The 70,607-nt window shown below is 48.9% G+C and overlaps 1 protein-coding gene across 8 annotated transcripts; it reads left to right on the top strand.

Moving 5' to 3' along the window:
- The first annotated feature begins 10,548 nt into the window (after positions 1-10,548).
- Positions 10,549-59,920, top strand: TLE3 (TLE family member 3, transcriptional corepressor). 8 transcript variants are annotated; one of them, XM_083712016.1, is made up of 20 exons: positions 10,549-11,324; positions 11,898-11,998; positions 13,283-13,346; positions 15,809-15,853; positions 30,385-30,447; positions 32,245-32,319; positions 41,170-41,371; positions 42,504-42,520; positions 44,894-45,013; positions 45,335-45,385; positions 45,898-46,050; positions 47,464-47,596; positions 48,959-49,143; positions 49,920-49,996; positions 51,589-51,838; positions 52,613-52,860; positions 54,210-54,357; positions 56,130-56,280; positions 57,559-57,635; positions 58,338-59,920. In XM_083712016.1, the coding sequence occupies exons 1-20, from the start codon at positions 11,301-11,303 to the stop codon at positions 58,443-58,445; spliced, it is 2,292 nt and encodes a 763-aa protein (XP_083568142.1). In that variant the 5' UTR covers positions 10,549-11,300; the 3' UTR covers positions 58,446-59,920. The 8 variants fall into 8 exon arrangements, with proteins under 8 accessions (XP_083568142.1, XP_083568139.1, XP_083568141.1 ...); XM_083712013.1 differs by having other exon boundaries at positions 48,959-49,158; XM_083712015.1 differs by having other exon boundaries at positions 41,167-41,371.
- Positions 59,921-70,607: the final 10,687 nt, after the last annotated feature.

The following is a 70,607-nucleotide window of genomic DNA, read 5'->3' as shown; positions in this document are numbered from 1 at the left end:
CCTCAAAATATCTCAGTGTCATTAGCTGGATGCGAAATAAGAGCCTACACAATTTGCGCCTTACCAAGTCAAATCCTATGCACCCAGGGATTCATAAACTTCCTGGTTCTGCTGCCCACCTGGGACTGCAGAGTCCCCCAGGGGTTGTTGAACACCTGTCAGGTCACAAGGCATTGGTTTCTGGTGTTTGGCTTGGCCGGTCAAGAGTTGTACGTGCCTGTTTGGAAGAGAAAGGAACCTCCCCAGCTGCTGAGCCAAACAGAAAATGACAGGCCGACACATGAATGGCAAAGTAGGATAAACGACTGGTGGGATGATGAATGTTTCTATTTCTTGGTTTAAGAGAGAATAATGCTGCCTGTGTTTCAGGATTATGTGTCTTAAAAATTGCCATTGCTGCTCTCAAAATAAGCAAGGATATTACACCCTGGGGGAGATGATTGCACAATCTGCAGGGGCTGTTGGCATTATCTGGAAAACAGAAGGCGAGAGAATGAGCCCCAGAAGGTAAGAGTTGCAGCTGGTACAGTCCTGCAACCCCCTTCTTTATGTTTTACTCGCCAGCAAAGTTTCCGGCACCTGCAAGATTCCACAGTAGACGTCACCTGAAAGCAACATCTGAATGGCCACATTGGGTGACACATGACCCTGGGTCCTTTCTGGCCTTACCTGGAGATGCCACTGGGGATCGGACCTGGGATCTGCTATGTGCAACATAGGTGCTCTACTACTGAGTAACTATTGACCCTTCCCCCAATCGGATGTTTGGCTCTTTTGACCTAAGGGGCTCATCTCACTCCCCGTTCCCTTCTGTAGACTTCCTACTCTTAAACATCCCTTGGTATAATGTTTAGCCCTCCAGGCTGTAAAGAAGTGAGCAGATTTGTACAGCATTCCTGGGAATCCTCCGTCTTGTGTAAGAGTCTGGATACTCATCTCTTTTTGACAGACCCTCCCTATTTTGTCCTCGCACGGGAGAAACAACTCCATGACCTCACCTCTCATGACGTAAGGCTAGAGGAACGGAAGGGCTAGGTACCTCCGGCAGGGCAGATGCTATGCCTGCAAAAGGTCCTGGCTTCAGTAGGGCTGGTAGTGTGGTGTAGTGGTTAAATTGTCATACCTTGCACTTAGCTATGCACTGAGTGAAGGACTTTCTTTTATCCGTCCTGAATCTTCCAACATTCGGCTTCCTTGGATGTCTATGAGTTCTAGTGGGGGGAGAGAGAGAGAGAGAGAGAGAGAGAGAGAGAGAGAGCCCTTTTCAGAGGGAGTGGGGTTAAGAGGAGATCCAACCAGCCTCCAGAAGGCCTCAGGGTACCTCTGCACTGCTGCTGAGACAACAGCTCTTCTTGGATGAGTCCCATGATACTGTGATGTGTCCAGGGTCCTCTTGTGATCTCTCATATAGACACTTTTGATACTGCTCTGTTGGATGTGCCAATCCAGTAAGGGCCTCTGCTTCAACACCCAACATCCTCTGGAAGCCTTGAGCCAAATGAGATTATTTTTTTAGGGAAAAGTGGGGAATCCTCTGAAAAATAACTGAGTGTGCACACACACAGTGCTGGGGGGGGGGCATTTACTGTGGATGCTGATCATCGCTTTCTACTTTGGTCATGGCTTCAGACCCTGCTTGGCCAGCCTTTGGAGATAAGTGGGAAGCAGCTGACCCCATAGCCAGACCCAGATGGGAAGAAAGAGGCAGTGTAGCCCATCCAGAGGAGATGGAAGGGAGAAGGCCTTGGGAGGAGGCAGACACTGATATAGCAGTTTAGATGTTGTGATCAGGTTTTGGGTGGGGTGTGCAGCTTCCCAAATTCAGGCACCACTTGTAGGAACATCAGGCGCTGCCTGGTACCATTGGATCATCCATCCCAGTACTGTCTACACGGATTGGCAGCTGTTCTCCAAGGTTTCAGGCAGGGAGTGTCTCCCAGCCCTATGCTGGGAACTGAATCTGGAACTTTTTGATTGCAAAGCATGGGTTCTACTTCTTGGCTACAAGTCATTCTGCTAAAAATGAATCAAGGTCCAGGTCCTTAGGGTTCTGAACAGAGGGCTGATTTCAGCAGGAAGCTGTCTTTTACCAGATCACACCATTGCTCCATCTAGCTCAGTATCGTCCACTCAGACTGAGAGTGACTCTGGCAGGCACCTTCCCACACCCCTACCTGGAGATGCCAGGGACTGAACCTGGGGCCTTCTGAGTGCATCACAGGTGTTCTGCCACTGAGCTACAGCCCTGCCCTCCACTCACTGGAAATATAAGCAATGCCCCCTGGCAGGCAAGAAGGATCTTGGCAGTGCCTTGGCTTGCCTCAGCAACTGTCTGGGATCTGCTCAGGCCCATCCATCGCCATGCCATCGACATGTTCCTGCAGCTTTTCCCATGCAGAGATGCCTGAGAGCCGCAAGGCCGTGCCCCTTTCCAGAAGGACGACGTCAACACGCAGCACCACCAATGGCATTCGGAAGGAAATGCTGGCAAAGTGGCCCTCATGCTTAGTACATTTGGTCAGCAAATTAGCCCCGGGCAGGAAGGCAGGAGGACCTCCAGGAAGGTTTTGCAAGGCAGAGGCCAGCCCAAGTGACCAGTTTGCTTTGCAATAGCAGGAAGTGGTTCCCGCCGGCGAAGTCAGTAAACATGGGCGGCTGCCACTTGCAAGAACCTCTTGGATTTTAAAAACAAACCAATGAAAGAAACCCCAGAGGGAAGACCTGGAGCTTGAACTGAGAATGTCCTTGTGTGTCTGTGTTACCACACTGCATACATTTATTAGCTTGCCAATCTCGGTGCCAATAGCACCGACTGCCACGGCACTGCCTCAAATGGTCGCTGTCACTATTTTGCTTTCAAGATAATTGTCACCGGTGTGTTCTTTTTCTTTCTTTCTTTTTTGCATTTTGGTTCTCTCTGAAATCAACCCTCTGCGATTTACATTTTGCATGCATGCACATAGAATTGTAGGACTGGAAGGGACTCTGAGGTTCATCTGGTCCACCTCCTGCAATGCAGGAATCCCAGCCAACCTTTTTGTAGAAACCTCCAAGGAAGTAGAGTGCACCAATTTGCGAGGAAATCTGTTCCACATGTTGTGCTTGCCAGTTTAGGGTTACACACCATGCACCTGATGAAAGTGGGCATATAATAAAACTGCTAAGGCCTTTGTAAGATGCCACAATATAGGAAGCTGCATTTTACCCTTTCAGACCAACAATCCATTGAGCTCAGTGATGTTGACAGTGACCAGCGGCCACCCTCCAAGGGGCATTCCTAGCCCTGTCTGGAGATTCTGGCAGTTGCACTCAGGATGCATGCATGCAAAGCTCAGAATTGTCCTCTGCAGCAGGTCCTCTGGGCTGCAGGAGGGGCCCCTCCCAACCCTTCCTGAACTTGAGACCTTCTGCATGCAAAGCAGATGCTCTACCGCTGAGCTACATTCATCCCCCACAACAATTACTTTTAAAATAATTTTATTATTTGCACCCCACCCATTTGACTGGGTTACCCCAGCCACTCTTCTGACTCTGGAATTCCTTTGACTGCTTTTCCAGTCCGTGACCAAAAAGTTTAGGAATCCAGGAATACTGGGCAATGGTGGATGGATGACCTTCTGAATGCTACAGAAAATAGCAATTAACTCATGTTGGGCTGAATGATTCCTCTCTCTCATTGTAAAAACTTCCAGGGTGTGTGTGGTGCATTACATGGACTTACTTCTGAGTAATAGGGATGCAGGTGGCGCTGTGGGTTAAACCACAGAGCCTAGGACTTGCCGATCAGAAGGTCAGTGGTTCGAATTCCGGTGACGGGGTGAGCTCCCGTTGCCCTGCTCCTGCCAACCTAGCAGTTTGAAAGAACGTCAAAGTGCAAGTAGATAAATAGGTACCACTCTGGCAGGAAGGTAAACGGCGTTTCTGTGCACTGCTCTGGTTCGCCAGAAGCGGCTTAGTCATGCTGCCACATGACCCGGAAGCTGTACGCCGGCTCTCTCAGACAATAAAGCGAAATGAGCGCCGCAACCCCAGAGTCGGTCATGACTTGACATAATGGTCAGGGGTCCCTTTACCTTTACCTTACTTCTGAGTAACAATGCAGGGGGTTGTGCTGTACAGCTGTGAAAAAAGTACTTTTACACACACCCCATATTTAAAGTGTGGAACTTGCTCCCACGGGAGGCAGAGAGGGCCACTAACCTACATGGCTTTAAAAGAGGATCAGACAAATTAATGGAGGAGAGGGCTACCGATGACTACCAAGCATCATGGCTCTCCTCTGCCTTCATAGTCTGAGGCAGTAAATGGTTCTGGAAACCACAGGAGGGCAGAGTGCTCTTGGGCTCAGATCTTGCTTGCTGGTTTCCCACCATTGGCTTGTCCAGCAGACTTTTCTTATGTTCGGTTCTCAGGAACCATAATTCTTCCTTTCCCCATATTTCTGCAGCTCAGACATGGAGAACTTGGAGCTAAACCCCCAACTCCCATAGTTCCCCAACACTGGAGTGCTGAAGAGCATTGCAGTCCAGCAACATCTTGTCTTTAGGAGATGGGGGTGAAAGGAGATGAAGTGGGTGGGGCCCTGGGCAGTAGCCCTGCTGGCCTTTTGCAGAGAAATCAACAAGGAGTCTTGTGGAACCTTGAGGACTAACACCTTTATTCGACCACAGTTGTTAACTCTCGGAGCTGCTCCTGATAACTCTTTGGTGTTTCCCATTTTAGGATGTGGTTTCTCTCTCTCTCTCTCTCTCTCTCTCTCTCTCTGGCCATCACTAGATACAAATGGCATTTTTATTTATTTTTAACATCGAATACATTTTTGTTCTGGCAGGCTTTCCCACCTGGAGAAATGAGTCTTTACCACCATTGTCTTCTTGTTAAAGGTAAAGGGACCCCTGACCATTAGGTCCAGTCGTGGCCGACTCTGGGGTTGTGGCGCTCATCTCGCTTTATTGGCCGAGGGAGCCGGCATACAGCTTCCGGGTCATGTGGCCAGCATGACTAAGCCGCTTCTGGCGAACCAGAGCAGCGCACGGAAACGCCGTTTACCTTCCCGCCGGAGTGGTACCTATTTATCTACTTGCACTTTGACATGCTTTCGAACTGCTAGGTTGGCAGGAGCAGGGACCGAGCAACAGGAGCTCACCCCATCGCGGGGATTCGAACCGCCGACTTTCTGATCGGCAAGTCCTAGGCTCTGTGATTTAACCCACAGCACCACCCGTGTCCCTGTCTTCTTGTTAGGGTTTATTTTATTTATTTGCTACACTTCACATCCCATCTTTCCTCCAAGGAGCTCATGACATACATCATCCTCTGTATTATATTCACAGCAACCGTGTGAGGTAGGACAGGCTAGAAAGGCAGTGACTGGTCCCCAAGGTCACCCATGAGCTTCATGGCCCTGAGTCTCTACCCACTCCACCACACTGTCCTCTTTTAAATGTATTTTATGCTTTAAAACTTTTAAAATTATCTCCTGGGAAAATCGCCCTAATCAATAAATTAATCGCAACGATAACCATGCAGAAAACGAGGCCAGCTTCAGGGACTTGTCCCCACTTGATCCAGCTCCTCGTCTCCCTCCTGGATTCCATTCCGGAGTTCCCTGGCCGCCACCGCGCTCGGGGTGGAGGGCGGTTGTTGCGCGGTGCGGTGCCAGCCTCGCCTGCCTTGTGTCCCACGTGGGACCGGCTCCCCGGCGCTCCAGCAGGCCTCCAATCGCGAGGCGGCTGCCCGGCTGCTTAGGCGGGGTGGGGGAGGGGAGGCGGCCTGCGACCCTGGAGCGCCCACTCGGCTGCAACAGGAACGGATCCAATTAGAGGCGCGGAGGAGAAGGCAACGTCCCCGGGTCGGGGGGGGGGGCTGAAGACGCGGGCGATTAATGAGCTGCGGGGGGGAGGGGGGCTTCGGAGGCTTTTGTTTTTTTGTTTTGCCCGGGGAGGGAGAGAAAGCTTGCGGGGGGGGAGTCCCTCCATACTCTCACCTCCCTCCCCCCCCGATGTCCAACTTCAAAGCAAGCAGAGATCCCCCTTCCTGCAATTCTGATTTGAGTCCCCGTTTTAAAAAGGGGGGTCAATTTAGCAAAGGGGGAGAGGGGACGTGGCCTATTAACTCCCCCTTTCCTCAAATTCCTTTAAATGCACACACACATTTCACTTCCTCGCGGCAAACGAGAGAAACGGCCCCTTCATTATTATTATTATTTAAATAGAAGCTTCTCCTTTTGATGCATAAAATCAAATTGATATTTAGCCCCTCCTCCTCCCCTTTTTCTTTTCTCATTCTCTCTCTCTCTTTTTTTTTTTTAAATGCACGGCTCCCTTTTTACCACATGGTAGTGACAGATTGTTTGAGCTGGAAGGAGAAGCCATTCAGAGCTAATTAAGCGGCCCTTTCCAAGCAGGATCCGCGAGCGCCAGTCTCGGGAAGGCAACCTATTTGTCAGCGCTCGGGCTCCGGCCGCCCCACGTGCCTTTGACGGACAGGTCTCCCGGCTTGGAGTGGCAGCGGCGAGGCGCCCAGGCCAATGAGGAGCCGGCGGAGGGCTCTCTCTCTTCCCATTGGCCGGACGCCGCTTCCCCGTCTCCCTCCCGCGCGTGTGGTTTGCTTTCCCCGCCCCCTTTCTTTACACGACCGCGCCCCACGTGGGACATGGAAGACGAGGAGGGGCGGAGCTCGCGCCACTCACTCACTCTCTCTCCTTCCTCGTGACGTCAGGCGAGGGGAGCCATTTTGTGCTTAATGGGCGCTGCCCGGGAGGGGCGGGCGGGAGCTTGGCCTGGGTTTCTCCTTCAATTAATTACTGCCTCTGTTCCTCCGCAGCTGGGAGCCGTCTGGGCCGGGCCTGGGCTTGAGGAGGGGACGGCAAAGGCAAGGCGGGCCCCCTTCAGCACCAGCAGCAATTGCCATTTGCAAATGCTCGACAAAAGCAGCAGCAATTTGCAAATGCTCCGGCAAGAGCCAGGGCCAACGGAGGCCCCGCAACCGCTTCGTTAGCATGCAAATGCTCCCCTTTGTCTCGCTGTCGGAGCTCCAGCTGAACTCCGCGGCGTGGGAACGGCCCCCGGCCCCGCTTCCCGGAGGCCCGCTGGACTGTGCTCTGCGCCCTGCGTTGGCAACCCTCGGGGTCCAGGAAGAGCTGGGCTCAGCCCCCCAGAGCGCCTGGCTTCGGGAAAGGCACTCTGCGCACCGCCAGAGGCACTCTTGTGTTAGGCGCTGTGTAAGAAAGCTCTGCAAGGCAGGTTCGTGGTTTGGGAGGCTTAAATCAGTGCTGCCTTTGAATCGCCGTCATTGTATCAAGACACATCTAGGCGCACAACTCCAGCAATTAAGTTTTGCGCGCGCAACTTTAGGATTGCAACCTGTCATTTGGCCCATACTTGCTACTGTGGAGGAAAAGTGGCTTAGAATCCCCTGAAAGGTCCGCGTTTCAAGTCCTCCGCCTCATTGGTATCCCGGGGCACGTAAAGAGCATTGTGAGCCCCGGCTAGGGATGACGCGGGACGATCGTGCCAAGAGGGGTTCATCTGAAACAACTCTGTTTCTGCGCAGCTACCACCACTATCGTCTCCCCCGCTTTCCGGGGATCACGCGCAGCTGCTGCGCCGGATCCGGAAAGGGGGCGGCCCGGCGCAAGCAACAGGCCGACGCTTCTTTCTGGCCCTTCCGGGGCCTGCCTGAGCGGTGCTTTGTTGCAAATCGGTGCAGCCGAGTGTGTGACTTTAATGAAATTACTTTCCTCCCCCCCCCATGGGGGGGGTCCATCAAAGCCTCTCAGACTTTCAGAAGAAAAGGGAGCGAATAACAGGTAGCGCAGTGGGGGGGTCGTGTTTGCATAAAGCACAAGGCACCCCTCCCCCCCGTCCTGCTGGTGGGCACATCAAAGGCAGGGGGAGGGGCGGGCCCAGCGCCCCCCAGGAATTCTCCCACCGCCTGACTGCTCCCCCTCTCCCTTTGCAGCCTTGCCAACCGTTTTATCGGCCCTAAATCTTCCGAAGTGAAAACATTAAAATGACAAAAGCGATTTTGTTTGTTTTATAGCTTCTAATTGGGGCTGCTTTGCAGATCTAATGAGATTAGGAGGGAAAAGCGCTCTCGCGTTCACACGGGCTGCGGAAACAAGCACCGCGATTGTTGTCCGGACCGCGCTTGCCTCGTGGGGGGGGGGGGCGCTTACCCCTTGCCTCGACGGAAGGGTCGCCTCGGGCCTGGGAGACAGCGATTGGGTGCAAGACCTTGCTCGCCCCTCTGCCTCGTGGAGGGCCGGGCCACCCAGCCTCAGTTTCCGTTCTGTCCAAACGCTTTGAATTACAGTCTACAAAAATTGGATCTGTATATTGCAGGGAGTTGGTGTGGATTACCCTTGGGGATCCCCTTCCAACTCTGCAATGTTATGATTCTGTAAAATTGTATCATGAGGTCATCTTCCAGTCTTTTTTCTTCAATTTTTATTTTATTTGAAATGCCTTCAATTTCCCTAGAAAAGTGGTCACTTGACTGCACACAACCAAACAATATCGCTTAGGGGTGGAGTTATTCTGCTGAAAATGTTGAGTTGAAATATTTCTAGGCCGCCTGCCCGTCCAAGACAGTTAACAATAATAAAACAGGATAGAAAAATCAAGAAGAGGAAAGCGAAAACCTTCAAATCCTTCCCAAGTTAAAGGTGATAAAACATCCTTGGCCAGCTGCATCAAAACCCTTTCCCATCCCAACCAGGAGGGATTCCAGGCTAAGCCCGTTTGAAGAAGTTTCTGAAGCGCAGTCGGTGTTTAGATACACCCGCAGCGAGTTCCAAAGGCATTTTAGATTCTGGAGGAAAATGAGCCTACAGGCCCTCCGCCATTCAGAAGGTTAGGTTTGCTGATTCAGAGATCAAAGGGTGTTACCAGACAGGTGGCTATTGTGGGATGAGCTGGTATCTATTCCCCTCCTCCCCCGCTATAATCCGGATTGTCCCCTTCCTAGGAAAATCTGATAAATTAAAAACAACACCCAGGTTGCCAAGGGCCTTCGGTGAGAACTGACCATCCCGCTGCAATACTTATCTGCACCCAAAACGTGGGAAGACAATTCTGCTCTCTGTACTGCTGGGGCGGGAGGAAGAACTGGACTCCTGTCCTAAAAGCATTGTTACTAAAACAGCAACAAGATCTGGCAGCGCTACAAAGTCTTAACGAACGGATGAGGACGGCAGCGGCAGCAGCAGTTCTTGTGTTATTACTTTGTATACCCTTCCAAGGTGGCGTATGACTTTCTTTCCCCCATCCTCGTTCAATTCTCACAACAACCCTGTGAGGTAGGTTAGGCTGGAGAGCCTATGACTGGCCCAAGGGTCGCCCAATGAGCTTCATGGCCCAGTGGAGGGGATACGAATCCTGGTCTCTCCCGGTTCGTAGTCCGATACCCTTATATCGCTATGCCATCTGACATCTGAAGGCAGCCCTGTTTAGGGAAGCTTTTAATGTTTAATAGGTTATTGTGTTTTAGTGTTTTGTTGGAAGCCGCCCAGAGTGGCTGGGGAAACCCAGTCAGATGGGCGGGGTATAAATATATAATAATAATAATAATAATAATAATAATTACTACACCTTGGCTCTCGCATTCGATGGTCTCTCCTCCGCCTAACACGTTATGCCCCCCACTCCAAAACCTGGATGGGCGGGGCCGTGCGCTTCTCTTGTTGCTATTCCCTCCTCACCTTCCCCACCCGCCCCCGGAAGTGTACAGACAAACATACACAACTTCCTAACTCATCATCAGAAGCGGCCTCCCCCCCCCCCACCGGGCGCGGTGGCATTTCACGTCGGATTATATCATCAGTCCAAACCGCAACCAAATGATCCCCAGGCAAAGAAGGAGAAGCCCCCCCCCCCGCCTGGGCAGGAGCCGTGGGAAAAAAAGGAAAAGGGAGGGGGGCAGACTTGCTGGGGAGGGGGGCTGCAGCGAGGAAGGAAGGAAGGAAGCGGCCCGGCGTTGGGGGTGGGGGTAGATCGGGGGAGGGTCCGCTGCTCCGCTTCGCCTCCCTTTCCCCGGTTCGGACGCCAGGTGGCACCGAGAGGTTCCCTCCCTCCCACCACCTCCTCCCCTCCCCGGCCCCTCCCGCACTCGACCCGGGCGCCGACCAATCACGCGGCGAGTGGCTGCGGCCCCCACGTGGGATCCCCGCGCTGTGATTGGCGCAGAGCTCGCTCAGCCCTTCAATTCATTTCTTCCTTTCTTCTCTGCTCGGCGTTTGCTGCTGCTGCTGCTTCGCCTTTCTCGGTCCTCCCCCTATTTGGAGCGCGACGCGGAGTTCTCGTGTTGCAGCGGCGGCGGCAGCAGCAGGAGCCTCGCCTTCTGTGGGTGGCATTGCAAGGCCGGATTGGAGAAGTGGGGAGGGGGGGGGGTTGTGCCGAACGACGTTTGCTCGCGGCTTGTTCGGGGTGGGGGCCGCCGCTACAAGCCTTTGAGGATTTGCCTCCTTTGAAGAAGCGACCTCCCCTCCCCCTCTTCCCCCCCCTCCCGCTCTCTTCGCCTCCATGACCGCGGCGACCCCGTCTGGATCCGGCTGCGCTTTCTTGCGACGGGGAGGACCGTGGGAAGGAGAACAAGGGACGGAGCCAGCCTGACTCGGCTCCGCACGCGCGGGGATAGGATCTCGGTGGAGTTACTGCGAAGGAGAGAGTGTCCCCCCCCCCCCACCACCACCACCGAAAACAACAACAATCCGGGCTTTGTTTTTCTTCTTCGTGTGGTTTTCTTGTCTCCTTGCGAGCGACCGAGGAGGAAATCGTTGCAGCCCCGGCGGCCAGGGAAAGAGCCGGGCGGATTTGCAAGGAAGTATCGCCCCCCCCCTTCCAACACTCCGCGGCGTTTGTGTCGTCTCCTGCTCTGCCCGAGGGAGCTTTTTCTGGTGGATCTGCTAACAAAAAGGAAAGCCCAGCCGTCCGCCGGCTTCGGAGTAGCTGCGGATTGTGCGTGTGAACGCGCGCGCTTGGGTGTAATACCAACGGAGGGGTGCCGTTGTTCGAGGGAGGCGATCGTCTCTTGCCTTCTTCCTCGAGCGGCGGCGGGGGAGCCTTTCCGAGCCCGGGGAGGGGGGTAGGATGCCCGGAAGGGGCGGCGGCTCCCCCTCGCCCGCCATCGCCGCTGCCCACCCGGGGGAAGCCCGGCCGTCGTCGTTGTCGCTGCTGCTGCTGCGCTCGGAGGAGGCGCGTCAGGCTCCCGGCCGTGGCGGCGGCGGCTGCTGAAGCGCCCGCGCTCGCCTCCTTTGTCCAGGCTCCGGAGGGACCGTCGCTCCGATCGCGGGGCCGGCCATGTATCCCCAAGGGAGGCACCCGGTGAGTAGGTGGCGGAGTCGAGGGGGGGAGGGAGGCGCCCCGTGTAAACGGAGCAGCGCCCCTTGGGGCCCGCTTGGGAACTCGCCCTTTTGGGGAGGGGGGTTTGTCGTGGTGCTCTTTTCCCCCATCCCCCCATACACTTCCAGGCACTCCCCCCTCCCTCTTCAGTTTTCCCTCCAGCAAGCCCGCGTGCATATGTGGGGCTGGGGGTGGGGAAGGAACGGGGTCACCGAGCCCCCTGCTAGTGGTGTCACAGAGAACTTGCTGCTTTTAAAAAATTGTGGGGGGCCCTTGTTTATATCTTTGCCTAATTGTTCAGCACCCCTTTTAATTGGGGGAGCTGTAGGCGGAGCCAGGTGTCATAAGACTAGATTTTTATCAACTTCTTTTTATGTAGGCTTTTTGGGGGGCAAGGATTTGGGGGAGATTAGCGTGTAACTTGCACTTCTCCCCCAGTCCTGTGGGAGGCATTTTGGGTGTCTACAGCTGGAGTGTGTGTGTTGATGATGGGCTTGCTGCCCCATAGGACTTACTGATAAACCTGGTGGGGGGGCTGTCTTCTCCCCATTCCAGGCACCCCACCAGCCTGGCCAGCCAGGCTTCAAATTCACCGTTGCCGAATCCTGCGACAGGATAAAGGACGAGTTCCAGTTCCTGCAGGCTCAGTACCACAGGTAACCTTTCTCTGGCTCCTTCCTCCCACCTTGCAAAGTTGAAAGGCTTATTAATCCTGACAGACGCTGAAGGGTTAAAAGAGCAGGCGGTCTGGAGTGTCTTAGAAACCACAAAGCTGGCTGACATCCAGGCTGCTTATTGTTCTCCACTCTCTGTCAACTTGGGGCTCACGCCCCCTTTCACTTTCTTTAAGAACATTTGGGGGAGTTTCCAGAAAGGAGTTTTGCAGCCCTGTCTGCTAAGAACATCCATTTATTTCCTGCACGTTGTCTTTGCTAGTTAGTAGTTGTTTAGCTGAAGAAAACAACCCCCTTGCCTTCAGATGTGTTCCTCTTCCCCATTGCTTGCTAAGCTGTTTTGATTGCAAAGAACACCCCAAGTGGTACCATCAAGCACTCTTAAGGTTCCTTACTTGCAGCCCAATCCCATCTTGGTTTTCTTGGGAGTCAGTCCCATTTATTTTAGGGGGATTTACTCTCAGATAAGAGGCAGTCCCAAGCAGGCTTCCATAGAAAGCCTGCTGGCACACAGTCAGAGGCTGTGTGTTTAACACCAAAAGTAAATTGGGCATGTTATTTCAGAGCTGAGAGTTTTAATCTGCACAGCTTCTAGGCATTTTGGGGAGGATTTGCTAAGAAGATCCCAAATTTTCATGCTAATTCTCCCCTACCTTTCCACCTCAATATCAATTCTCTGGCTTTTAATTTGCTGACATCATTAAGAGGTTCAAGACAGGTCCCTTTTCAGGTTTTGTAATTGAAGCTCCGAGGGTTAGGCATAAAAAACCAAGCCTATTTTTTCAGATGTTTTTTGCAACTCTTCTGTCAGAAAAAGGCTGCCTTTTCACTGAGGGTACCTCCGATTTAAAATACTTTATCACAATCTCCAGTAAATAAACGAACAAATGCCACTCATTGGCAGTGTATATAATTCAGGCTCTGGTGAATTTCCAGTGACACTTTGTTCATTAAAAAAAATAAATCTAGTAAGTCTCTTGTCTCACAAGAGCTGTACTTCACTCACCTGTAGTCTTGTGACTCTGTTTTGAATCGGCTCTGTGAAGGATCAAGTGCCTTGGAGCATATACAGAGGGCATCCTTTTTCATAGTTTGCATGTCTGCAGAGTTAATGGGGAAGGAAGGGTTTCTGGGTGAAAAGGTGTGACTTTCAGGTACTCTTTCCTTGACTCTCCCCTCACCCCACCCTGCCCATCTTGTTAACAACTTGAGTGTTTCTGGGACTTCTGAGTTGTGACGGGTACCCTCTCTCTTTTTCTTTCCTAGTCTTAAAGTAGAGTACGACAAGCTTGCGAATGAAAAGACAGAGATGCAGCGCCACTACGTGATGGTAAGAGAGACTCTTTGATGGCGACTGTTTGCCTGGGGAAAACCGGACTTCTCCCGCCCAGGCTGGGTCACTTGGAGTTGTAACCCAAAACATTGGGTGGAAGGCTTCTTTCGGAACTCACGGGGTCTCATATGAGGTTCCCATCTCATTCCGCTCCACAAACCCTTTTCTACCTGTCCACCTTTGTGTGCCCTTCTGCTTTCAGGGAAGCACTTTAACACACCAGGCTAAATGGCCCATGTCCTTAGGATTTTCTTAGGCAGTCCTGAGTGCTTTCTGCTCTTCTATGGAATATGCTGCTAATATGACAGTTTTTTCCATATCTGAAAAATAATAGCTGTTGGCTCCCTGTGGACATATGTGAACAACCGCAGTGTTTATAAGCCCTTGGTGGTGTGGTGGGTGCCCGACCTGGGCTTTTGCTTCTTTGCCACAGGAAACTCCCTGAAAAAAACCCGCAACCCCAGGAAGTGCCTTGATTCAGCTCCACATGAGTCCCTCCGTTAACTCAGCCCAGCTGTAGCCAGTGCAGCCTCCCCAGTGGGATTTGAGTCCCCGTAGCTGTGTAAATGCCTAATCGCTGCGGTGTGTGGTCAGTTGTTGCTTTTGCTACAGGAAAGCCTTTCCCAGGAAGTGGTCCTCGCAGTTGCTAATAATCCCTGTGGTTGTGGCAGCTCTGGGAATGCCAGAGAGGTTAATAGCCCTGGCAGAACCAAGTATTGGGGAATGGCTGTCAGAAACTGATCGGCCGTACGCAGCTCAAAGGCATTTAAAGGGTCCTTTTTTGCGGTAAATGTGATGGATTGGCTCTTGCTGGCTATATGGCAGAATAGTTGAGTTGAGTCTGACTATTCGCCATGTTACTCCTTCCAGGCATGGTTGGGTCTGACCTCATTGGGAGCCTCATGAGCACACCAGACGCCCAAATGAGGTCTTGCCCCCCTTCTGCCCAAAAAAACCCTGGGTTTGTAATGCAAGGCTGCAGGGGACTTGGATCAAGGGCATCTCATTTTCTCAGTTGGGTTCACTGAGGTGGTGTAGCCTGCACATTTTAAAAGAGCAGCAGACATTCTTGTATGTTGAACACCCGGGCAAAGGGGTCTAGATTCAGTTTCTCTTTCACTTGCTGGTTTCATATTTGGAGGATGTTGAAGCCTGTGAGACACCCCCCCCCCCCGAGGAAAGTGGTACAGTCCTGAAACAGGTTGACCACTTCTGGTGTGTCTGCGGCCTCCAAAATGCCCCCTTTCCTCCTGTGGGCGGTGCACATCAAATGATAGATTGTGGCCACCCTGTAACAAATGCAGCTCGTAGGTGGTTATACTCAGAAATAAGACCCACAATGTTCACTGGATTTTGCTCCTGGTGTGCCAGGTGGGCAGCAGCTCCCATCACCCTTCTCCACTGGCTGTGCGGAGGACTAACACATCTGGAGAAGTCCAAATTGGCTGTGCTCTTCTCAGTTGCACATAGCACAGAGTGCAATTGGTCCTACCTCCTTTGTGCGTATAACATGCAGATATACATGCCACCGGCTTAGCATGCATGCAGCCAGTCCCTGGAGTGTTGAAAGGGCTTGAGAGCTACTGTGGTGTAGTGGTTAGAGTGTTGGAATAGGACCTGGGAGACTGGGTTCAACTCCTTGCTCAGCTCTGAAGTCAGTCGTGGGCCTCTCAGGCTAACCTACCTCGCAGGGTTGTTGTTGAGAGGGAGAACCTTGAGCTCTTTGGAGGAAAAGGTGTATAATGCAAGAAACTCAATGAATTGTAAACCTCACAACAATCTGAGAAGGGAGTTGAGTGGTGTTATGTCAAATTGTCTGTGTGTCAGGGTGTGGGTGAGAGGGCATGTCTAAAGCAATGCAGTGAACTCCTGGTGCGTTGCCCCATCCCCAGCTGCTATGCAGCACAACCTTTAATTAACAATTAAAAACATCGTGTTCATCAATGTAGGACACTTGGATCCCGGCAGAGCCCTTTTGGACGTAGGCCTTCCTGGTCAAAGGTAGCGGGTTTTCTCAATCCCGCTTTTTGAAATCCCTTAATGACAGGTGCTGCTTATCAAATAAGCGCCTTTCTGCATGTGTGGTGTGTTACACCCTTGAGCTGTGATGTTGAGCGCAGCGCAGAAATAGCTCAAGATGTCTCCCCAGAGCCTGTGTGGGTTGTCTTGCATCCAGGAGACAGAGAGCACGCAGTTCACGGCTAGAGCTCTCCTAAGCAGCTTTCGGAGAAGAGGCAGGCGTGTCAAAGCATTGTCATCTTGTTAAAGATATGTCAAGCAGGGCGGACACTCTGCGGCTGCAGCCGTTTCTTGGGCTCCTGCAAAGCGAGAGCAAACCTTTCTGTTCTCCTCCTCCTTCGCTTTGAGATACTGGGTACCATATTCCGGATGCTTCCAAACATTTATTGCATGATTAATGAAGATCTCTTCCCCCCTCCCCATTTTTTTCTCTTTTTCAGTACTATGAAATGTCTTACGGCTTGAACATTGAAATGCACAAGCAGGTGAGTGTCTTTGCTTACTGTGTCCCTGTTCAGTGGTCTGTTGCCTCTCCCCTCCCTCTCTTCGGCTACTTCAGGAACAAGGCTTGGGGGATAGAGAGCATTAAGCTGTTGCCAGGGAGATTTGTGCGAAAATCAGGGCAGTGCAAATGTTGCCCCCTTGGATTCAGAATGACTTGTGGGAGGTGAAGAGGTGTGCACGATGGTGGCGTTTATTTGGCGTTTCAAATTCCTTTGTTTTCGTTGGGCTTTGGAGTTGTGGAACTCTGTCCCTTTCGCAACTGTGGTTTTGAGCAAATACTTGTGTTTTTGCAGTTGCTGTGTTGCACCAGAGCAGTCTTGCTCCCTCCACCCCCATCTCTCAGCACCTCCACATCCTGCCCCTTCTCCAGCCAAGTTGCACTTTCCTCTTTTGCAACGCCCGTTTCTGTCACATGACGTGTTGCAATGCATTGGTGACCTCACTGTTGTGGAGATCCCAGGATCGCAGAGGTAGTTTGTCTGCTGGCACCTTGGAATGCACCACGGCAGTGCCGTTCACATGGGATCCTGGCATAAGGAGATCTGTGGGGTTGGAGAGCACATCAAGTCCATCAGCTGACTCACAGTGACTGGGCTGTGGTCAAAAGTTGGAAGCATTGGTCTGTTTAACACAACTGGCTTTTATAGCTACTGTAGTTTTGATTTATTTATTTTTTAAAATTCATTTAAAATAAATAAAAACTGTAGCCTGGCTATAGGTGTACCCGGATGGGTAGAAACCAAAGAGTTCAATGACCTACTTACTCATCTCTTTTTTTGGAAACCTCACTGCGCGTTGCTTAAATTTTATTCCAGGATAGCACAGGTTTTTTTAAAAAAAGCAGCAAAGTAATTAGCAGAAACCTGGAGCATTTTGTGTTTAAAGTCACTTTTGTTGTTTTAATGAAGTTGATGCTTAATGAAGTTGTCAAGCACCCAGGTCTTACTGAAAGTTGTAATTATCTCATAGAACATTGTCCAGCGGGGTGTTTGGATGGTGCCCTCAGAAAGATTGGGTTATGGAAGTTGATTTTCTGTTGTTGTAAGTTTAATTTGGTAGAGTTAATAGGTTGGTCCTTGTTTCATATGTGTACACAGACCTATGATAAAATGAAGGGCAGTGTATTAGTATTCCTCTAAATAAATGAGTGTTGATAGAAATGTGCTTTGTATGTGTTCAAGGGCGCACTTTTTTGTTACATAATCTCACCGAATGCCTGCTTCTTTAAAGAAGGGACAGAGTCAAAAGGGAGTAGACTGTGGTGCATACATAGGGATGGATAGAAGGCAGATGAGACTGTGAAAGTGGTCATGGAATCCTAGAATTGGAAGGGACCTTGCAGGTCATCTAGTCTCATCCCCTGCAATACAAGATTCTCTAACAGATGATCACCCAACCTCTGTGGAAAACCTCAAATGACTGAGAGTCCACCTCCTTCTGAGGGAGTCTGTTCCGCTGTTGAACTGCTTTTGCTTTCAGAAAGATGTTCCTAATGTTGACTTGAAATCTTTCTTGTCATTTGAATCCATTGGTTCAGATTCTACCCTCTGGAGCAGCAGAAAACAAGTAATTTGGTCAGTGCTTGTAAGACGACCTTCTCCAATTTGGTGCTGTTTTAGGACAACCATTCTTATCATCTCCAGCCAGCATGGAATTGTTGGCCAAAACAACTGGAGGGTACAGGGTTGGCAAAGGGTGCTGTAAAAGAGCCCCTCTCCCAACCCAAAAAAACTTGGACCAGTGGGAATTTGGAATCCTTTCCCAACCCCATACAGCTCTGCCAGATCCCCTACCCCTTTTCTCAGTAGCCACATGACCCGGAAAAGCTGTCTGTGACAAAAGTTCAGACCCCATAGTCAAATTTGGCTGAACTGCCACCATTTCCCGAGAGTGACCGGCTTGCAAAGAGTTAAACTCCTCTTCCAGGCGATAGCATCTAATGACTATTGCAGCCCCACCTGTTTGTCTGGCAAAGAGGCAACTTCTGTCTTACTCTAATGGCTCCCCACCCCCCCTTCTCCCCCCCCCCCCCCCCCCGCAAGGGCAGAACAAGCTGAGCTGTTTGGGAATGCGATTTGCTTCCTTGATAAGCTTAAAACCTTAAGGAGCCTAGGGCCTGGGCGCATGATAGCAAAACTTCAAGGAATGAAGTTATTGAGATCAGGCCTGATTAGTTGTGATGCCTTGGAGGGGAAGAGCTGGAGCTTAACAGCGGACCATAGAACCATAAGATTGTAGCCTTGGAAGGGACCCCAAGTCATTTAGTCCAGCTGCCTGATTCCTCATGCACTGCATGGTTAAACAGTCTCAGGAGGCAACTTGGATGGTTTTAAAACAGAATTGGACCAATTTTTGGAGGGGAAAGCCATTGATGTCTACCAGCCATGATGACTACGCTCTGTCATCAAAGTCTGAGGCAGACAATGCTTCTGAACACCAGTTTCTAGAAACCATAGGAGGGGAGATTGTGCATGAAACCTGCTTGCTGATTTAACCTCAGCCATCTTGTTGGCCGCTGTAGGGAGAGGACACTGGCCTTACCCAGTGGCTCTTCTTAGGCTGTGATGGAATCACAGCTAAGGAATCCCTGCCAGATGGCCATCCAAGCTCTGTTTAAAAACCTCCCAACAACAGGAGTCCACACTCTTCCAGCGGAGTCAATTCCTCTGCTCTTGCCCTCAGAAAATTCTTCCTAACGATTAGCCAGAATCTCCTTTCTTGTCATTTGAATCCATTGGTTCTGGTCTTACCCTCCGGAACAAGCCTGCGCCATCTTCCCTCTATATATTTGAGAATGGCTATCGTATCTCTGCTAAACAAACCCGCCTCTGCACACGTCCTAACTTACCAACATCTTTCGTAAAGCTGTGTTGCCCAGAACTGGACACAGGACACCAGGTGGGCTTTTTGACCAAGATGTAAGAGATCTTGTGCTTTTTAGGTTTTTGTATTCTTCTTTTTAAACTGGGCTTCAACGTGTGCCTCACTCTCTACAGGTCACTTACGGCCAAAAGAGCAACTAACCAATGCAATAAAGAAATAAGGAGAGTTTAGAAGCTGTTGGGGAAAATGCCCAGAAGTCTCTTGATACCTCGGTTGGCTGTCCCAGGCAACTGAACCAGGGTACTGAGAGACACTTTGGTATTTTTCCTATCAAAGCTTTCTGGCCCAGTGGAGAGAGTCTCCCTTCCCCTTATTGTGTGGCTGCTGCCCTCCAGAACTCTGCTCTCAAATCTGATTTAAAGGCCTATTTCCATTTGCTGCTTTATATCTTTGCCCCTCTAAGAGAGTCGTAAATTAGCGGCTGCAGATTTCGAGCTTTGAAAGGCCTGTGGAGGCGAAGAAAGTGCCAGAGAGGGACTCTTCAGACTTGGCAATTTGGCTGGGTGCTTGTTGTTTTTCTTCTTTTTCGGGGGGGGGGGTAATTTCTGCAAGCAAACCCCTCCCAGCCTACGTCTTGCTTTGGGGGACGGCTCCTTTTGATGCCGGGTTCCCTGGCTGGTAATTATGTCAGATTTATATCTGCGCGAGGGGGTGGGCGGGCAGCTTTGTAGTCGATGTGTCTGTGTGATGTTTTTGGTTGGAGATGGCATTTTAAGGATTATTGAACGAAATGAAATGAGCTGCCTTGATTGCGAGGGGAGGGAAAACCGATCCTTTAATCTGCCTTTTCGCCTTGTCTCTTCCAGCAGGTTGGGAAGAGGATTTGCTGGGCTCAGCTGGTAGCAGGGAGTTGGCTCTCCTCTCACCTTGCCTTTGCGCCCATCCACTCACATTGATGCTGCTTTTGCCAACCTGGGGTCCTCCAGCTGTTTTGAATGGCGACTCCCAGTTTTCATCCAGAACATCTGGAGGGCAAAGTGGCCAGGATGAAGAAAGCTGGTCTAGTGGGACTTGTTTGGGGCGACTGTGGCTTTTGTGGGATTTGATTTGAAGGCAAATGACTGCCTGGTGACGGCAGAGAGAAGTGCGGGGTTGTCCATTATGTGCTCACCTGGCCTGATCTGGGACCCCATGGAACAACGTTCATAGTTGGGTGAGGTCCCTGCAATGGGTGTGGTGGGGCAGGGGAAAGACAGAATGAAAGCAAAGATGGTTTGGGGTGTCTTGAGAAGCCTAGAGATGGCTGGGAACAAAGCCTCACCCAGTCTTCATTAAAAATGTATTTTTCTCTTGAATGTAAGACATTCTGTATATTTGCCGAGCATGTCAGAACCCTTTAATTCTAAGTTGTGTTGGAATTCATGTGCCCCTGCTTCTCCACGGGAGGTTCATGAGCATGGGCCTTTTTGGTGGTGGCCCTCCCTGTTTGGGGATGACTGTCCCCAGGGAAACGCGCTTGCTGCCAATCTTATTTGTCTTTAGACAACAGGGAAATACTTTTCTCTTTTCACCCTTAAGCTTGAGAGATTGACCTCTCTTAGCTGGAGCAGGATTTATTTGTTTATTTATTTCATGAAATTTATACACTGTTTGACTGTAAAAAAAATACCCCTTGAAGTCTGTAGGATGACTCTTCCAAAAGCAGTTACTTGTTTCAAGTGGCCTCTGGGGAATAATTTTAATTCTGCTTCCTCTGTGTTTCCATGGCTTTGAAAGGGTTTAGGGTGGTTTGGAAACCACCTGTGGGCTCCTCTTTGCCTGGGGAAAGCCCCTCACCAATCCCCAATTCGTATAAGAAATGGAAAGCTTTCAGACATCCCATTCAAGTCGTGAGCCCCAACACTGCTATCTCCTTTGTTTCAGCTGCTCCTAGTGTCATGGTGATTCAGGGTATGTGTTTTAGTCTGTTGTTAATACTTGCTCATCCCCCAAGGATTCCATCTGGCAATTCATGACTTCTGGGATGATATCCTGGGGGAACAGTCAAGGAATTCTAGGGTAATCTTCCTATATACATAAAAATGTAAGGTTATCATCACACAGCCGGCATTGGAGGATTTGTAGTGTTTCAAAACAATCCATCCAGTGTGGAACTGTTCACACAGCAGGAAGAGAAAGAACTTGATATTTTAGTGTGACAGCACCTACACTTTGGAACTCCCTGCCAATTGACATCAGGCAGGTGCATTACTGTCCTCTTTGAGCACCTGCTATAAACAGTTTTGTTCAGCTGAGCCTACCCAGATGTTTAGAAATTGGATGCAAGTCTTACCTGTTTTTAGTCTATTGCTATGCTAGCTTTTCAAATGCCTTAAATTGTTGTTAATTTCTCTTACTTTGAGCTTTTTAAAAAACAACAGCCAAGCACTGTATAAATTTTATCAAATGAGATAACCCACATTGGTGGGTTTTGTGCAGGCTGCCTTTGAATGGCCTCTGTTTAAGGATTAGTCATTGATTGGCTTTTACTACTTGTGAATCCTGAGTGGGAAGAGAGAAGGGTTCAATCATTTTTTAAAAAAATATTTAGCCGCTGGATGAGAACAGCTGTTAACACAAGCTGCCATATGTGTTTGTGTGCATGTGCGGGCGCATGCGCGCACACACTGAAGAAACGCAGCCAGGAGGTGTTAAATAGAAGGCCTGAATGAAAAGACCCCTGTTGCTCCTCCTCTGGCCAAGATATTCCTGCAAGTAAATCCCAGCCACTAATAGTGGTGTGGCTGCTGAGCAAGGAGGTTCTGAGCTAACAGACTTCTCAGGTGACCTGCATTAGTTTTATCTGCACACCATCGGGTAGACGCTTGAATGATTCATGCTGTTTTGTGCCCTCCAGACTAGCATGGCAGAGCAAAGCGCAGGGTTCCTTGGAGGATGTTTGTCTTTGAGTATATAAAAAACGGAGGAGATTTCTTTTGGGGAAATTGCAACGGGAGCGGCTGTCTGGAGGCTTTGATGAGCAGTGGATAAGTAGGAGAAGTTAGGAGCATGGGAAGCTGACACTGAGTCAGAGCACTGGTCCATCTAACTCAGCATTGTCTACACTGACTGGTAGCAGTGGAAACTCTCGGGGTGTTTGGCAGAGACTCTCTCCCAACCCTACCTGGAGATGCTGCTGGGGTTTGAACCTGGGACCTTCTGCCCGCAGAGCAGGTGCTGCCACTGAGCCTTTCTCCAAAAGGCCTAAAAATGCATCAAGTATAACTCGTCGCCACTTAGGATACATCCAGACAGATTGAAGGATGCTCTTAAAGCAAAATTTCACAGCAGGTTTAAGCTGCCTGTGAGTGGCCTCTGGCAAACTAATGAGCACGAGAGTCCTCTCCTCTCTTGCAGTTTCCAGCAACTGCACTCAGCAGCATTGCTGCTTCCAGCTGCTGGCAGCATAGCTGTAATAGCTAGTAGCCATCAATACTCTTTGGTTACCCTTTAAAGCTGTCTGGATGGGTGGCCATCCCTGCTTCCTTGTGGGAGTGAGTGCCATAGTTTTGACTTTGTGCTGCATTGTAGCAGTTAAAATGGCTGTTTAAGCTTCTTGCTTTAAAAGAGGTAAAATAATGTCAAAAGATGGTATCTGCCTAATTGGGTGAGCAGAGGAAAGCCAGGTAGGTAGCTGTGTTGGCCTGATGCAGTAGAAATATGTGTGTGTGTGTGTGTGTGTGTGTGTGTGTGTATATATATATATATATATATATATATATATATATATATATGCAGGTTTTGGTGTCCTCGGGTGTCTTCCCGTGTAAAAGTTGGGGTGTCTAGGCGACGTTTCGACGAGGTCTCACTCGTCATCTTCAGGTTGGTGCTTTCGGCTTCTTGAAACGTCGCCTAGACACCCCAACTTTTACACGGGAAGACACCCGAGGACACCAAAACCTGCATTCCTGTACCCGTGAAAATCTACGAAAGCATATATATATATATATATATATATTTAAATTGTCCAGTAGCACCTTAGAGACCAACTAAGTTTATTCTTGGTATGAGGTTTCGTGTGCATGCACACTTCTTCAGATACAGTGGTACCTCAGGTTACAGAAGCTTCAGGTTACAGACTCGGCTAAGCCAGAAATAGTACCTCGGGTTAAGAACTTTGCTTCAGGATGAGAACAGAAATTGTGCTCCAGTGGCCCGGCAGTAGCGAGAGGCCCCATTAGCTAAAGTGGTGCTTCAGGTTAAGAACAGTTTCAGGTTAAGAACGGACCTCCAGAACGAATTAAGTACTTAACCCAAGGTACCACTGTACTCTGAAACAGAAGTCACCAGACCTTTATATATAGTGAGAGGGTGGGGAGGGGTATTACTCAGAAGGGTGGTGGGAATGGGTGATTGGTTGGTAGGTGTGGTAAACCTGTAGCTTTATTATGTATAATGAGATATGAATCCAATGTCTCTATTCAGACCAGGGGTCTCCATGGTTTTAAGTTTGGTAATAAGTTGTAATTCAGCAACTTCTCTTTCCAGTCTATTTCTGAAATTCTTTTGTAACATGACAGCTACTTTGAGATCTTGTATAGAATGTCCTGGGAGACTGAAGTGTTCTCCTCCTGGTTTCTCTGTCTTGTGATTCCTGATTTATGTCCATTTATCCTTTGGCGTAGGGTTTGGCCTGTTTGTCCAAACCAGAGTGCCTTTTCAGCCTGGTGGGACCTGCTGGTGAGACACCCCCACCCCCCACCCGGCCCTCTCTGCTTTGAGGTTCCAAGAACATTGCATCAGCTCCAGCTAGTGATCTTCTTAAGAGATAATACTAGGAATCTGCCAAGTGTTTGAGACCCCCCCCCCCAAGTTGCGGGAGCCCCTCCCATTTAGCTCAGCTCCTTTAGTTAATGGCAGGGACGCCTGGATTCACATTACAAACCCCCACCCACCCACCTCGCTGCCGCCCCAAATATCTGTTGAATCTCCTGGCTGGGCGTCCTTATTTTTATCTCCTGAATCGGCCTCGTTTGCCTCATGCGATTGGCAAATCCGTAATAACCGTTTGCGCCCACGCGCGCCCACACTCCTCCCTGAATTTAATTCTCATCAGCGGCGCTCTCCATCCTGGCTAATAACGCTTTGCTGCCGCAAATAGCTTTCAACACGCCATTGAGAGCCTGGTTGAAGAGCGCACTTGAGCGAGTGCTAGACAGCTGGAAGTGCCCCTAATTGTCTCCCCGAGTGAGAACCGCTTGGAGGCTCAAGAGGACCTTATTTTCATCTGCTTAGAGAGACAATATTCTGCTTTCAACAAATGCTGGAGGCACTTGGGCGGATGGCCTCATCCTCATCCCTTTCCCCTGCCCGCCTCTGCCCTTAAAGACTCCTTGGGAAACTGGGGGGTGGTATGCAGAAGCAGATAGGTGGCTGTGTGTGGTGTTGTTTTTTCCAAAGGGAAAGGGAGGAAGTCAACTCGTTTATCCTCTTGGCTGGCTGGCCAGCTCTGCCAAGCCAAATGTCAGCAGAGGTGCTTGGTGACCCCTCTGCTCACTCCCTGGGGGGCTCGATTCTCCTGCGTGCCCCCTAAATCTGTTTCAGGAGCTCCCCACAACCCTCTGGAGCAGATTTGGGAAGGGTGGGGGAGAATGTTGGCGAGTGAGAGGGGAGGGGAAAGTCCTGCTTCTGAAACAGAAACCCTTGCACTAAATGGATGAACACTGTTCAGCACCCAAATGGCAATCATCATCATCATCATCATCATCATCATCATCTGCCCTTCACCCTAAGGTCCCCAGGGCAAGTTACAACAACAACAGCCACTCAGAGTGTGGCTGGGGCAACCCAGATGGGTGGGGTACAAATAAAACAACCACCACCACCACAACAACAACAACAACAGAAAATGCAATATCAAAAAACAACAACCCACAGTTGGAAAAAAATCTAATAAAATAATAACATCTAAGATTTTTATTTATGTGGAAATTGTTTCCTGTTTGGTTGTGTATTTTTTTTGATGAAGTTTATTGTAATTATGTAAATCTTGTTAAGCTGTAAGCCGCCTTGAGCATTGTTTTTTTAACTGTGGAAAAGCACCATACAAATAAAAAATGATGGTAAGGCAGTGGGGTTGTCTAAAGAGCTGACCGGGCAGAAATAGGAAGATAAGGAGAGCCTGCTGGATCAGGCCAATGGCCCATCTAGTCCAGCATCCTGTTCTCATTGTGGCCAACCAGATGCCTCTTCTGGGAGACCCGCAAGCAGGATTCAAGCACAAGAACACCCTCCCCTCCTCTGGCTTCCAGCAACTGCTATCAGAAGCATTGCTTTCTCCAACTCTGAAGGCAGAGCACAGCCACCATACCTAGTAGCCAATGATAGCCTTTCTCCATGGACTTGTCTAACCCTCTTTTAAAGCCCCCCAAGTTCCATAGTTTAGCTATGCGCTGGGTGAAGAAGGACTTCCATTTATCTGTCCTGAATATTCCAACATATCTCCTCTTGCTCTTCTTTTCTCTAAAAAAACCCAAACAGTGCAACCTCTTCTGCATAGTCGCTCCCTCCCCTCGACTGTTTGGGTTTCCCTTTTCACAGCTTGCTGGACTGTGGGCCAACCAAGCGGGTGCCCTCTGCCTGTCTTGCCCTCCTGCTCCCATCGCCCCTCGCGGGCACCACATTTGTCTGCCCTCTGATATGGAGGGTGGCGAGTCTGTGTAGATGACAGGTAGCAGAAGGGGCAATAGGCTTGGGTGACAGGGATGTAGAGTTGAAGATTTGGACATGGGGTGGAGTTGGTGGGCATCTGGTCAGTTGGCAACAACTCAGGGAGAATCCATTTCTTTGGGAGATTTTTAGGGTCGTGTTCCTTCAAGATGGACTTAAGTCAGCAGGCAGTTAGTCTTGCTTTTGAGTGCTGTGATTGTCCCCCCAAATGTTCTTCCCTGGTGAGTTTGGCCTCATGTTTGGCAGAAGAGAAAGTGAGTTTGTTCTTCAGTCTTGAGGTGAGAAAACTGCTAAAGCTTTGAGAGGTTCCTTCTTTAAAAATTTACTTTTCCTGTGAGTGTCATCTCCCAGCACAAAGAGGATGAGCTTCATGGCCAAGTGGGGATTCGAACCCTGGTCTCCTCAGGTCCTAGTCCCTACAACAACCCTGTGAGGTAGGTTAGGCTGAGTGACTGGCCCAAGGTTACCCACTGAACTACATAATGGCCAAGTGGGGATTTGAACCCTGGTCTCTCGGGCCCTAGTCTGACACTATAACCACCAACACCACACAGGCTTTCAATTGCTTTTCATTGGGTCATGACCCCACCTGCTTGGCATTGACTTTATCTAAATCACGCCCAGTGATTGCTGCCACCTCCTTGCCATCTCTTGGGATGTGTCACAGACCTGTCCAAAAATTGCATTCGTAAGCATTCTGTGCATATGGCAAGAATTCTGGTCCTGGCTCCTGGACTCACTGCACTTGATGGAATCTGTTTTTCCTAAGTGGGCTGAAGTTGCCTTTGTTCACCATCACTCACTTGACAGTGTCTCTGCCTGCACCCGCAGCTGCCCATTCCTCTCCCAAGTGTGGCTTTTATCCAGTGTTAATTTGTGGAGCCAACGTGATTGGCGGCTCCTGCACTCAGCAGAATGCGACCTGCCTTGGCACAGGCATTGTGATTTTTGCAGAGAGCTGCGGTCAGGCAAAGGAGCTATTTGCATAATGTCCTAGTGGGGAATGAGGGGTTAGGGTTGCTGTGGAAACGGGAGGTTGATGAATTAAGGTTGGTTGGTGGGGAGGGGCGAGGGGGCTGAGATGCTGTGATGAATGGGGTGAATTTATGAGGAAGGTGCATTTTCCAAGACCCCCGCCTCTCCTGGCAGGCCTTCATTCAGCCTTAACCAGGGACAAGTGAGTTTTAAATTTTTCAGTTGTCAAACTTAACTAAAGCGAACAAATATTTTTAAACGGACTATTGAATTGGATGTTAGGCGGGAAGGTGTAGCTTTGATGTGAGGCCATGTTTCGGAATGCAAAACTTGGAGGTTTCCACACACCCCTGCCACACACACACACACACACCTAACAAAAGTTTGCTTCTGAAATCCTTGCCAATGGCAGAAATATTTACAACTCAGGCTTTGTGACAAAAGGGCCATCTGCGTCCTGTCTGGGACCCCAGAGTACCTCAGTGTTTAGTTTTTAGGCTGCCTCTAATGATAACTTTTAATTTTGTGAGTTTTCGTGGCCTGCTTGTTGATTTTAAACGGCTTCCGTATCCTTGTGGGCTGCCTTGTGGGACTTGAAGGGAGGAGCAGAGCGAAGGGAATACATTTGGTAGCAAGATTTAGCATGAGGAATTTCCAGCCAGAGTAGCAGTCAAGGTGTGGTTGCTGCATTCAGGGTCCCTTCCAATTCTACAATTCTGCGACTCTAAGGCTGCTGAGAGGATGTAGCAAGTCTTGTCTTAATCACCCTAGAATTTTCTCCAGCCCTGATTGGTTGGATGTCCTCTAACCTGTGGAACCCCCACCACAATAAAACCATTGTGTATTTAAGGCTGCGTTTGCCAACCTGGTGCCCTCCAGACATTTTGGACTTCAGCTCTCATCAGTCCTAGTGCTGTTGTCCATAGGAATATAAGAACCTGTTGGATCAGACCAAGGGTGGAGGGAGAACATAGCCATTGTGGCTAAGAGGCATTGATAGCGCAGGTGGCGCTGTGGTCTAAACCACTGAGCCTCTTGGGCTTGCCTATCGGAAGGTCAGCAGTTCGAATCGCCACGAAGGGGTGAGCTCCTGTTGCTTGGTCCCTGCTCCTGCCAACCTAGCAGTTTGAAAGCATGCCAGTGCAAGTAGATAAATAGGTACCACTTCGGTAGGAAGATAAACAGCATTTCCATGCGCTCTGGCACTCATCATGGTCCTCCATGTGCCAGAAGCGGTTTAGTCATGCTGGCCACATGACCCAGAAAGCTGTCTGTGGACAAACGCTGGCTCCCCCAGCCTGAAAGTGAGATGAGTGCCACAACTCCATAGTCGCCTTTGACTGGACTTAACTGTCCAGGGGTCCTTTAACTTTTGCCTTTTAGTCAAAAACCTCTAGAAGTCACCAGGTTGGCAGAGGCTGTCTTCAGAGGCCACAGGACTCTGTGGTGTCTTGCTGGCAGTGGTTTCTGGAGTGAGCAGCCCGTTTCTTTTGCCCCTGAGCCTCTCTGTAGGGGGAGGGGTGTGTGCCTGGGGGTTTGTGCCACTGGGGCAAAAGCTTCTCTTTCTGGGCAAACCAGGATGCTGTTCCTTTTGATTGCCTGTTCTTGGGGTGGGGAGTGGGGAAAGGCTGGTTGGTTACTATTTGGTTCTGATATCTGTTCCAGGACGCTCTTTTAAAAGCAGTATGGTCGTAGCTCTTTAAATTTCAGCCACCCACCCCCCACAAAGAAATAAAGAATAAAAAAGCTTTTGAAAAGGGGTTTCCGGAGATTGCAGATGCAGAGCTGCTTCCTAGCTGAACTTTTTAATTGGGGGCAGGAGGAGATGGCAGATCAAATTTCGGTGGAATGCTCCTGTTTATCTGCTGTTCACTCCATTGCTGGTTAACCCTTTGCTGCCATGACACTGGAAGAGAGAGGATTATTCTCCTGCCAACAGGCCACCTAATCTCCCTTACTCCATATATGCTCTCTCAACCTCCTCAGTTTGCAGAACTGGTGCTGTTACAGGTGTTGCAGAACACCCATTCCGCATTTGGAAGTGTAGGGAGCACCGTACACTTTGGAACTCACTGCCTCTTGACAGCAGGCAGGGGGCATTGTTCCTGTACTCTTTTCAGGACCTGCTAAAAACATTTTTGTTTTATGCAGAATGCTGATGTGTTTTTAGTTAATTGTTTGTTTGTAAATTTGGGTGTTTGACCAAACTGCGGGAGGCGGTGGAAGACAGGAGTGCCTGGTGTGCTCTGGTCCATGGGGTCACGAAGAGTCGGACACGACTAAACGACTAAACAACAACAAATTTGGGTGTGTGTGTTTTGTTCTTAGTAACAAGATGGTTTTTTAAATTCTTTTTGTAAACCACCTAGAGGTTTTCTACAATCAAGTGGTATATAAATATTATGGGGGAGGGGGGAAATAGTGCCCCCTCCTTTGATCCTGGGAGCAAGCAATTATTAACTAACAAGCATTAAAACATTGCATATAAATGTTTCCTGCAGCTGATGTTCTGTGAAAGGGGAAGAGTAGTAGAATGCAGGAATCAGAGACTTCCTCTACAGTTTTCAAAGCCCATTAGAGGAGAAATAGTTTCTACTACATGCATCATGCTCGCTGTAGCTTTTCCTGTCCAGAGGAGAAGAGATATTGTTTGGATAGCCTTCACTGGAAAATCAGCAGCTTGTAAGAACAGAGGACCTTTTGGCTTTCAGGAGATGTGTCTTGAGTTGTTAAATCATTTTTAAAAATTAAATGCTTTATTGATAAAAAGCTGCTCTGACTTATGAAAAGGAATTTTGGATCATTTGATTCCATTCCAATGTGTGCTTTTGACCAGCCTCCATTGTTAGCCTTGTTTGTGGATTCCTTGGCCAGTGATCAGATTTTGTTTGCCTTGGAACCCAGAACTGTTTTAACAGCTGCCCTGGTCCAGGAGTGCTTGTCTTTTATTAACCCTTCCTTTTTCGGAGGCTTCCTCTGTGCTAGGAAAACCTGGGTTCTACATCCTGGATGAAATGGACAGGCTTGTACAATGCTTCCTGCTCCCCCCGCCCCTAGAAAAATAGGTGCCAGTACTCACCGTGAAGTGGTTATAGGAAGTGCCACACTTTTTAACAACAAAAAAAGAGGTGCCGGTACTACGTATCCTTGAATACCTCCTGAAATAAAGAAGTGCTCTTGTGTATTTTGCATGTATTTGCAGTGAAGGATGTCCGAGTCCTGAAGTTTCGCCAGATGCTCTCTGTGTATTTCCAAGCTCACCTGTGGGTTCATGAGGATTAGAAACTTGATGTGTGCTTGTGCCCTGTTCCCCCTGCCCCACCCAACTACAGTATTGCAGGATACTGCAATAGGCCTGGAACATAAAGCACTGTGATACCAATTTTGGCTCCCCCCAAAGAATCATGGGATCTGTAGTTAAGGCTGCTGATAGGTGTTAGGAGATTCCTGTTCCTCTCCCAGAGCTACAGTTTCCAGAGTTGTTTAACAATCAGTCCCTCTTCACAGGGAACTCTGAGAATTGTAGCTCTGGGAGGGGAATAGGGGGACACCCTTAAAAAACTACAGCTCCCAGCATTCTCTAGGGGAAGCCATGACTGTTTAAAATAGTATCATAGTGCTTTAAATGTATGGTTTAAATGTGGTCATACTGCTGCTGTTACAAACATGCATATGGAATCTGTAGTTGCTGCATGGCAGCTGAGCCAAAGACTTCTCTTTTTCATTCGGCCTTGGGTTACTGGAAACTTGACTAATTATAGGATCATTTAAATGTCGAGTTAGAAGAGACCCCAAGGGTCATCTAGTCCAACCCCCTGCAATGCAGGAATCTCAGCTAAGGATGTGGGCATGCCGTTCCGGGGGTTGCAAAGCTTTTGTTGCAGCTGCTTCTAAACCCTGGATCATGTCTCCTCCCCTTATCCCCCCCCCCACATCTGTAATATGGTATCTGAATGACAGTAAATTGACTCTCTCTCTCTCTCTCTCTTTCCTATCTTCTTTCTAGACGGAGATCGCTAAAAGGCTGAACACCATTCTAGCCCAGATCATGCCTTTTCTGTCGCAAGAGGTAAGGATGCCAAGGGGTTTTGCTGTGGGAGAAGTAAGCCAAATCTGCGGAGGAGCCCTTTAGGGTTGAGACCAAATGCTCCTCTCATTTTAAAGACCTGGTTGCAGACACGAGGGCTGGACTGGTGCAGTAATGGGTCGATGGATAGACAGAAGAATCACCACTTAATTTGGTCAAGTGTGGGATAATTGTTGACCCACCATTTTGCTTCATTACCATCCTGAGCTACTTCTTTCTTAGCCAATAAATGCTTCCTGCAAGTTCCCCCAGAGGATAGACTTGCGTCTCTGGGACTTGTCCACAAAGCAGTGTTAGCAGCCAGTTTTGAGAGCCAGTGTGGTGTAACTGTTAGAGTGTCGGTGTAAGATCTGGGAGAGAGCAGGGTTCAAATCCTCCAATTGACCAAAAAAAAAAAAACCTCACTGGGTGACTTTGGACCAATCACTGCCTCTTTCAGCCTAACCTACCTCTTGGGGTTGTTGTAGGGATTACATGAGGACCAGAACCTGGGGGAGACGAGGGTTCAAACTTCCCACTCAGCCATGAAGCTCACTGAGTGTGACCTTTGGAGGGCAGTCACAGCCTCTTGCCCTAACCCTAATTAGGTTTGAAACGATGAAATGATTTTTTCTAACCCCCCCAAAATTACCGTATTTTTTGCTCTATAAGACACACCAGACCATAAGACGCACCTAGTTTTGGGAGGAGGAAAACAAGAAAAAATAATATTCTGAATCTCAGAAGCCAGAACAGCAAGAGGGATCACTGCACAGCGATCCCTCTTGCTGTTCTGGTTTCTGGGATAGCTGCACAGCCTGTATTCGCTCCATAAGACGCACACACATTTCCCGTTACTTTTTGGGAGGGAAAAAGTGAGTCTTATAGAGCAAAAAATACGGTAAATGGCTGGGAGGGTGTTTGACTGCTTGGCCACACCCAATGTTGACATATGACCCTCAGAGATTTTTCTAAGAGGGATTGTGGTCTTTAGCCTTAAAAGACTTCCCAGCCCCCTTTCCTTAGAGAAACGTACCAGAAGACAGGAAATACTGATGTACGACCAAGTTCTTAAGAAGCAGCTTCTGATCTCTTGAGTACATCTCTTCCCCTCTGTTTTTGTGAGTCCTTCAGGACACATCCACTCTACAAATCTGGCTTTAGTCACCAGGCCTTCCTTGCACAGGGGGTTCTTGGCAGCGTGGCATTGGGGCGATGCTGATAATTGGCTATCAGAATTCTCTGGGGTGCCCCACAGACTTGGTAGTTCCCAGAATTCCCTTGGTGGGGAGTGTCAAAGTAGGAGCTGGGAGGGTCCAGGGTAAATCTCCACCCCTTGCACTCTGCCATGAAGCTCATTGGATGTCACCGGGGGGGGGGGCAGTCCCAGCCTCTCTGAGCCTAATCTACTTTGCAGGGTTGTTGTGGGGATTAAATAAGACAAGGGAGACCTGTGTACACCACCTTGAGCTCCTTGGAGGAAAAGTTGAGCTATAAATTAAATACAGTCATACCTCATGTTACGTTTGCTTCACGTTGCGGCTGTTCAGGTTACGAATGTGGCAAACCTGGAAGTGTTTACTTCTGGGTTAGTTGCCAGCGCACGCGATCTGTGCGCTTTGTGCATGCACACTAGTGGCACTCTACTTACAGACTTTTCGGGTGCAAATGGCACCCTGAAACGGATCGTGTTCATAAATAGAGGTACCACTGTAAAGCCGAACCGGTGTACCTTTCGATTGTTGGCATTTTCCTTGCATGCAGGGTGCCTCAAGACTTTCTCTCTCTGTGTCCCCGCAGCACCAACAGCAAGTGGCTCAGGCTGTTGAGCGTGCCAAGCAGGTCACGATGACGGAGCTGAACGCCATCATCGGGGTACGTGGAGTTCCCAATCTGCCTCTCACCGTGTGTATTACCCCTTTATTCCTATCATTTACCGTAAACAGAGACAGCCCTGCCCTCCCTGCCATGGCTTCAGAGAAGGGCTGCGTTTGCAAACAACACTGCCGCTGCCCTGAGCTAAAAGCAGCCTCTCTGCTAGGCCCATGTTGCTGCTGTGTCTCCAGAGGGCTGGAGACCAAATGCCTGGTTTAAATTTCTCCCAGCAGCCGGGGCAGAAAGAGCTTCTGTCTTGTTTCTTGCCCACACACATGGTTTTAATTATAATGTGCGCCCCCCCCCCCAGTTTGTTGGCTGCTGGGCTCTTGAGCAGCCTGAAGAGTGATCCTGTTCTTTATTTATTTCCCAAAACGTTTTTTGGGCCACCATCGGTTCCATAAACTCATCCCCTGCCCTATAAAAAGCATTATTCAGAATAGCAGTTTGCACAGCCCGCTAAGGAAGACAATAACGCAATCGGGTTAAAACAGTGACAATTGTGCATTGATTCAAAAGCCAGTTAAAACTATTTAGTTGAATTAATTCAACGAAATTGATGAACATGATCCTGTGATGCCAGCTTTTCAAAGTCCAATAGTTGTTTAGTGACCTTCTGCCACCCCCTTGCCTCCTAGTGCCCCCCAAGTAATCCCACTGCCCCTGGGAGGGCAATGCTGCCCCCTTTGAGAACCACTGCTTTCAGAGCATTTGTACCCTTCTCTTCAGCCAAAAAGGCTCCCGGAGGGGCATACCCAAACAAGGCAGCCCCTGCCTGCACAACTTAGAATCCAAAAAAGACATGGCACTCAAGGGAAGGGGACAGGGAGGGAAGAGGAAAATAAAATCTCCAATTTCTGAACACTTGTTCCTAGAATGACCTACTGGTGCAGTTCAAGGGCAGAAGATGCCCAATAGGGCTGGGCCTCCAGCAAATCTCTCCCATGGCATCAGTCTGAGGCAACGACTGCCCCCAGATGACAGTTGAAGGGGCCTGATGGAGCAAGCTCAGCTTCCCCTCCAGTCCTGGAGCTATTTCACCTCCAGTGTGCAGATAAACTGTAAGAGGCAGGTGCCTTATACAGTGTATAAGGCCAACTTAGCTCAACACCATCTACACCAGGGCGGTCTAACTTTTCATACCACTTGGGTCTCTAGAGTGCTTTGACATGGAATCTGTTGGCTGCACACTGCCTTGTCCCACAAGGGGTGGGGGAAGCGAGGCCAAAATTTGACACCGGCCCCCCCTCCACAACCCATTGCAGTGCAGGAATTACAGCCAAATTTAACATGGCCCAGTTGGGGAAACCTGCTGAGATGTAGATGGGCTGGCTGGCTTAATGCAAAATGGTGCCAACAGGGACCTGCCCCTCAGGGAGTAACTGTGGGCATTAATGGAATGTGCAAAGCATTCACTAATATATATATATTTACTCCCTTATTTCCTTACTTAAATCCCTCTGTGAATTTTGTTTTTTAAAAAATATACATTCTTTGCAAGATGACCTTTTCCTTGCATGCCTGGCAAATCTAGAGCTAGACTATGAAATTAAGCCCAGAGTATTTGCTCCCTCAGCCAATAAAGCGTGATGAACGCCGCAACCCTAGAGTCGGTCACGACTGAACCTAATGGTCAGGGGTCCCTTTACCTTTTTATTTGCTCCTCAGCAGATCCTGCAGGATGCAATATGGGAAGCTTTGCTTCAAAACGTTCCTGAAGAATCTTGGAGTTCATTCTCCTTTGTGTTATACACACACACACACACTTAAAAAATGGTCGTCAATTGCTAGCCCTTCTCCTGGCTTCGCTGAGGTCTGTTCTGTCTCTGTTTCGCTGTTGTAGTGCAATGTGTGATGTTGAACTGGGGCGGTTTGGTGTTTCCGTTGCCTTGCCTTGCTCCAGGAGGTGCTGCAGATCTTACAGGCTCTATCTAACTGGGTTTTATTTGCTGACTCAAAACACCTGCCGCTTCTGAGCTGATTTCTGGTTCTTTGGTAAACAGCCTCCCAGATGCATTGAGGCAGCACAGGTGTGGCTAACACTTTGTCCCTCCAGGTGTTGTGGACTGCAGCTCCCATCATCCCCATCTGCTGAGAGTTGTGGTTCAAAATAGAGTCCTGTGTTGGCTGCCAATGATGCAGAGTCAGGGCAAGAAGAATCCCTTTGGGTTTAGGTCACAGGGAAGCCAGGGCTTTGCCTTTGTTCAGCTGAGTCCCTCCCTCAATAATGGATGTTTTAGTTACTTAACTTCTTGTTCCTGTTGATGTTGCTAACATGACATGACCTGGAACTCTTTCCTGTTTGTTTTTCTGCTGTAGTTCTTCTGATTGTGAATGGTAGTATTTGGAATTCTACGTGTTTGTTTTCTCTCCCGTTTGCTTGTAAAAACGAAGGTAGACGAACCCTTGGGTGAAAAAGCAGCCTTGCTATGACACCAGATCCCCCCCCCCAAAAAAAAATCCCACTGCCCCTTAACAAATTCCTTGTTTCCTAGGCATATTTTCTCTCTGTGTGTCTCTCTTGTTCCTGCATTGTTATAATGGCCCATGGAAATAGACTGCTTGCAACAGTGACGACGAGACTGTTTTGCTCTGCAAAGGACTCCTTTGGTGGGGGGGGGGGGTCGACTGTATTTTGGAGTGGAGGAACTTTAATGTGCAGATCAAAGCTTTCCCCATTCATGGCAGACAAAGGAATGTGATGACATATGGAAACACTTTGAATGGGCCTTGTTCGTTCGTGGTGGGTGGGGCCCACTTCGCTACCCCTCTGGGTGCCTTGCAGTTGGCGCGACTGCCCTAGTCTCCAAATACCTTGAGACCTCTTCATACAGAGAGGCCTGTCAGATCTACGTTAGATTACTGCAAAGTGTTAAACGCTGGGCTGCCCTTGAAGACTGTTTGGAAACAGCTGCTTGTGCTTGTTTGCAGCCAGATTTTTGATGGTGGCCAGAAAGTCCAAACATACGTTGCCAGTTATGTCCTGACTGTACTGGCTGCCAAATTGTTCTTACACCTATGAAGTCTTAAGAGGGTCCAGGACCCTCATACCTTAGCCACATTGTTGTTTTTTCAGTCAGAGCTTGCCGGAACGGGCACCTCTCAGGTGGGCACCATTACCATTATAAACGAACAAGGGAGGCATTTATAGTGAGTTCTTTTTCTAGAAAAATAGCTTTGTTTTTATAGATCTTGGACTGCATGAGCTTTCCCAGATCTCATCGTCTTAATCTGAGACCCTTCTCTGGGTGCCACACTTGAGATACCCAAAGGGTGGTGATGAGAGATTGGAACGGCCCTTCTCAGTGGTATCCCCATGTTTGTGGAACATTTCCTCCCCCCAAAATCCTGGGAGTTGTAGTTAAGGGTGCTGAGTATTGTTAGGAGACACATTCTCCTCACAGGGCTACTGTGTGCTTTGAGAATTAATCCTTCCTTCCCAGGGAACTCTGGGAATTGTAGCTCTGTGGAGGGAATAGGCGTCTCCTAACAACTCTCACCACCATTAATGAACTACATCTCCCATAATTATTTGGGGGGAAGCCCATGAGTGTTTGAAGGGACATTATAGTCCTATAAATGGATCTTGTGAATGCTGTTTGGGGGGCTTTGCTGCTTGGTGTGGGGGAAGAGTGTGAAATGGGGTGGGGAGGGGAGACACTGCTCTGTTCCTGAATGGGCTCCTCTTTTCAAAGGCTGCAAGGCAGGTCACAGCAGCCAGAGGCAGATATTGGAATTCAATTTAGGTAAACAATGGAGGCCTCTGAACCCCCCACCCCACCCCCACCCTCCTCCAGCAGGTAATTGCTTCCTGGATGAGATGGAGTGCAAGCCTCTCTCAGCTCTGAGAGCGGATAATGGCCCACCTGACAGATTTCTCCAAAGCAGGAATTATTGTGCTCCTGTGGATCTCTCTCTCTGACTCAGAAGGCTGACAAGGTTGCGCTTGGCTTAGGCGGAAATGTAGCTTGCTTTCACATTTACTGAGGACCAACCAAGAAATGACTCTTACCCAGGAGATTGAGGTGGTGGTGAGAATAAGAGAGAGAAGAGGAGGCAAAATTTCAAATATATGTATGGCTGACAGGAGTAGGGGCCTTGTCAGCATATTATACTTCTGCTTAGAGATCTGTCTTGGTTGCCAATTTGCTACCGTCCAAGTTCAGGGTGTTATTATTATATTATAAAGTCCTTAACTGTTGGGAATCTTACGTAGTGGCAGTTGTCCACAGAGGCAGCTTAAAGTCCAAAATAGTTTATTGCTGCAGAAGATAAGGCTTCAGTAACACAGTTCTGGATGTTGATAAATACATATAGCTTGTAGGCTTTGCAGATACAGAACATTAAGTATTTCTGCTGCTGCAACAATTCAAGACATTGTACAGACTCGAACTCACTTCTCAAGACTGACCTTGACACACAGCACAAGACACATGAGCTGACATGCCTTTATCACCTATAGTTAGGCTTGGGCCATGAACATAGCAATTGCCTTGGCTGACCTTGCACTTGTTGGCTTATCTCATACATGGAGTGATTTATGCTTATTCCCTGTTTATTGATATCCGGCAGGTGCCTTCACTGTACACTCTTTGGTGCCTGCTAAAGACATTTTTGTTCAGACAGACCTACTAGCCATGATGGCTCTGCTCTGCTGCCATAGTTGGAGGAAGCAATGCTTCTGAATACCAGTTTCTGGAAACCACAGGAGGGGAGAGGGCTCTTGTGCTCAAATCCTGCTTGCTGGTTTCCTCCAGGCATCTGGTTGGCCACCGTGAGAAGATGATGCTGGACCAGATGGGCCATATGCCTGATCCTATAGGCTCTTTTTAGGTTCTTAACTATAACACTTGAAATGCCTTGAGCCTTTTTGGAGTCTCAAGAGAGAGACTTCCTGGATTATCCCTTGTTGCAGACTGAAGCAGCGCTCTCTTGATAACACTGGGAGCTGCCACGTAACAAGTCAGGTCCTTGGTCCATCTGGCTTAGTGTTGTCTGCGCTGACTGGCCGTGACTCTCAGGGAGACTCTCCCAGTCCTTCTTGGCGATGCCATCGGGAATTGAATCTGGGCCTTTTTGCGTGCCAGGCACATGTTCTGCCACTTAGCTTGCGGTACATCTCCCATGGAGGCCTGTCTGGTGCATCAGTCTGAGAATGTGTCTCTTGCAGCTCCCAAGAAAAGATGTATCCCCCCAACTTCCGTGTTTCTGGAAGGAACAAGCCGAGGGAGAACAATAGAGGCGGGTACTGTGTGTCCATGGAGTTTTCTTGGCAAGGATACTGGAGTGGCTTGCCAGTTCCTGCTCCAGGTGGATCACGTTTGGTCAAAACTCTCCACTATGACCTGTCCATCTTGGGTGGCCCTGCATGGCATAGCTCATAGCTTCTCTGAGTTATTCAAGCCCCTTCACCACGGCAAGGCAGTGATCCATGAAGGGGCCACTGGGCCCATCACCTCCTGGCAAATCGAAGGGGAAGAAATGGAGGCAGTGAGAGATTTTACTTTCTTGGACTCCATGATCACTGCAGATGGTGACAGCAGTCACAAAATTAAAAGACGTCTGCTTCTTGGGAGAAAAGCAATGACAAACCTAGACAACATCTTAAAAAGCAGAGACATCACCTTGCCAACAAAGGCCCATATAGTTAAAGCTATGGTTTTCTCAGTAGTGATGTATGGAAGTGAGAGCTGGACCATCAAGAAGGCTGACCGCCGAAAAATTGATGCTTTTGAATTATGGTGCTGGAGGAGACTCTTGAGAGTCCCATGGACTGCAAGAAGATCAAACCTCTCCATTCTGAAGGAAATGAGCCCTGAGTGCTCACTGGAAGGACAGATCGTGAAGCTGAGGCTCCAATACTTTGGCCACCTCATGAGAAGAGAAGACTCCCTGCAAAAGACCCTGATGTTGGGAGAGATGGAGGGCACAAGGAGAAGGGGACGACAGGACAAGATGGTTGGACAGGGTTCTTGAAGCTACCAGCATGAGTTTGACTAAACTGTGGGAGGCAGTGGAAGACAGGAGTGCCTGGCATGCTCTGGTCCATGGGGTCACGAAGAGTCGGACATGACTAAACAACTAACAACTAAACAACCAGTCCCTGCGTCTAGCGTTGCACCTTTTTGGAAGAAAGAACACATAAGGCAGAAGCATTAGAGTAATGCGCAACAAGACCACATGTTTGGCTCTCCCCCTCCTCCGCCTCGCCCAGTCGCCTTGTGCACCCAGGGCACAATCATTTATTTGTTTGTTTGCTGTGTGCTTCATAAAATTTATATGCCACTTGATTATAGAGAAACCTCAGAGTGGTTGACTTTCTGTCCCTCCCCACCCCTGCCTTGCTTCAAGCCTCTGAAACCGAGCCCTGGATTCACTTTGTAGCTCTGGAAATGATTAGAAGACTTGACTAAATTTAATGCAAGTGGTGAACCATTAAATCGGTTAACAAAGCCATGAAGCAGGATGTACATAATCCAATTAAAACCGCTCTACATACCAAGATATTCAGCTGCCCAGACGTCCTTATATGGTGGCCGTAACCTCTCATATCCTAACAGTAATTCTTCCCTGCACACTGAACTTATGGCATCCTTTTGTATCCCTGTGATATTGAGATAAGCTCCCTACCCACCACCCAAGTTGGCTTTACGAACTTGCAAGCCATGGGTGTGAAGCCAGCCTTCCACCCAGATCAGGGCAAAACTGAGAGGGAGGGAGAATTTCCAGGCTTTCAACTTGCTCTGCATCATTTAACCTCCTTGCTCCCCAGGAACCCCACCTTGACCCATAGCAAATGAAAAGGATCTGGCACATTCTCTTTAACACACACCCCTCTCCCTCTCCCCTTTGCCCTGCCGGTGAGCCTGTGTTGTGCTATAGAGGTAACTGATCCCTGTTAAGTGATATTGTGTAATCCGCTGAGATGAACTTGGGAGGCCGAAGGGACAGGACACCAAGAGGTTCCTAGCTTCAGGCAGCCGTCATGAGATCACTTGCACACTTATTCCTTGGTTTGTTTCTATTTTTTGAAAAAATGGTAAGAGTTGGAAGGGACCCCGAGGGTCATCTAGTCCAACCCCTTGCAGTGCAGGAATCGCACCTAAAGAATCTCTGGCAGATGGCCAGCCACCCTCTGATCAAAAACCTCTGGTGAAAATGCATGTGTGCATATCACACTTTTGCTCGTGTTGTTTGTTTCAACTTGTGCAGGTTTGCCAAACACACAAGATACTGATATCAGGCAAACACCTTCACTGTACTGTTTTGGGCACCTCCTAAAAACATTTTTTTTAAAGGCAAGCCTACCCAGATGTTGAGAAAGTTGATGCGAGTTTTAATCTGTTTTTAGTTTGTTGTTATTTTAACCTTTTGGATATCTTAAATTATGGTTGGTGATTCTTTTTATTGATAACACTGTTTATCTTTTTTTGCAAACCACTTTGAGGGTTTTATTTTTTTGCAATCCAGTGCTGTATAAATTTTGTGAAATAAGTAAGATTGGATTCCTAAAAAAGAGAGAAAGTTTAATATTACTGCAGTTAATAACCCCCCCAAAAATTAATCTGTCCGTAAGTAAATTAATATTAAATGCATACTGACAAATAATGCCATACAAGACCACACGGTTATGTGCAGCTAATGGTGGGGGAGCAATCACCCCTCCATTTTTTACAATGGAAGTAGCTTCCCCCCTACTCCTGCTAACACACACTGAAGCACTGCAAAGTGCTCCCTTTTCTTGCCACCCTGATTGTGAGCCCCAAGTGAGTGTGCTTAACTACCTGGCATTGCACATGGCCTGTTCCCCCAGTGCCTGGCTGGGTTTGATGGGAGTGGCAGTGGAAAAACACCTGGAGGTAGGCAGCAAGTTGACAAAGACTCTCCTAGAGGAAAGGAGGGGATCATTAACTAAGGACAGGCACAAGCTTCAGGTTTTCCAATGCTCTGGCAGGAAGGCAAATGCTATTGGTGCTGTTTTGGCCTTGGCTAGGATTGGGAAAGTTTGCATACCTTGATATTACCACCACCACCACCATCATCCTGCCTTTCAGGATGCTAAATCCTTTCAAGGTCACTGGCAACAAAACAAAAACCAGTGGCTATTCTGTGCTTCTGAATGAATACCAGTTGCTAGAAGCCACAGGAGGGGAGAGGGGTCTGCTTGAGGGTTTCCCACAGGCATTTGGTCGGCCACTATGAGAAGAGAAAACTGAACTAGATGAGCCACTTGAGTGATCCAGCAGTCTCCTCTTATGTTCCTAATCTTTACTGCATTTTTCTTCTTCTTTTGATTGGTTTGCAGTTCTTGTTGAATGTCTCTCTCTCTCTGTCTTTCTCTCTCCTCCCCCTCCCTTCACTGCAGCCTACACTTTCACTTGCTTAATGTTTCATTTTAGGTTTGATTCCCCAGGCCTAAAGCAAAAAATAAACCTGGCCCAGGTTTGCCATTCAAATCTCAGAATTCCAGACTGCAGAGCTTTTAAGTACTGTCAGTAAAACTCAAGGCAATAAATGCTTATCCTTAGCACGTATCAAAGTGCATAACCTTTATACTGTTTTGCCTTTAAAAAACACACAATGTAAACTCAGTTGTATCTAGAATTATGGGTGTGATGCCCAAAAGTACATAAGCAACTTTTTACAGCTTTGTATTCATTTTTTTCCTGCATAAAGGCTTGAAGTACTAACCTTTTCCCAGCCTTGCAGCCACCGTCCTTTCAAGCTCCAATTTTCCTTCCTTCCTTTTTTGTCAATGTAATTTGACCATCTGGATTTGATTTGGTTTTTGTGAGAGTGGTGCACCAGGTCTCCTCGCAGCGCTTCTTACCATTGGCTTTATTGCAGCAGCAGCAGCTCCAGGCCCAACACCTCTCCCATGCGGCCCATGGCCCCCCTGTTCAGCTCCCGCCTCATCCCTCGGGCCTGCCGCCACCTGGGATCCCACCGGTCACGGGGAGCAGCTCAGGGCTCCTGGCTCTCGGGGCACTGGGGAGCCAAGCCCACCTGACGGTGAAAGATGAGAAGAACCACCACGACTTGGACCACCGAGGTGAGGAAAGGGCAGGCGGGCCTCTGAACCCCTGCTTCTGAAGTGGGTTGTGGATGTAATTTCCATTTAGGAAGGACGCACCATCCATTCAAAGCACATGGCTTCCCCCCCAAGAATCCTGGGAACTGTAGTTTAACCCTCACAGAGCTACGGTTCCCAGCACCCTTGTTCCCAGAATTCTTTAGGCGGAGCCATGTGCTTTAAATATATTGTGTGGGCATATGCAGTCTGGGAAACGCAGGGGGTTGGCATTAATGTAGGTTTCCCTAAAATGTTTTTGCCTTAAGCCAGCGGGAGGGACTTTTTATCAGTTCAGAGGCAGCATCTTCTCGCAGGCAACCAGAGGCAAGAGAGGGCAGAGTAATGGGTGCGGCTCTTTTTGTGCCCTTGGCCCAACCAAACAAAAGGCAGGTGTTTCTACATGCCCACAGCTCCATCCTCTTGAGGCAGGAAATGCACTTGAGGGAGAAGATAGGAGAGGGCCTGGGAAAAGCGTGACCAGGGGCCAGATAGAAATGCATTGAGGGCCACTCTGGGACTGAAGTTCTCCACCCATGTCTCAATCCATTCCCAGACTAGTGAAATTCCTACATCCCCCCCAAAGGATCTGTGGATCTCTTCCACCAGCAAAAGGGCTTTCCCAGCCTTCTTCCCTTGACAGAAAACAGCCGTCTAGTTAGTTGTCGGAGAAATCTCTCTGTCTAAGGACCAACATGGGAAGGAAATGGGTTTCTTCCTCCAGATTTGGAAAGAAATGTGTCAACAAACCATTTTGCAGTTATTTATTTTTTAGTTGCCCTTTTTCCTCTTTGTATGTCTGTTCCATTTTCCCCCCTTGTGTGGTGCTGCTTGTTTGGCCCAGTAATTGTTTGCCAAAAAACAAAATAAAAGGAGCGAGGGGGTTGCTGCCGTCTGCGCCAAGATTCCTTCCAGAGAACAAAGATGAAAAGGCCAGCAGGGCTTTTTATCAAGCCAGACCAGAGATCGCTACGTGCAAAGGAACAGTTGGGTTGATGTTCTATTTTAAGACTTTTTCTCTTTCCCCCTGCCTTCCCCACCCACTTCTTTTCGTGCTCCCTTTCAACTCGGCTGCCTCCGACCTCCGTGCCAACTCGGCCTTCATTCCTGGAAGATCGGGACGCCAGCGCAGTAAGTCCCCTTTTCTTCCCCTCTGGACATCACACCATCTTTGTAGTGAACGCTTGATGAGTTTTGCCATTCCTTGGGCTTGGGCTCTCCTGCCATCAAATGTCACTGTTTTAGAAACTTCAAAACATTTCTCCATTCCAGAGTCAGGAATATCTGGGCTGGGCTGTCATGGGATTCAGGCAGGGGACATTTTCAGCCTTATCCGGAGACACCGTTGAACATTAAACTTCATGCCTTCTGCATGCGAGGCAGCTGCTGTACCCCTCAGCTTTGGTTCTGTCACTGTTTTCCTTGGATTCCACTCTGCTTAGACTTTCCCTGCCACTTGGATGGTCTTGAGATCCTTGGATTCAGCTTGGTTGCCAGCCGCTTTTGCCAACTTGGTTTCCTCTAGGTATTATGGACCCCAGCTCCCATCACCCCCAACATCCGAGATCCCTACTGGAGGGAGCTGTGGTCCAAAATACTTGGAGGGCACCAGTTTGGCAAAGGTTGCCCATAGTGGGCAATATTGCCCCCTCGGTAGTGGTGGGATTCCCTGGAGGTGAAACCACTGAATTAGGGTGACTTCTCTACTGCTTTTTCTAACCATTTGGCTGTTGTTGAGATTGTCTCAACCGTTGCCAACAAGAGCGGTTCAGTCTGAGCTGATGACCTGGGGGATTGGGGGGGGGAGTGAAGCGAGAAGCCCCCGCAGCAATTAGGAAGCAATTTCATTCCTGGTCGCTGTTCCATTATCTTGGGTCATCTAATCTTTTGGGAAGGACTTGGGTGATTACGTTGTGTGAGGCAGGGACTTGGAAGGTCAGGCAGTTAACTAAGCTTCTCCAGAACGGCGGCCCCCGCCCTGCTCCCTCGTTGCCATCCATCTGGACATTAATGGTCCTTGATGGGGCTCAGCTTCCAGCTACAGTTATGAGGGCTCCACTTACTCTTTCTGTGTTGGAAGAGAGGCTGTGAGGAGAGCAGGAACCAAGTGGCCCAAACCCTCATTATCATCATCCTTTGAATATGAGGAAGGATGAGAGAGGGGTCTTTGTAGGCTCTGTCTCAGCTATTCTCCACCTCTCAGCTCTAACTGGAGGAGGGGATGCCCCTGAGGCGCAAAGTTCCCCCCTTTTTATTGATTTCCTGCCATCCGAGGGCTGTCCAGAGGGACGCCAATGGCCCCTCAGAGTGTCAGACGCCATGACAGGGCAGAGCCATCTTGGTGGGCATGGGGAGATGGTCCTCAGCAGCCCCTCCCCGAAAGCTCTCATGAAGGGGCTGTGGGGAATTTCTGGGGGATGCAGCATTTTTGCCAAATTAGGGTGAGGGGGACAGGGCCTTGACACTCATAGATCCATCTCCAGGTTGCTTTGTTCACATTTCCTAATTGGGTTGCTGCAGCAGCAAAAATATCGAGACAGATGTATTCTGAGGAGGGGAGTTTCTTGGCAGCCTGCCTGCCTCAGTGCCCCCAGAGGCCCTAATGCGATTCTTCCTCGGGAACCATGAGCCTTTTCAGCATGACTGGCTGAGAAGAAAAGGCGGCTGGTTGATCCCCAAAGCAGCTTATTGGGGATGCGAGGAGGGAAACATGAACTGCTGGGCTTCTCCCATTCAGAGGAGAAAGAAAGGGAGGATGGGGGCTGGCTTAGAGTCACTTTATCTTTAGCAAAAGGCTTTTGCCGGGTGGGGGGGGGGATGAGGGTTGAGTTCTGTGGAGAAACAAAATGCTTGTAATTTTGGCTACAGAATGTTTTCAGAATTGCGTTCTGTGTGCAACATGCAGTGGCAGTAAAGTTTAAGCCTGAGCTTCCCCCCCACCCCCAATTATTAATTAATAAAAATATTTGCATAAAAATATACATCAAAGCATTTCAGAGAAATACAAACATATAAAGCCATCACATACTTGCAAAACTTTAAAAAAGCACATTTATTTGGCTGCAAGACAGGATGTCCTTCGCCAAACCGGCACCCTCCAGGTGTTTGGAACTACAACTCCCATCAGCCCTTGGCATCAATGCTGTGACTAGGGATGATGGGATTCGTAGTCCAGAACACCTGGAGGTGTCACTGGGCTGGGAAAACTGCACTAGGAAGTCTTAGATCTATCTAGAAAGGGGACGAGGGACCACAAATTGAAACAAACTTGCTTCTCACTTTTAAGATTGGTGCACAGTTTCTAATTCATGTGTCTGAAACGTGCACACAAGTTGGCTGGGTGCTGTTGTGGTCTTCTGCGTTGGGATGGTTTGGGGCAGTGGTTCCCAAAATGTGTGGTACCACCTCAAGGTGCCGGGGGGGGGGGGGAGAGAATAACAAGGGGGTGCACTAAGAGGCAAGTGGGTAGCACAACCCTCTCTTCTTTTTCTCCTTCTGTTCTAGAATAACTCCATCTCCCCATCAGAGAGTTTGAGAGCTAGCGAGAAGCACAGGAATCCCACCGACTACAGCATCGATTCCAAGAAGCGGAAAGCAGAGGAGAAGGACAGCATGAGCCGATATGTAAGTCTTACAGGTCCCTGTTGTGCTCTCCATCTGACCTTGTTTTGGCCAAGGACCATAGATCTCAGGGCGGTTCACAAAAACAGAACACATATGATAACGGGACAAACCTCAAACTGTGACAATCGCAAGAGTCACATCATATTTCCCCCACAAGTGCAAACCTGTCATCTTGCCAAAGGGCAGTGTAGCCGCAGGACTAATAATGACTCATCCACTACTTCGCAGTAGGCAGAGGGGGTGTCGTCCTAGGCAGCCCTTGCAGGCTTTAAGGAGGAGGCGTTTTCTGTCTTTCAACTGAGTCACTGCTTCTTGTTTCAGGACAGCGACGGTGACAAGAGTGATGACTTGGTGGTGGACGTCTCCAATGAGGTACGACAGAGGGTCCCTCTCCCTCTCAGTCTGAAACAAGAAGTCCACATTAACCTTACATGGAGATGGAGCAGATTTGCCAGGCTTCTTTTAAGTGCATAATCTCTTGATGCAGAAGCTGTGGGTATTCAGTGGCTTTACCGGGGGGGGGGGGACGTGTCAGGGCTGCATCCAAAATGCTCTGGAAAGAGTGAATGCAGTATAGAACCCTAGGATGTCACCCCAATAGGCAATCCCTCCCCCCCCGACCAGTTAGGTCTGTTATCAACTGTAGAGAGTGAACTTTTCTCTGAGAGCAGCAGCAATTTCTTTTATGCTGCTATGTGCCTCAGAATAAGTCTGTAAAGTCTCATAAGTTTGCAAGTCTCTCTCTCACACACATAAATATGTTTTAGTATACCAAGTAAATGTGTTATGTTAGGGTGTTTTGCGGTCCCCTCCTTCCTACTTTGGCAAAGGGACTCCATGGTGCCCCTGTTGCTAACAGCCTCCTTGTGTTCCCTGCTCCCCAGGATCCTGCTACGCCTCGGGTGAGCCCTGCCCACTCGCCTCCGGAGAACGGGATCGACAAAGCCCGTGGCTTGAAGAAGGATGCCCCCAACAGCCCTGCCTCGGTGGCCTCATCCAGCAGCACCCCTTCCTCCAAGACTAAAGACCTGGGCCATGTAAGTGAAGGCCTTGCAGAAGATGCCTCTGCCCACTTGGGAATGCTTGCGGAGGGTGCACTGTGGAGCTGGTTCTCCCTGGAGGAGCAGAAGTCCGGCTTATGAGTGAATGTAGAGAAAGGCAGCGCTGGCGTAGTGATTAGAGTCTTTAACCTAGTGGTGCAGCACTAAAACTGCTAGCACATTTGCAAAGCCAAGCAGGGTCTGGCATGGTCTCAAATTGGATGGGGGACAGCGTGGTGAGATTCCTGCATTGAAGGACTAGATGAGCCTCAGGATCCCTTTCATTTCTACAATTCTATGAAACTAGGAACTGGGAGAGACCAGGGTTCAAAACCCCACTCAGCCATGCAGCTCACTGGGTGATCTTGGGCCATTCCCTGCTTCTCAGCCTAGCCCACCTCACAGGGTTGTTCAGGGGATTAAATGAGGGGGGCAGGGGAGAAACATGTTTGCCACCTTGAGCTCCTTGAAGGAAAAGGTGGCCTATAAATGCATGAATCAGACTGTGGAGATCAGGAGCAATTCAATAGACCTCATCACATAGAAGAGGGCCTGTTAATAATTGCTGTGGATGGACCATTTTTGCTGTGCAGATCATTGGTCCAGAAAGCAGCTTTCGTTTCGAGCCAGTTTAAAGTCAACAGTCTAGGCCTTTGTTCCCCATCTGTGTGCTGGAGAAGCAAAGAACATGCTTGCCTTGGGGCAATAGTTGGGGGTGCTGGGCACAGAACCCCCACCCAAAGGATCCAAGGGAGATGCTTTACTGATCAGAACATGCTTTGATGTGTAATGTTTGGTAACTCTTTGACATTTGAGAAGAGCTGCATTGAAGCAAGAGCCAGAACGAATGTTCAACATTTTCCACGCTTGCTAAGAAGAAATAGAGGAGAGTCCACATTTGACTAGAAGAATTCAAAACTCCATCTTGGAGTAAACTGAGGAGGGGGTTGATCATAGATTTTAGCTATTTGAGGTTTCAGATTTGGTGGCTCTGCTCAGAGAGCCTTCTTCATTTCGGGAATCTCAGCAAAAGCAGAAGACTGGCTTTGTCTCAGGATCCTTCGTAGGAAGAAAGCAGAAAGCCAAACTTGCCAAAATGCCAAATGGAGGCAGATCTCAGAATTGAGTTCCTGAGGTAGACCATTGAGTCAAACAATTGGTCCAGCTCATTCGGTACTGTCTGCACTGACGGGCAGCAGCCCTCCAGCTTTTCAGGGAGGGGTCTCACCTGGCCCTACCCAGAGATGCTGCTGGGGGTTGAATCTGGGACCTTCTGCATGCAAAGCAGATGCACTCCCACTGAGCCAAAACCACCTCCCAAATTGTTTGTTTGCTAAAAGACCCCACAAGCACTTGTGGAATCGATCTTGCTGATGCCAAACCATCTTCCCCAATCTCGTTTTGCACCAGAACGACAAATCTTCCACCCCAGGGCTGAAGTCCAACACCCCTACTCCAAGGAACGATGCCCCAACGCCTGGGACAAGCACCACCCCGGGCCTTCGACCGATGCCAGGCAAGCCATCTGGAATGGATCCCTTAGGTATGTGGCTCCCCTCGCAGGGTTGTTGTGCGTGTGGTTTGGGTGTTCGCCACTTCTGCCAAGGCAAAGCAATGTTTGGTGCTAAAAGACTGGCCTAGAGAGGGCTTGGGTTTTAGCGTTTGCGTGGAATGGACAAGGAACTCCCGGCTTCCTGCATGTCTGACCCATCTTTCCACCCCTCCCTCTACGAATCTGAGCAGCCTGTCACACAAGAGAACGTGTAGGCCAGTGGTTAGAATGTAGGACTAGGACAGAGCTTTCTAAACTGTGTGTTGTCACATGAGTGTGTCAGCTGTGTCACACAAACACTCCCCACTCTCCTCCAGGGACTGGAAAGGGGTTAGTTTAAGCTCTGGTTTGTTACTAAAACTGAATTACTATGTCGTGAAAAGACATGTGTCTAAATAGTGTGTCACCAACATGAAAGCTCTGATCTAGGAGACCAGGGTTCAAATCACCAGCCAGTGTGGGGTAGTGGTTAGACTGTTGAGCGAGGATCTAAGACACTGGGGTTCAAATCACCGCCCGGCCATTAATGTAATTGGGTGACCAAGGGCCAGTCGCTGCCTCTCAGCCTCTCCTACCTCACAGGGCTGTTGTGAGAATAAAAGAGGGGGGAGGAGAAGTATGTACATAACCTTGGAAAGGTGAAAGATATAAATGAGCCACACCTTCTAGATCAGGCCAGTGGCCCATGTAGTTCAGCATCCTCTTCTTAAAGTGCCCAACCAGAGACCCCAGAGAGAAGTCCCCAAGCAGGACCAGAGCACAAGATGACTCCCCCCTCCTTTGGCTTCCAGTAACTGGTACCCAGAAGCATTGCTGCGTCCAGCTATGGAAGCAGAGCAGAGCCTTTAAAGCCCTAAATGGCTTAAAGGAGCATCTCCACTTCCATTGCCCAGCCCAGATAACTAAGGTCCAGCTCCAAGGGCCTTTGGGTAGTTCCCTCACAGCAAGCTGTGAACCTACAGGGAACCAAGCAGAGGGCCTTCTTGGTAGTGGCACCCACCCTGTGGAACGCCCTCCCATCAGATGTCAAACAGATGAATAATTATTTGACTTTTAGAAGATCATCTGAAGGGAAGTTTTTAATGTTTGATTTTTGTGTGTGTGTTTTTAATATTTTGGGAGCCGCCCAGGGTGGCAGGAGTAACCCAGTCAGATGAGTGGCATATAAATAAAAGAACAACAACAACAATAACTGTTGTTGTTATTTATTATGGCTACTGGCCACTGACAACTCTCCCCAATGAATTTGTCCAGTCCTCTTTCAAAGCCAACCAAGTTGGTGACCACAGTCAGCGTTTCTTCCCCAGAGTAATTGATCCACTCACCCCCCTTTCCCTTTTTCTCCTTCTCCAGCATCTGCCCTGAGGACACCCATTTCCATTGCCGGTTCCTATGCCACCCCCTTTGCCATGATGGGGCACCATGAAATGAACGGCTCCCTCACCAGCCCTGGGGCCTACGCCAGCCTTCATAACATCCCGCCTCAGATGACGGCTGCCGCCGCTGCTGCTGCCGCTGCCTATGGTCGGTCACCAATGGTGAGCTTTGGAGCTGTACGTAAAACTTTTTTAGCTCCTTTTTCAATGGGGGGTGGTGGTGGGTTAACTACCAATCCTGGGAACTCTGGGAGCTGTAGCTTTGTGAGGGAGATCGCTCTCAGCACCCTTAACAAACTACAGCTCCCATAATTCTTTGGGGGAAAGGCATGACTGTATATAAAGTGGTATTTGAATGCTTTAAATTTAGAGTGTGAAAGTGGCCCTATATGGGCCAGTGGTCTGAGGCAGTTTCTGATGCCCCTCTGGGCCTGATGCCTAGCAGGACCTTCCTGGTTTATCTTTTGCTAGTTCTTCTATTTCTGGCCCCTGTAGCTCAGTGGCCAGAGCATCTGCCTTGCATGCAAAAGGTTCCAGGTTCAATTCCTAGCATCTCCAGGTGGGGACCCTGGGGAGCCGCTACCAGTCAGTGCAGACAGTACTGAATGAGATGGACCCAGTGGTCCAATTCAGTACAAGGCAGGTTTCTCTGTCCCATTCAGTCCATTTTATGTTGGTCTGAAGTGCCTGTGGAACAAGGGGAAAGCCCCCACCCTGACTTAAGAAATGGATGCTTATTTTCCTGACCTTGGAGGGAGGGGTCTTTCCCTAACTATCTCCCCTCCTCCCATGAAAAAAACCAACTGACCGCAATTCTGTGAGAACTGACTTTCCGCTCCATTCAGCAGCATTTGCTGGGTGGTTTCTGTGGGAGCCTGTGAGAGTACATTTTTGTTTCTCCCAGGCTCCTGATGCCTTCACTTTTGTTTGGTTCCCAGGTTGGCTTTGACCCTCATCCGCCGATGAGGACCCCCGTCCTGTCCACCAGCCTGGCGTCCATCCCCGGCGGGAAGCCGTAAGTCAGACCCTTGACCTTCTCCCCCAAAGTGTTCAGTCCACAAGTCTGAAAACTAATTGCCGCCCATCTCCAGATAGGGGGCCTACTCTGAGGAAGACCCTAGCCCTTTCCTTGCCCGTGTAAATTTGGCAGCAGGGAAGAGCTCATCTGGGTGGCTTAATATGTCTGCCTGAGCCGTAATCAGAATTAATAAAAAGAAAAGAAAAAGTCTGAAAACCAAACCAGAAAACCTTCCCCCTCCAAGTCTAAAATAAACATGCAGGGGAAAGGGAGCCAGCTAGAGGCACCAGTGGAAGTTTTGGGTGCTGTCTTGGTATAAAAGAAATGCTGCAAGCACAGCGGCGAGATTTCTGGTTGCAGAAATCCCATTCTCCTCAAATGAAGAGGCAAGCAGGGTTTGAAAAGGGAACAGAAGTGTTGATGTTCCCGTGGGATGTTCCTCGTGGTTGTTTTGGCACCATCCACACTTGCATAGCATTGCGACGGTTAGGCGATGTGATGTCTTAATTAATCCCTGGGACTGCTGCTAATTTTTGTTTATTGCCTGCCCTTCACCCTAAGGTCCCGATGGTGAGTTACAGCATTAAAACACAATATTGAAAACAATTTAAAACAACTTCCAAGCATAAAAATAAGGCGGGGTGCTAAAAATGTGCACCTCAGAGGCCGGGGTGAAGAGATGCACTGAAAGCTGTAGAATGAAGGTGCCAGAGGCCACCTGTGTGGGGAGCGAGTTTCACAGCTTAGGGGCCACCACAAAGAGGGCCCCTTCTGCCAATTTCACCTCCCAGTAGGCCTGTAGGGAGGGAGGGGGTCTTTCATATATTTGGAGCCTGAGTTGTTTAGAGCTTTAAACACCAATCCGAGCACCTTGAGTTGTACCCAGAAATCAATTGGCAACTGCTAGGAAGGGTGGACTACACCAGCCCTAGGAGACTGTTGGGGGTGTAGCAGACAAGAGCATAAGAAGAACCTGGCTGCTGGATGAATATTATGATGATAATTTATTATTTATATCCCGCCCATCTGGCTGGGCGGCTTACAGCGTATGTGAAAACATAATAACACATCAAACATTAAAAAACAGTATCTTACACAATATATTTCAAATATGCAGACTTAAGGACTACGAGTAGAAAAGCCAGCATGTCATAGCAGATAAGTGTTGCATTTAGACTTATCATTCCCTCTCAAGACTAGACTGCTATGGTGCAAGACACTTTAATGAAGGGCTGCAAAGAAACATGGGGATTAAAATCATTCTCTTACACTTCCCCCTGCCTTGGATGCCTCTGAACTCTGTACATATATACTCCCTCTAAAATAGAGGCATAACCTTTCATGGAAGCCACTGTGGCTGTCAGCTTTTTTTAGGCTGGAAAAGAAGAAATCTAAACCAGGTTCTGAGACCAGGCCAAAGGGAGCCCATCTGGTCCAACATCCTGTTAAAACAATGGCCAGTTAGATGCCTCAATGGGAAACCAGCAATCAGGCCATGAGTGCAACCTCAATGCCCAGCTACTGGTCTTCAGAGCGCTCATTCTCCTCCTCCACCAGTCTCAGCGCCCCTTCTCTTGTCTCCTCCCTAGAGCCTACTCCTTTCACGTGAGTGCCGATGGGCAGATGCAACCCGTCCCATTTCCTCACGACGCCCTGGCTGGCCCCGGCATCCCCCGCCACGCCCGTCAGATCAACACGCTGAGCCATGGCGAGGTGGTGTGTGCTGTGACCATCAGCAACCCTACCCGGCACGTGTACACTGGTGGGAAAGGATGTGTGAAGATTTGGGATATCAGCCAGCCTGGCACCAAGAGCCCCATCTCCCAGCTGGATTGCTTGGTAAGCGGTGGGATAGGACGGCCCTCCACTCAAGTCCAAGGAGCCTTTGGTCTTTGGGTCCATGACTCATAAGCTATTAGCCACTGACTGAGGATTTTCCATGTCAGCAGCCGGCCGTAGGGAACTCAACCAGGGTTCTTTGCACCTTCATTTGTTTCTCCGTGTATTTTAATTGATTTATATGTAAATAAACATTATAAATGCACATGAACAATAGCAATATTTGCATGGGTCACATATAAGCTCGCTATATTTGGAAATGGCATATATTTCAGAGGACATTTACCATGCTGAATGCAACCTCTTCCTTACTCATTTATAACAAGAATGTAATAATTTTCTAGGACGAAGAGCAGGAAGTCAACTTTTTGGAAAAATTGTATTAAACTTGATGTAATTTGGCACTGATTTGTTAAAAATTTGGAAAACTAATCAATATTATTTGGCAAAAAAGTGAAAATGTAACAATATTCTTGCATCTGATTAATCATGTCTCAATTTAAAAATCAATTATGGTAATAGAATTAATATTTTGCTCAAGCTGCCTAACTCAGCACCCAGAGTCCATTTTGCTCTGGGGAATATGAATGTATATACATACATACATACGTACATACGTACATACGTATGTATGTAATTCTTAAGAAAACCTCCCCCTATACGTATCTGGAATGGTCAGATGTTCCAAAGTTACCTGGTTGAACAGTGTGGACTCTGCTTGCATGGAGTTAGGAGCTGGGCTGTGTCATTGACGTTACGTTTTCCTGCCCCCAGAACAGGGACAACTATATCCGCTCCTGCAAGCTCCTCCCGGACGGGCGCACACTGATTGTGGGGGGCGAGGCCAGCACTCTCACCATCTGGGACCTGGCCTCCCCCACCCCCAGGATCAAGGCAGAGCTGACCTCCTCCGCCCCCGCCTGCTACGCCTTGGCCATCAGCCCAGACGCCAAAGTCTGCTTCTCCTGTTGCAGCGACGGCAACATTGCTGTCTGGGATCTCCATAACCAAACACTGGTCAGGTGAGTAAGGTCCTGGTGGTAAGGAAGGGCTTTCAAAGAAGTCTTGGGTAGATGGGGAAGGAGGTTCTACAGGAAGCATCTGTCCAAATGCAACCAAGGGATTCAAAGAGCTGCATTCTTGCGCCATGTTCTGTTCACCCTTTGCTCTGGCAGAGCGGAAGCCTGTTGTTAAGGGAAGGGTCACAGCTCAGGGGTGGAGCACCTGCTTCGCATGCAGAAGGTCCCCAGCATCTCCAGGTCAGGCCATGATGGCTGTGCTCTGCCTCCACAGCTGAAGGCAGCAATGCTTCTGAATATCAGTTGTGGAAACCACAGGAGGACAGAGGCCTCTTGTGCTTGGGTCTATTGCTGTCCCATTGAGGCAACTGGTTGGCCACTGTGGGAACAGGATGCTGGGCTTGATGGGCCCCCTTTGGCTGATCCTGCAGGCCCTTCTCACAGGGAATGTCTGAGACCCTGGGGAGTTGCTGCCAGGTTGTGCAGACTGCATTAAGCTAGCTGGGCCCAGTGCTCTGACTGACCTTCCTGTGTTCTGAGACCTCTTTTAAGCTTCCGGGCTTCCTAAGTTGTCATCCCCCCTCGCCCCCCGCAATATGTTCATCTCAGGTCCTTACCTGCAACCCGAATGCAGGATTCCTCAGCAGCTGTGTCTATCAAGCCTTCCCTTCCCAAATAACTGGAAGCTGGAGAAAAGGACCTTTGGGACCCAGACGGTAGAGGCTTAATTTCCCCCCTCTCACAGCAAATTGGAAGCTGCCTTACACTGAGTCTGACCATCAAGCTCAGTATTGTCTACACCAGGGGTCGGCAAGGCTTACCAGGCATGGGCCAGATCACTCCTGTGGAGATCCTCTGTGGGACAGGCTGGCGCAGTGCAATGCCAGAAATCGCATCTGCACATGCCCAGACACCAAAAATCGCGCCTGCACCGAAGCAATTTTCGGCATCTGGGCATGCGCATAAGCGATTTGTGACGCTGCAGACATGCGCAGACACAATTTCCAGCATCTGGGCATGCACAGAAGCAATTTCTGGAGCCATGGAAGAGAGTCCCCATGCCACACTGCGTGCGGGGCGTCGCTGAGCGGGTGGCTTGGTTTAGGGGTGGCTCGTGGGCCCGTTAAATGGCCTTCATGGGCCGCTTTTGGCCCATGGGCCTTAGGTTGCTGACCCCTGGTCTACACTGACTGCCAGTGGGTCTCCAGGGTTTTCAGTCAAGATTCTCTCCCTTTCCTACCTAGAGATTCTGGGGATTGAATCTAGGACTTGCTGCTTGCAAGGCAGATCCTGCACCGGTGAGCTTACAGCCCTTCTCCTAAATGTCTCTGCATGTTGGTTTTCTCTTTCAGACAATTCCAGGGCCACACAGATGGTGCCAGCTGTATTGATATCTCCCACGACGGCACCAAGCTCTGGACAGGAGGCCTGGACAACACAGTGCGGTCCTGGGATCTGCGGGAAGGCAGGCAGCTGCAGCAGCACGACTTCACCTCCCAGGTAAGCTGGTGTGGGACTCCCTCAGCCTTTTCTCCTAGATGCAGCAGCCCTGCTCAGGATGGAGGGCTTCCTTAAGAAGCAACTCTGAAGACCATACCAAGATCCTTGCTGGACCAGGCCAAAGGGCCCCATGTAGTCCAGCATCCTGCCCTCTCAGTGGCCCACCAGATGCCCCAATGGGAAACCCCCAAGCAGGACCCGAGTGCAACAGCATCTCTCTCTGCTTGGGATGCTCAGAAACTGGAAGCTTTGAGCAGAGAAAAAGCCTGAACAAGGGGACAGAAAGCTCAAGAGCATCTGGTGTGCTCACTAGCAAAGCTTGGCAGTGTTGTTCCTTACCAATTTTCATAGTGGTATCTCTTGGACTTGCAAGCCTCAGGCTGAACAGTCCAGGCAACCTGAGCTCCTATCCCTATCTCTCAGCTGGACCTCACACATGAGCCTTCATGGGGCACTTTAGGAACTTGCTGCTGAGGTGGAAATGATGGCATCTTTCTGGTGTCGAAAGGAGGCCCCCGTGGATGGGCCAGGGGAGTTTCTGTGCAACCCCAACAAGGGGAGCCTCTGCTGCTGGGAGCCTCTCCATGTTAGGCTGTGCTCCAATTCTGAAGGCCAGGAAAGGGGAGCCTTTGCACCCCTATATTTGCTTCTCCTTCTGCAATTGCAAACCTCACACACCCAGCTCCAGGTACTGGTGAGAATTGACTTGGAGCGCATTTGTAGGACAGCTGAGGTTTTGAGCAGCTTGATCCACGGCAGGGATCTCACCTCAGTTAAGTGCTAGAGTTGAAGGAGGAAGAGGGCACTCCGTGCTTGAGAAGGAGCCCTTAAATAGTTGGGGAACTCTTCTGGAAATCTGTCTAGGACAACGGTTCTAAAGTGGGGCTGTACCACCCCCTGGAGGGGCCTAAGAGTCAAGGGGGTGGCAAGATGACACTGGAGGCGTAGCTGGTATCCCTGAATCAAGTCCATCAATTATGTCGACTGAATTAAACTCAATAGTTTGAACTGTATTTTGAATAAATATGCAATTATTGTTTTGGATTTTATTGTGCTATTACCTTCCTTAGTAGGTTGGGCAAAGTGCTATTCTGAATAATACTTTTGGTAGAGTAGGGGGCACTGGGGATGGGTTTATAGAACCAAGGGGGTGGGGGCCCAAAAAAGTTTGGGACCCACTGGGTTAGGAGATGGTTTGATCCAGACGAGCTGGCTCCTTACTAATGGGGTGTGTTGAAGGAGGTAGGTCTTGAATGTGCAGCAGCCTCAGGGCCCTGAGTGGAGAACTCATCAGCATCCGGGGGTCAAAAGGCCAGCTGGCTAGCCCCCAGCTGGATCGTTTCCCTCTCAGTCATCACGCTGCAGAGCTCCATCAACCTCTGGCTCCGATGTAAATCAGCGACTCAAGCTAGCTGACTTGAGCACACTATACGTAGCAGTGTAAACCGCACAAACAGAAGAGGCTGAGGCTGTGGATACATACTAATACCTACAGATTTATTAATCATAAACCAAGACAAGGAAACAGACATGTGACACGTAAGAATCCCATGTCTGCTACTAAAGGTGGAATGGAAACTTCCAACACCCTCTTCCTCCGGTTCCCCATCTCTTACCAGTGTGCAACTTCTCTTCCTTCCACTTGCCATATACAGTGGGATTGAATTTTAAAGCTTGCGTGTATGTGTGTGTCCTCCCAAGCAGACTTCAAAGTGAGGTTGCTTCCTGGAGGAGACGCCCCTTTCAAGCCTGCTCTTCTTTCTTCCCCACAGATCTTCTCGCTGGGCTACTGCCCCACAGGTGAATGGCTGGCTGTGGGCATGGAGAGCAGCAACGTGGAAGTTCTCCACCACACCAAGCCGGACAAATACCAGCTCCACCTTCACGAGAGCTGTGTCCTGTCGCTAAAGTTTGCCTACTGCGGTAAGGGGCCCAGAATATTAACGGAGTTAGTTGCCTCTTTCTTGGGGGAGGCTCTGCAGGGTCTGAAATGTCCCAGATTCAATTCTCAGTGTAGCTGCACCAAGAAAGGTCCCCCTTCTCTCTCTTTGAGACTCTGGAGAGCCCTCTGCCCTGTCCAAATAGAGGGGACTGGGCTTGATAAACCACAGACTCAGTGCAAAGCAGCTGCCAAAATGGCACTTGGATTATATTGCTTGCTAAGAGATGATTTTATCATGTGGGAGGTGCATTGTAGGGAGCCCCATAGGGAGGGGTGAATGCTGGTCTGCTCCTTACCTTAATTTCTGGGGAGATTCCTAGTTGGGTGGCAGGAACAAGGTATAGGAGAGCAACATCAGAACATGTCTTGACCTGATGGAGTGGCTTGCTTTTGTTTATTTACCTCCTGGGGCCCTCCAGATGTTCAGGACATCAACTCCCACTAGATCCAGCCAGCCCTAGGATGCTGGGGCTTACGCAAGTTGTGGTCTAAAATGTTTGGAGGGCACCAGGTTGGGGAAGGATGTCATAGAATATGTTGCAGGAGAGTATGAACCCTTTATTGTCATTTACAAAAGTTAGATCGGAGTGGTGGACAAGGTGGTAAATCGGAGTCAACCAGTCCATCTCTGGGTGATTTGTGGTAGATGTGCAAGGATTTCCCATGGTTTTACAATGGCAACAAGTAAATGACTCCCTATTCCCTGGGAGTAAATTCTACTTATGAAGTTAAAGAAGCTTTGGGGGAACCAGGAGTGAAGGTTTTTGTGGGTTCAGTTCAGTTCTAGTCCCCAAAAGCAAAATCTTGGGCTCAGAATTATTTAATTCCAAGTATTACGCCTTTTGTACCATGCCCTGGTTGGTAGACCTTTTTTATTTCTTTATATCATTATTATCCCACTTTTCCTCATGGTGACATACATAATTCTCCTTGCTGCTTTACAACAACCCTGTAAGGGAGGTTAGGTGACTGGCTCAAAAGTCATTAAGTGAGCTTCATGGCTTAAGTGGGGATTTGAACCTGGGTCTCCCAGGTCCTAGTCTGACACACTTAACCACTATGCCACATTGACTCTTGGTGGTTCTAGTTAAAAAAAGAGATCCCACAAGTCTTCCCTCTCCTAGGTTAAATCCTACTGAGAGCTGAATTTCCTGGTTGACATTTGTGTAGGGTTTCTGGGGATCACGTCACTGGATTCTCACTATTCTGGCCTCCTTTCTGACCTGGGAGAATTGAAACTCTGCTTTGTGTGCCTTTAGGGAAGTGGTTTGTGAGCACCGGGAAAGATAACCTCCTCAATGCTTGGAGGACTCCCTATGGAGCAAGCATATTCCAGGTAAGCGTCATTTCTGCTACCAGGATCCAAATCCTGCCTTGGGTGCCATCTGGATTGAAAGGTGTGTGTGTGTGTGTGTGTGTGTGTGTGTGTCTGCACAGATCAGATTCTACCATTCAATCTTGGTGCCAAGACGCAAGCTGGAAAGTGTGACTTGATGGGACAGGAAATAGCACCTCTGAGCACGAGCAGAGTGCTTTCCCCATTTAACTTGAGTAACCAGATTACGGGTGAAGTGGGGCATGAGTTGTTACAGACCTTGGAAGGCAAAGTGGAGCTGAAGCGAATTGGCTGGGTTGATAAAGGACTGACGGAAAGGGGTAGGGTTGTAAACAGAGCCTGAGGGTGCAGGATACCTCCTTGAGGCCCTTGGCAAGCCCTGTAGGTGAAGGGAGGGCTTGATCCATTACAGCAGCATTGACAGATGTGTCTGTAGTTGGTCAGTTCTATCATCTGCATCCATCGACACTTTCCAGAACGACACAGCACCACCAGTACAGTCTAACCCTGGGAACCCAAACCTTATTGGGGAACCCAGTTTTAACTCTTGTGTTCCATTGAGCCCTCACCATTTCCGCCATGTTTCTGATACGTCACTTATACCCTTATTGTCTCTTAGTATTGATAGATCTTGACATGCGTTTGCTGAAGCTGATTATAGCCCTGCTTAGTTTCCCTTTCCCTTTCTTTTCCCGCCTCCAGTCGAAAGAATCTTCTTCCGTCTTGAGCTGCGACATTTCGGCGGACAACCAGTACATCGTCACGGGCTCGGGGGACAAGAAGGCCACAGTCTACGAGGTGATCTACTGAGCCCAGGGGATTCTGCGGGGCCACCACACTCCAGGCAGACTGCGATCCGACCAGGCGGCGGTTGGGACTCCAGCAGGCAGATGGCGAGAGTGCCTGAGCACGTTCCCATGATGCTCTCTGTTATGGAAGCTGCGCCACCTGGCTGTGGGGCGGGGGAGATCTTCCATCGCCCTCTTAGGGTTGCTGCTCGGGTGGCGATTGAGACCTTGGCGCTTGGTCCAGCTGTGCGGGATTTTGCAGACGTCTTCTCCGGAGACCTCAGCCGGCTTGTGGTTTTTCCTGGTTTTTAACTTTTTGGTTCTCATGCCTATGATCTCGGGGAAGCAAACTCCGGACCAGATTTGCTTCCCGGCAGAGACTCGTCCTTCTTTGTCTCTCTGTAAGACTTGTGGGAAATGTAAATAGTGGACGAGTTTTAATACAGTGGGGGACTCCTTCTGGCCTTGGGGGCCAGCTGTGTATTTTTTTTTCTCCTCTTACTTTGGTCTGCTGTAACTGTATTCCACTGGGGTTTTGGTTTTTTTGGTTTTGGTGGTGGCCATCCTTCTCCTACCCCCCCCCCCTCCAAACACTCATTTGGTAGAGAGACTCTACTGACCCACCACTTGCCCCTAGCGGGAGCGAAATTCCCCTCCGACCTCCCATCTTCTACTGCCGTACCTGTGAAGCATCCTCTTGTCTCTTTTTCCAAGACCCAAGCCCTTGTCTGGATTGCAACCTTTAGCCGCTGATGGGCGGCAACAACGGAACAATCACCACCGTCTTCTATAGGAATTCTTCTTTTTATTTTTTAAAAGCACTTCCGTCTTTGGAGCGAAGCGATGAGAGGTCCGTGTCCGGTTAGTTTTTGGACCCCACCATGCCTGTCACTTGAGACCTTCAGGCCTAGATGCTGAGGAAGGGGTTTCAAGAAAGCAATGTTCAACAATATGCTCAGGGAGCCAGAGAGGAAAAAAAAAGATAATAGCAACATGTGTGGGCTTTTTAAAATTTTATTTTAAACACTCCAATGAAAGTAAAAGTGATAGAGATGGTAACGTTTAAATGCAGGTTGTTGTTGTTTTTAAAAAGTTTACTAACACGAAGCGATTTCTGTGCGACGGGGACTGGGGGTGGCGTTGGCATCTAGTGGGGGTTTCGCGTGGCTTTGGTAAATCTTCCCTCTCCCAGCCTCTTGGATCAAGTGAAAGTTGGTAGGGGAGGAGGAGGAGGAGGGAGACTCGCCCTCCTGACGTTTTTTGTACTAAAGGAGAAAATAAGATTTAAACACGGGAAAAATCTACGTATTTGTGTAGCAGAAGATCTTGCCCTGTAATGTAGCATATGGAAGAGAATTTTTATACCACATTTTTATGGATTATTTTTTAATTTTTGATTTTGATCTGGTTTAAAAAAAAAATACAAAACACTATGGCTTAAAAGGTGAAAAAAAAAACTACCTGTTTTTATTAAAGGCCATGCCGGTGCATAAAGGACGATGGAGTGGAGAGCGATTCTTTTCCTGCTTGTACTTTTCTTTGGTGGCCTTTGCCTTTCAGGGTGGGCTGGGGTTCCTTAGCTCTAGTTAGGAAGCGGGATGGAGTGGAAAGGAAGTCTCTGAATTGGCGGTGGTACAGAAATTGATTGGGTGTGCTTTGAATGTGGTGGTGGTTGTAAATTGCAACTGGCACCCAAGCAGAATTGTAGAGGAGGAAGGGACCCCAAGGGTCATCTATTCTAACCCCCTGCAATGCAGGTCAGTTCAACAGCAGCAGCAGCAAATAACTTTGGGGGCCCTTTACCATTGTGTGCCTTCTCTTCTGTTCTGTACTCAAGTCTTTGTCAACCTGGTTTGTTTTGGAAGGAAGCTCCCACTGCTGCGCCCCCTCCATCTGTCACTTGAGGCCATTGCCTCACTCTGCCTACTAATAGGACCGGCTCTGCTTTAGAGATGACACAGGAAGGTGCCTTATGCAGTCCATTGATCCATTTAGCTCAATAGTCTACAGCAGCAGTTCCCGAACTTTCCCCCTCTGGAAGAGGAAAGAGCAGAGCAACCACCTACATTTCCAATAAAATATAATGCAGTGAAAGGTGAAGCCTGAGTTGTAGGTGGGAAAGGAGCAAGGTAGCTGGGACTATGGCCAGGGAGATGCCCCCACCCAGAAATCCCCCAATAGCCTTAGTAAGGAATGAAGATGGATTTGTGGGCTGGGAGTGGCGTCCCCCCTCCTGGCACAGTCTGTGCAGAGGGTGTTGCATCCGCCAGTTCCCTCCAGTCTTCTGCCCTTTATGAGCAGATTCATCTCTGCTATAAGCTTTGCCTAGTCAGCACTTTTGGAAAGGTTAAATTTATGGATAACCTAAATCCTCTTTCCATTTGCCACTACTGTATTTCAAAGGCCCTTCCTGCCTATGTCTCTTCTGGGTCTTATTGCAGCTTTTGAGAACTCAGAGCACTAATTCCTCTTTATCACTTTTTGTTTTTTAAGGATGCTTTTAGCTCTTTAGGATGCTCTGTGTTGCGTGATACAGCTCTAAAATAACATGGGATGGAGCAAAACATATTTATGCTTGCTTAAAATGGCCTTGGTTTTATGAGGCTTAGCATATGATGAGTAAGTCTTGTGAGTTTCAGCACTTGACTTGGAAGGCGAGTTGCAGGATAATCTCTTTCTTTTTAATGAACTGAATCTGGAAGGATAGAGTCCTGGTTTTTAATTTTGTTAATATAAGCTGCCTTGGACATTTGTTACGAGTGGAAAGGTGTAATCACAATTCACAATGAGAATTCAAATAACAACTGTATTCCAAAACATCCAAAACTGAGCTACAATTCCCAGAGTGGTTTAACAGTCAAGGCCTCTTCCCAGGGAATTTTGGGAATTGCAGTGCTGTGAAGGGCATGGAGGTCTCCCAATGACACTTGGCACCATTGCCCAAACTACAGTTCCCATAATTCTTTGGGGGAGTTCTAGTGCTAAAAATGTATGGTGGAAATGTGGCCAGAGGGACAGAAGGACGAGAAGAGCTGAAATCAGCGCCTGGTCCAAATTTCAGAATCCCTACCATTCCTGGCAGTCATTGACACTCTCTGAGCATCATGGTCAGCCTCTTCCCCCAATAGACACTAAGCTGTAAAATAACAGGTCATTAATATCCCAGTCAATTATGTGTCTTGTTAAGGCTTCATTTCCAGAAAAGGTCTGACAGTGGCTCCATTTGATACAAGCTGTTATGTCAGGCAACAGTGGGGGAATAGGTCTGTGACGCTCAAGCGATTCCAGGAAACGGTTGTGAGGGCAGGTCAACAGATGGCGTTTATGTGTAGGCTGAAGCCTTCATCAAACCAGGCATGGACCCCCGAAAGAAGGTGGGTGGCTAAGCACCGGACAAGCCACATTCCATGGCTAATGAGCCATGTTGGTGAGGATGGATTTAAAGGATTGATTCCAGGCCTTGTGGGAGGCAAAAGGAATATGGACATTCATCCCCCTCTTGTTCAGAATGCGCTTGTAGAGATGGACCTGGAGAGACTTCAGTAGAGCCAGTGTGCGGTAGCGGACCTGGGAGAAAACAAGGTTCAAATCCCCTTACTCACTGGGTGACCTTAGGCCAGTCACTGCCTCTGCGTAATCTACTTCACAGGGCTGCTGTTGCGGAGATCAAATGAGGAGGGGGAGAACGCTGTACACCACCTTGAGCTCCGTGAAGAAAAAGATGACATAAATAAATAGCAATAAAGTGCAGGGCCGCCACTAGATTTGCCTCATGAGGTAAAGTGGGCCACTTCCTGTCGCCTCCTGCTTGCCTTTGGAAGCACATTGCCCTTGCCTTGCTCTCTGGAATGGGGTTCTTCCTCATTTGAAGTGGCAAATAATAAAGTTCCCTAGTACTGCAGTGTGAACCAAGCGCTCGCCAAAGCCACCTTGTCCACAATGAAGTCTTCCTCAGACAAAGGCCTAGGCCTCGAGGAGCATTTTATTGTGGCTGCTTCGCTGCAACAAGAAGTGGAGAAAGGGATGAGGAAGAGTCTTGTTAATGCCAGAACTGAGAGCACCCAGTGGAGCTGAATGCTGGAGGGTTCACACAGTGCATAGTTGAGCAATGGTTGCTCCCACAAGGAGGAGTAGGATGGGGCGAATTAAAAGAGGACCGGGCAAATTTGTGGAGAGGAAGGCTATCAATGGCTCCTAGCCACAGTGGCTGGGTTCTGCCTCCACTATCGGCATGTTCCTGAATACCACTTGCTGGGAATCGCAGGTGAGCAAGGTACTGTTGCTCTAAGGTCCTGCTTGCAGGTTTCCCACGGGGGCCGCTGCGAGAACAGGATGTTGGACGCGGCAGGCCTTTTCTTTGGTTCTTGGGGTCCCAGGGAGGAGCTTCTGCATTTGGCTAGTGCTGCTGGCAGTCAGCAAACTGGGTGGAAGGCAGTTCTGCAGGCAGGTGGTCTGAGAGCACACCAGGATTTGACACCCGCCCTTGTGGTACTGCTTGCCTAACAGATGGGCCGGCCCACATTTCGTTTTGGATGAAATGTCTGCTCCATCCGCAGCCTGCATGGATATTTGCGGCCTCTCCCGATGGCATCTCTATGCAGAGTAGTCCTCTGTGCCTTTTAATGTCACCTGTCCCCGTCCCCCTCAAGTTAACCCCGTGGAGTGCACAATGGCAGCATTACCTCCCTGCCGCTCTTGCATCCTGGAGCAGATGGCAGGAGGCAGCTTGGTGCATGCCATCAGCTGCTGCTCTCTTGAGTTGACGACATGGCAGCGTGCAAAATTTTGTTGGTCTTCCCCCCCCCCTCCCATCACTTCATCTGTTCCACTGCTGCATCCCACCCGTTTTAATTACTGTAATTGAGTTATAATGAACGATTGCACAGTGCCATTCTCTGCAGTGACAGGGGGAATTTCTATGCATTCCACACTCCATCTAACAAACACATCCAGTTCTGTTTGCTGGGTTGAAGGTTGCTGACATGCCGTAATGGCAGAACTAAAGGAATCGCTGGCTGAGATTCCTGCATTGCCAGGGCTGGACTAGATGACTGTTAGATGAAGTGGTTCAGGTTAAGGGTTAAGGATTCAGGTTGCAAGCAATTTTTAGTTTCGTGAAACTTTGTTCTGGCCCATCCATCGTGGGCTATTTATTGCAAAGCAGGCATCTGAGCTGTGTTCTCCCCCATTGTTAGATTATCTGTTAGGCTGTGCTTGGATTATTTATATGGGGACAAGGCACCAACTGACTTTCAAATCGGTCCCTGGTAGGATGAGGAATTTAGGAAGTCAATATGTTTCTAAAAACACCAGATATCAAAGGGAAAGAAAGATCAAAGCAGAGAAGGTTGAAGCCAAGAATAGAGCACCTTGAGCAAGATGAAAGCAGGGGACAGGGCAGATCTCCTCCTCCAAAGGTCTTCAGATAAAGATAAAGGAACAGGCAAATGGCCAGGCCCTGATGCTGCAGGAGGATGAGGTGGGGGTCAGGGCTGCAAAGGATGGAGAACTAGAAGGAGAACCTAGCTAGCAGGACCTAGTGGTCTGGGATTATGGGGACTGTAGTCCAGAAACACCTGGAGACCCAAGTTTGGGAAACCCTGTAACAGATTCAAACTCGCATCAATTTTCATGGGAAAATGGGAGCAAACTGGGCATTGCTGGAAATGAAATTGTGCAGGATTTTATATACAGGCTTCTCGAAAACGGAAGATCGTTCCGTACAAATTCCTGCGTGTAGAAAACTAGAGCCCTCCAGTCTCCCGGCTATGTTCTGTGTGCAGGCCAGCATATATGAATCATGAAATTGTGGAGGGGATTCCAAGGGTCATCTAGTCCAACCTTCCTGCAATGCAGGAATCGCAGCTAAAGATTCCCCAGCAGATGGCCACCCACCCAACCTGCTTAAAAACCTCCCATGACGGAGAGTCCGTTACTTTCCTAAGTGGTTCATTGCACTGTCCAACAGCTGTGTGCAAAGAGTCCAGTTGCTCACCTTTTCCTCTGCTGTTTGCGACAACCTGGCCCAGGTCCTGCAGAAAGTGGTTCTTATCACCACTACAGTCCCATTTCTGCTCAGTCCCAGCACACACGAGCCCATCAATTTGGCCACTTGGGGCACACTGCTTGGGGACGCTCCTTCCCAGGTTTCTGAGCCATGGTGACACCATAAATCACCTCACCCATCCAGGGGAAAACAATAAGCCACTGACACTTAACGTCACCAGCTCCCCCCCCCCCCCCAGGGAGCTTGGCCATTTTCCAGAGCAGGAATGTGAGCATGTTACAAAGGCAGGCACACCTTGTATATGATGCAGCAGCCCATGAACCCTTCTGCTGAGGTGTGGAAAGGCCTTGTGGGAAGGGGGCAGGCACTCTTTGGAAATCTACAGACAGATACCCCACCGACTCCCTTTTCTCTGAATCTGCTATGGTGATAGTTTATGGAAAAACCCTAAATAGAGGTCGAGTTGTCTTTGGAGGAAAAAGAGTGGAGATTTTCCTGGTGTGTTGTAATGTGTATTTACAAATGCTACATTTTCAGCCAGAACAGAGCAGGTTGGACTATTGATTTAATTAATACAATTTGTACACTTGGTTGTAAAGACAACAATACAGCGGTACCTCGGGTTAAGAACTTAATTCGTTCCGGAGGTCCGTTCTTAACCTGAAACTGTTCTTAACCTGAAGCACCACTTTAGCTAGTGGGGCCTCCCACTGCTGCTGCTGCCACACGATTTCTGTTCTCATCCTGAAGCAAAGTTCTTAACCCGAGGTAATATTTCTGGGTTAGCGGAGTCTGTAACCTGAAGCGTATGTAACCTGAGGTACCACTGTAATTCAGAGTGGTTTGCAAAAAGGATAAAGCGGTAATGTTATCAAGAAGAAGAATTTGCAGAGAAAATTTAAAACGTTTGAAAAGTTAAAATGAGCACACTAATAATGGATTAAAACTCACAACAATTTTCTAAATATCTGAGTAGGCATGTCTGAACAAGAATGTTTTTTAGCAGGTGCCGAAAAAAATGAAAGCACCTGCCTGTTGTCAATTGGCAGGGAGTTCCAAAGTGTAGATCCTACCACTCTAAAAAAGGCTGAGCTTTTACAAAAGTGGAACAGATATTATGTGGCACCTGTAACAGGGCCAGTTCCTCCCGTCAAATCTGTCGAGTGAGCGTTATATATGTGGTCAGGCATCTCATAGGTAAACTGGTTCCAAGTTGTTAAAACCCCCCAAATGTGGTGTCTCCCCACATTTGACAGCTTTCCCACATAGCTCCCAAACTCATGCTGCAAAGTAGAATTTATTTTTATTTTTTAAAATCTTGCTACATGGAAGACAGACACAGCTATAAACTGTAAACTTGATCCTTTACTTAGCAACCTCAACCATACTCACCCCCCCACCAACCTCAGCCATTACTGGCTGCAGCAGAAGCAAGGAGGAAAGAGGAGGTGAAACAGAAACCATAAACGTACAACTCAGGAGGGCTGCTTAGCTCTCTGGGCCAAGATGCACAAACGCTTTCTTGGCTTTTTTTCCTTTCAGTGCAGCGGGTATGAATTAAAGGCAGTTGCTTCTTCCAAAAACTCAGACCCTTCTTTTCTGTCTCCAGCTACAACCGAGCTGCAAAATCTCTGCCTTACAGTTATTTATTTCAGGTAGGTAGCCGTGTTGGTCTGACACAGTCAAAATATAAAAAATAAAATAAAAAATTGTCCAGTAGCACCTTAGAGACCAACTAAGTTGGTTCTTGGTATAAGCTTTCATGTGTATACACACGAAAATTTACACAGTGATACCTGGGGTTACAGACGCTTCAGGTTACAGACCCAGAAATAGTACCTTGGGTTAAGAACTTTGCTTCAGGATGAGAACAGAAATCGTGCAGCAGTGGCGGGAGGCCCCATTAGCTAAAGTGGTGCTTCAGGTTAAGAACAGTTTCAGGTTAAGAACGGACCTCCGGAACGAATTAAGTACTTAACCTGAGGTACCACTGTACCAAGAACAAACTTAGTTGGTCTCTAAGGTGCTACTGGACAAAAAAAAAATATTTAGTTATTTATTTGTTTATGTGCTACTCAGTGCCAAAAGAGGCTTCTGGCAGATTACTAGTTTGGCAACTCCCCCTGTAAGGATGGGGTCTATGAAACATTGCTAGTGATTATTTATCTGTGATTCCTGCATTGCAGGAGGGGTGGACTAGATGAGCCTTAGGCTCCCTTCCAGCTCTACAATTCTTTGATTCCAATAGTCTGGAGTTGCCAACCGTCCCTTTAACAAGCCATTTTGAGCCGCATAAAGCTAATTCCTCTGTTGGGCACAGGGATGGGCAAATCAGTCAGTTTCAATTTCCTTCCGATTCTCATTCCGTTCTCCATATTTCCACACCAGGTTGCAATTTATTTATTTAAGAAAGTCCTCACTGGACATTTGTCAGCATTTTAGTGATTTTTTTTTCTTAACAGACACATTTTTCTGCATGATCCAATGCAGCAATGTACCATATTTTTCCATGTATAAGACAATATTTTTTCCTTGGAAATAATAGGCAAAAATTGTGGGTCGTCTTATACACGGAAATCAGAGGGGGGGTGTGTGATTGGTGACATCAGCCAGCAGGAGATTGGCAGCGGCATTTGGGCATGTGAAATAGGGGTCGTCTTATACATGGGCCGTGTTATACACGGGAAAATACGGTATGTGATTTTCACAAATGGATGCATCTTTATTTACCTAACATACGCATTTGGGGACACCTTACCTGGTTGGAGAACTCCATTGCAAAATTTGAACAAGTGCAAAATTTGAAAGGAGAATTGTTTCAGGAAATGTCCTTTCCTAAATGCAAATTTGGTAGTCATTTTTAATGATTTCTATACAATTTATGGACCATGCAAAACAACATTGAACCAATTTAACTCAGAATAGCTTTCAAAATTCCCAAGTCATGTTACAACTTTTCAGCACCCTTCATTTTTGGAATGTGAAAGTTGGGAAATTCAACGCGCCCAACTCCCAGGGGCATATTTTCTTGGGGACTCCCGGCTCCTCTGTGCAGCTGCCTAGAGGGTTGGCCAAGTGTATGGCGTTTGTGTCTGCTATTGCCTTCTGGACTGAAGCTCTTAGCCGGGCCCCTCATTGCCAGGCCCGAAATGTTTAGGAATCAGCCAGTTTAATGAGAACAAAAGAAATTAATTGGCGGTTTAGGCCTAATGAGACGGCTGTGCAAATTGACGGTCCTCATCAGCAGAAACAAACAGGCTCCCTTCCATGGGCTGCTCCGCCGCATTGAACGGAGGAAAGCTTTTGCCAGGATGATAAATAGCAGGTCAGGAGAGACCATCTGTGCTTCTCATCTCCCCTCCACTCCCAAAGGAGGAGGGAGGAGGCTTAGCAGAGAGAGGGGAGGGAAATAGACGGCCATGAAAGCCACCATTCTCTGGTTCATTCATGGCAGCTCTGCTTGACACCGCCACCTCGCCACGGAGATAAAGGAGGCAGCCAGCCACGCTCTGCACACTTGAGAAGCCCCAAAGAGTTCCGATTTCAGGGCCTGTTTAGTACCTATTGAGGTGCTCACAAAAGACCCAGGCCCCAGCGAGGCAGCGCTTGGGCGGACAGCTCATGGAGCAGACAGGAGCTGCCCAGGGCCTCTGGCGGCCTCCATTTGTTCTCTCTGTTTACTTAAGACATTCTCCAATTCCCACTGCGGAGCCCTTTTTTTTTAAAGGCTGGCTTGGCTGATGCTCCCGGCCTGTGCGGTGGGTGGGTGCGGGGAGTGGGGAGGAGAAGCAGGATTGCAGAAAGGGACCCGTCTGATCTTTTAATAATCAAAGTAATTAGAATAATCCTTTCAGGGCTGAATAGGGGATTATTCCTCCATGTCATTGGAGTTTCATCCTCGGTTTGGTCTCCTAAAACGTGGAAAGGGGAGAAGAGAGGACTTCAAAAGCAGCCGCAGCGCTCCTCCCTGCCTTTTAATACCTTCCAGAAATTTTCCACCGCATGACTTGAGTGAGGTGTGAGTGCGGGTGCATGTTTGGGATTCCCAGGGAACATTTTTTTTTGGGGGGGTCTCCTTGCCTTTCCTTGGAGGTTGGTCGCTGGAGGTGCTGGCTGTACCAGCTGATAAAAAACTTTTAGAGAAGTCAAGGGCATCTCGGGGGTTAATTGGAGCAGCCAGTGCCACCAGGGGGGTGATTATAAAATGATGGGGAATTAAAGAGGACCTAAATCCTGCCTGTATTTTGCTGTTTCTTGTCAGCTCTCCAGGGACAAAGACTTCTTCAAGAGGAGATGGAGGACTAACCCGTCCTTCACAGGCAGAGGCCAATTCTCATGTAACTCATCAATGCTCACTGAGGTCTGAAGTCTCCTAGGGCTGACCTTCCTGTGCTAGCTGGGGCTGAGGGTTGTCGCAGCTCACATTTCCAAAAACCTCTGCAGGGCACCAGGTTGGCAAAGGCTGATTTAGGGTTATGATGCCTCTGGGAAGTGGAGCCAGAGCATGGACATCATGGCTAGCAGCCATCAACAGCCATCACAGTTGGCAGCCATCACTGCCTCCTGCGGAAGTGAGTTCCATACTGCTGAATGAAGAAGGACTTTGTTTTTCTCTGCCCTGAATCTCCCAACTTTCAGCTTCATTGGATGCCCACAACTTCTAGTGTTAGGAGAGATGCAGAAAAACATTCCTCTATCCAGGAGAAAATTTCTCCGTGCCATACATAATTTAATCATGTGACTCTTTTCTCTAAAGAAAATGTCCCAAATGCAGCAACCTTTCCTAACAGGGGAGTCACTCCACCCTCCCCATTTGGCCATTTTTGTTCTGAGCCAGATGGGCCAATGGCCTGACTCTAAGGAGAAAGCAGCCTTTGTATCTCTGCTGAGCAGCTCTCAATGCAAAAAATGATAAGTCAGGATATGAACAAAGAGTGTAATATGTTATGCCAAGCGACTAATGGGGACTCCATCCCTGCTAAATGCGGTCTGGTGGTTTGTTGACGGGGCCTCTGTTCCTCATTAGCCAAAGCCTTGACCTTGACCCTGGTTGGCCTTTTTGCTGGGAGATGGAATCCCAGAACAACTCATTTGGCCAACACATTGGCCCAGCAATCCATAAATATTGATTTGTTGTTCTGCGGAGTAATTTAAATGTCAATTATAAGCTCCGGGCAGATCTGGATCAACAATGAAACTGCAGAGAAGTAGGAGCTTCCAAGAGCTGCTGGTGGTGGTGGGATTTGTTAGAGGGAAGGATGGGGCATGGGGCAGAGACCTTACATTTAAGACCATTGCTTTCTGCTTTGGTAAAGGGAAGGCAGAGAGGTGAGATGAACATGGCTGGCAACATGGAACAACTCAGTTTGGGGAATCTGATGTGCATGCCCGGCATTTGTTTATGTTTTGATGTGGCCCAAGGAAGCTTCCTAACAGGCTAAGCTGACAGAACGGAAAATGATGGGTTTGGATTTTCCAAAGGTTTGGGGCACTTTATCAAAGGATGGAGGCAATGAAAGGGATGAGGAGGAGGAGGCCTGAGGGGTTTTTTTGGGGGGGGTGTGGAGGCAACAAGGTACCTTTGTTAAGGAAGCATTGAGTAACCTCCAGGGGCGGCTAACTTTTGCCCCTCCAAACGCTGTAGTACTCCAGCCCCAAGCAGCATGGCCAATGGCCAGAGGTGATGGGAGCTGCACCTTTGTTTCTGCAAAATACAGGACAGGGCAGCATGGTTGGGGTGTGTGTGTGAAGTGGCTTCAAAGCAATCCATTACAATATATTGCAGCCTAATAGGATGGACCCTCTGGAATTTGTCATGCGCATGAATGCACATGCATGTACACACACATCCACATGGATTTGTAAATCTGTCTGTGCTTGGCTAAAGGTAAAGGGACCCCTGACCATTAGGTCCAGTCGTGGCTAACTCTGGGGTTGTGGCGCTCATCTCACTTTATTGGCCGAGGGAGCCGGTGTACAGCTTCCGGGTCATGTGGCCAGCATGACTAAGCCACTTCTGGCGAACCAGAGCAGCGCACAGAAATGCCATTTACCTTCCCACCGGAGCGGTACCTATCTATCTACTTGCACTTTGATGTGCTATCGAACTGCTAGGTTGGCAGGAGCAGGGACCGAGCAGCAGGAGCTCCCCCCGTCGCGGGATTCGAACCGCCAATC

The sequence above is a fragment of the Podarcis gaigeae genome (assembly GCF_964106915.1).
Source record: "Podarcis gaigeae genome assembly, chromosome: 14".
In the NCBI taxonomy this organism is placed as follows: domain Eukaryota; kingdom Metazoa; phylum Chordata; class Lepidosauria; order Squamata; family Lacertidae; genus Podarcis; species Podarcis gaigeae.
This window is presented reverse-complemented; position numbering and strand designations above follow the sequence as displayed.

Bases quoted from the DNA above. Each gene is read 5' to 3' on its own strand.
- TLE3 (XM_083712009.1), top strand. From the start codon at position 11,301: ATGTATCCCCAAGGGAGGCACCCG. The intron at 30,448-32,244 runs GTAAGGATGCCA...GTGTCCCCGCAG, and splicing joins TGCCTTTTCTGTCGCAAGAG to CACCAACAGCAAGTGGCTCA. The intron at 49,997-51,588 runs GTAAGTCAGACC...TCTCCTCCCTAG, and splicing joins TCCATCCCCGGCGGGAAGCC to AGCCTACTCCTTTCACGTGA.